A 72,089-nucleotide genomic window follows, 5' to 3' on the forward strand; every position below is an offset into this window, starting at 1 on the left:
GATGGTAGCATCGTGAACTTTCTTCATCTTTTCATTGTAAGCAGACGCACCATCGTATGCCTCGTCTCTCAACTCTTCAATCTCTCACAAAGCCAACTTTCTCGCCTTACCTGCGTCATCATAATCCATGTTAACCTGTTTAGTAGCCCAAAACGCTCTTTGTGCAATTTCAACCGGTAAATGGCAACTTTTTCCATACACAAGTCTAAAAGGAGTGGTACCAATTGGCCTTTTATACGTGGTTCGGTAGGCCCATAGAGCATCGGTCAACTCGGTTGAGCAATCCTTCCGGTCTGCCCGAACGGTTTTCTGCAAACTTTGTTTAATTTTCCTATTGGAAACCTCAACTTTTCCACTCGTTTTTGGATGGTAAGGAGTTGCTATCCTATGATCAACACCATATCGTTTAAGCAATTTCCCCAATTTAAAGTTCTTAAAATGAGATCCCCAATCACTTATGATGGTTCGGGGGACTCCAAATCTAGAAAATATGTTACTTTGAACAAAATTTCAAACGACTATGTGATCATTTGTCCTAGTGGCTATTGCCTCAACCCATTTAGGCACATAGTCAACGACCACTAGGATGTACAAATTACCATGCAAATTCGGAAACGGGCCCATGAAATCGATCCCCCAAACATCAAAAATGTCAACAACTAGGATCGGGTTAAAGGTCATCTCGTCCCTCTTAGAAATTCTCTCGAGTTGTTGACACTTTAAACAGTGTTGCGAACTCGTGAGCATCCTTAAACAATTAGGCCAAAAGAAACCACTCGTTATAACTTTTCGAGCAGTTTTCTGGCCACTAAAATGACCACCACATGCATACATTCCAACACCAATCTTACATCCTCCTCGGGTATGCATCGTCTGATCATCTGATCTGCACCAATCTTGAACAAGTCTGGATCATCCCAAATATACTGTTTTGCTTGGGACATTAACTGTTTATTCTTTCTCCTTGGCCAATGCTCCGGCAGGTCACCTGCAACTTTAAAGTTAACAATATTAGCAAACCTGATATTTTTTAAGATTGCCAAGATGTGCTCAGCCGGGAAGGACTCGTTAATGGGCCCATAGGTGTTCCCATCTTCCACCATAATTCGGGACAAGTGATCTGCAACAACATTTTCACTTCCTTTCTTGTCGTGAATCTCTATATCAAATTTTTGCAGCAACAAAACCCATATGATCTGCCTCAGTTTTGCATCCTTTTTATCCATGAGGTACCTAACTGCAGAGTGGTCAGAATAAATGATTACTTTACTTTCCCAAATATGTGACCTGAATTTATCTAGAGCATATACTACTGCTATTAACTCTTTCTCGGTTGTTGTGTAATTCAATTATGCACCCGAGAGAGTTTTACTTGCATAGTATATGGCAACAGGCTTCTTGTCAACCCGTTGTCCCAAAACAGCCCCGACCGCAAATCACTTGCATCACACATTATTTCAAAAGTTAAACTCCAATCGGGTGATTACAAGATCGGAGCTTCAAGTAATTTCAACTTCAATATGTCAAAGGCTTTAGCACATTCATCATCAAAGTCAAACGGGGCATCCTTAAGCAATTAATTACATAAGGGTTTGGTAATATCACTAAAACCCTATATAAACCGTCTATAAAACCCGGCATGCCCCAAAATGGTTCTAATGCCTTTGACATTCGTGGGATGAGGTAGAGTGGAAATAACTCCACTACAACAAAAAGGGCGTTTTAGTACGCATAAAAGCGTCTTAAAATGTTATTTTATAGGAAATTTCATTTAATAGGACTAACGAGAAAAGCGTTTCATGTAAAGGGGTCGTAATAAGTCTTGGAACTTAAAAAACGACCTAATAAGTCTTAATATATTGATACACATACAAGCGTCCTTAAAAATTAATTTATAGAACCCTTATGATGTAACATTATAGGTACTTTAGTACCAACAAAAAAAGTCCTGATATCCCAAAAAAACATTAAGAACCCAAAAAGCGTCTCAATAAATACATGATATATAATATAATATGAAACAAAATTGAATAAATAAATTGTAATTGTAGAACTGAGAATACTATAACTTCAATAAGAAGTTCAATACGAAACATATTTCAAATACTAGATAAAAATTGTGTAATAAATAACATATTCCAAACTTCAAATGTTTACACAATGAGTCTATATGTTTCTTTGAGTAAAAATTATAATTTTATAACTCCAATGTTTTTCATGACATCTACCCTACAATCATCAACCATAAAAACAAACATTAGTATTAGTTAAAAAAAAAATATAAAAGTTTTATTTATAAAAGTCATTGTTCTTGATTCAAAGAAAAAACATGTAAACGAAAATGATTCAAACGTCTAACAATTAAACAGAATGGATTTACCTTTTAACATCTTGTTTGGCAGTCTGTCTTAGTCAAAGTATAACCCTAAACTAAGCGGACAATAGACTCTTAAACACAAATAGAGAAGATAGAATCATTATCACAGAACGTGAATAGTGAGAAAAAGCACTGAAACTGAAGAATCCATGAGTCCAACTGTCAATGAACTCTGCATAAAACAACATAAAAGTAGATTAATAATATGTAAACGAACTAAAAGGTATCCCTATCCGCTTTCAGATTCGTATTACGAAAAAAAGGCAATAACAACTCAATAACCAAACCTAATTTGTTTGCATATCTCCCCAAACACAATAAGTTAATAGTAGCTAGAAAGTAATGCAGACATATTTAATACGTTTCCTACACAAAGTAAACCTAAACAAAATACCAAAACTTACAAAAATTTGTACTTCATAATCTACAATACCAAATTATTATAATTTATAACTAAAGCAACTGTAACGACTCAGATTCATGGATGCGTTAGGTTGTATTTCAACTTTCAAGTGACCTCGGACTCTTAATCTCACCAAATCAAGGAATTTTTACCCCGGTACTCCTTACCTTAACCCCCAACAGGGGAATTAAGAAATTTTTATACTTCTCTTCGACCCAGTCACGGCTTGACAAAACAACATACAAATCGGTTGCCACACCAAACATCAATTAAATCATATAATAACGAATCTTCCACAATCATAGACCAAAACATACGCATATAAAAAATATACAAATAGCATACATACATCATCAAATCTAGGATATAACAAGCAAAATCTGTACGGGGAAATAAACAATAAGCGTGCATGGTAGGCCCAAAACTTCAAAAGCATTTAAAAACGGACATCATGAAACTCACCTTACGATTGTAAACTCAAATACCATAGCTAGAGAACCTCTAAGCTCAGCCAAGTCAAAAACCTGCCAAGTTATAACACGTGACTTCACTAATTAGACTGCTAACGACTAGTTAACTCTACAATATTTTCCGACTTGATTAAACCGACCCGAAACCCTATACACTACCAAAAACATCCACATCAACCCCTAAACCTTAAATGTCATAATATTATCTACTCACAACTGAATTTGGGCGAACTGTTCACAACTACACCCGGTAACCCTTGCAATTTACGAATTCGCGTGTTAACGAGCCGCTTAACCAACCACCAACCAAACCAGCCCCACTTTGATAATATAATTGGTATATTACAGTATACCCATCAATATTTAACCACCCAAATTTGTGGGGTCTGCAATCTCATTATTTTCCACATTATCTAACAATTAACCGAGTTTATGCGCTCTTACAAACCGATTAAAGGATCACCAACCAAATCAGCCCCTATAACCAAAAAAATACTTTTCCTACTGCACTTATACCAACATAAGACACCACAAACTGATTGGGTTGGCAATTCCTTCAAACAACGCCCCAATTGCAAGACTTACGATTTTAAACCCGACAAGAAACCTAATTTTGTTTTTCAACAATTGACCCACCAAAACAAATCCAATGATTATGGTTGCAAAAACCGAAGAAATTGATCAATGTAACGACCTAGATTAAGCAAAAGGAGATTATGGGAGATTAGTACACACCTTAGTCGACCTCTAAGAACCTGGAATCAATATTATTGAGCCAAAAAACCAAGGGGGGGGGGTGGGTTCTTTGGTCCAATCGCAGCTGGAGGGAGAGAGGGAATATTAGGTTTTTAATTTTGTAAATGCTACATAACTAGCCCTCCTAGTTGTCAAATGAACTCCTTCCTCCCAAAGTTAATTAAAATGACTTATAAGAAGTAACGATAGGCCCTTGGACAAGTAAACGAATCCGGAAAATAATAACATACTCCACAACACGCGACACTCGGTTTACGCGAATTTTGTGATGTTACAAAGAATCGATAATAACACCATGATTATTAAGCGTCTTATAAAGGTTAAAGTTATAAGACCATAGTGTAAAATGTCCTATTAAGTTATGTTCTTATATGACTTCGACTATAAAGTGTCCTATAACACCGAACATTTATTCTTAACTACAAAGTGTCGTATTAACTTATGTTATAATGAGACCTCAAGTGATCAAGTGTCATATTACATTACCAGATAATGGGACACCAACAACTGCATGTCTTATAGATTACTTTATTAGGATTTACATTTTAAGTGTCTTATTAAGTTATATGATAATACGACCCAAATAATCATTCATCCTATTAAATAACTTTTTAGGACACCGGTTCTGTAGCGTATATTGTAAAAGGACACCAAATGTTCATGTGTCCTATTCAATAGATTTCAGGACCCTATTTTACAAGCGTCCTACACAAAGCGTCCTAAAAGACCTTTTTGTTGTAGTGCTTGAACCTTAGCTCGGTCCACCTCAATCCCACGACTCGACACAACATGTCCCAAAGTAATCCCCTTCTTGGACCATAAAATGGCTCTTTTCGCAAATAAGAACCAAATTCGTTTCGACACATCTTTTCAAAACTCTTTCGAGTTGGTTTAAACATGACTCGAAAGATGTGCCGAAAATCGAAAAATCATCCATGAAAATTTCTAAAGACCCCCCCCCACCATATCGGAAAAGATACTACTCACCATGCACCTTTGAAAGGTGGCGGGGGCGTTACATTGTTCAAATGGCATTCGCCTAAACGCGAATGTGCCATGCGGGTACGTAAATGTGGTCTTCTCCTGATCTTCAGGATAAATAGCTACCTGGTTATACCCTGAATAACCGTCTAAAAAACAATAAAATTTTTGACCAGATAGCTTTTCAACAATTTGATCGTTAAATGGAAGCGGCTAGTGATCTTTCGATGTTGTCGCGTTCAGTTTTCGATATCCATACAAAAGCGCTACCCGGTTACCGGCCGGGTGGCAACCTCGTTACCTGAGTCGCCCTTGACGACTTGGATGTCCGCCTTTTTCGGTACTGTCTGTGTCGGGCTCACCCACGTGTTGTCTGATATGGCAAAGATAATACAAGCATCCAACCACTTCAGCACTTCTTCTTCACCACTTCCCTCATGTTCGGGTTCAACCTCCGCTGAGCATCGTGTGCGGGTTTGGCAGCAGGATCTGTTAAAGTTTTGTGCACACAATTGAGGGACTGATTCCCTTCAAATCCGCTATCGTCCACCCGATTGCTTCCTTGTTTGTAACCAGCACCGCCATCAAAGCATTTTCCTATTCAAAAGATAAGTTAGAAGCTATAATAACATACAAAGTATTATTCTTACCAAGAAAAGCATATTTTAGATGCTTTGGGAGCTCTTTCTGCTCGACTTTCGGTGCTTCAAGCATCGACGGTTTCAACCCGATAACAATATTCTCGGGAAGTGCTTCCACATGAACTGACCATGGTGGACGGTCTCCTCGCACAACTGAAATCTCCATATGTTTCTCCTCCTCTTCCAGCAACTTGTCCGTTTCTACCTGTAACCTGTCAAACAAAAAACACGTCTCCGCTGTGCCATCCGTGCTGACGACAGAGTCGTATAGCGGAATGCACTCGTCAATGACATGAGCCATAAAGCATTCGTCATCAACCGAAGAATTATCTCCACGTGTGAAAAAATTAATCCTCAACTTATGGTTACCAAATACCATGTCAACAACACCATTTCTGCCGTTAATGTTAGGATTTGCTGTAACCAAAAATGGTCTACTGAGGATAGCCGTAGGCTGTTTCGTCCTTTCACCCGAAACATAATTGAGGAGCAAAAAGTCAACTGGATAATAAAAGTCTTGCACCTTAACGATAACATCAATCAATATTCCTCGGGGAAGTTTCGGTGTCTGGTCAGCCTAGACAACCGTGGTGGCAGCCGCACGAAGCGGGCCAAAGTCATATTGATCGTATTGACTTCCCGGGTGAATACTGATGCTAGCTCCATGATCTAGAAGCGCCCATGTCATTTTAAAATCACCCACTTGTATGGGTATAATAGGCGTTCCCGGATCTTGTAGCGTGGGTGGAAGAGCACCCGAAAGAATTGCACTCATGTTATCAGTAAAATCGATTTGTTTAGGAATCTTATGACTCCTTTTCTGGGTGCACCACTCTTTCAATACTTAGCATAGGCGGGAATTTGTTTTATGGCATCTAAAAGAGGAATATTAATTTTCACCTGTTTCCCACATTTCCTCTTGTTGCGGGCCTCTTTTCGATGCCATCTTTGCCTTCGATGGTGCCAACAATGCATCAGGATAGGGGACGGTTTTCACCTTCCCCTTGTACTTAGAATTGTTGGTGTCAACCTTCGAAACTAGTTTGTTAATTTCAGTTTCATTTTTATTTGGTTCATTTAATTCAACCGGTTAAGGCTCGTCATCACTGACGAGATTTTCATCAATCTCTTCCACTATCCCCTCAACCAATGGTGGTGGAACCCAACTTTATTATCATACTTTTTACCACTACATAAAATACTTACCTGGTTAACGTGGTTTTTCAAACTCGAGCTGTAGTGGTTCGGGTTGACCGCGGTGTTGCTTGGGAGTTGGCCCGTGTTATTCTGTAACTTAGCCATATCTGCAGCGAGCTGACCAATCTGCTTCAACATCGTCTCTAAATATTTATCTCGCAACTCGAACTGTTTTTTCGTTTCAGCCTTGTGATCAGTCATGACTTTCAACAACGCATCCAACTTTGAGTGCACCTACTCATCCGAATTTCCCAAAGACCCTTTCTACTGGTCCTGATTACTCGAATAATTTCCACCCCGGTTACCGTCTCTGCTATACCCCCGATACTAGTTATACGAACCCTGCTGCTGCTGATAACCACCTTGGCGGTAATTACCCTGCGACCTGTTCTGTTTCGTTCCCTGAAAGTTCAGGTTGAACTGTGTAGACACGTTCCCGTAATGAAAGTTCGGGTGATTCCTCAGGCCCGGGTGATAAGTGTTTGAATTGAACCCTTGGCCCTTGGAATCCTCTTAAGCATAATTAACCTCTTCAGTATCATCCTCCTCGTCATCGTAAAACTCAGGGCAATTTTCTGCCTTATGCCCGAGTTCACCACAATAATCACAAACTGGGAATTTAGCTCCAACTTTCCCGACATCTTTCTTCTTACCCTTTCTTAAGCCAGTCAGTTCATGTTCTAATTCAGAAATTGTTTCAAAATTACTCGTGACTGACTTAACTGAGCTGGAGGAAGTACCACGTCTTCGTCTCTTAGCTGCTGCCTCTGCCTTGGGATCTTCACACATAAAATCTAAGAATTCCCAATCATCCTCCTTAGGCTGATTCAACAACTGACCATTACACGAGGCTTTAAGATGCTTTCGGTCCTAGTATATCAAACCGTCAGCAAAGCATTTCACCAGTTCCCACAATTCAATCTGGTGGTGTGGGCATTTCCTGATGATATCCTTAAATCTGGTGAATGCTTCATAGAATAATTCTCCTGATAACTGTGAAAAGTTGCGAATTTCCATACGGGCCTCGCTTATCTTCGACTGTGAATAATACTCGTTCAGAAACACCTGCTGCATCTCAGCCCAATTCTTGATATTTTGCATCGGTAGCGAGTTAAACCAGAGGTTTGCTTTGTCTTTTAGGGAAAACTGGAATAACCGCAACCGAACCTCATCTTGATCAAACGTACCATCTCCAATCGTCCTTCAAATAGCCAAAAATCGGTCAAGTAAGAATACGGGTCCTCCGAAGCCATCCCGTGAAAATACGGAACATTGTTAATATATGATGGCTGGGACTTAAAAGTTTGCTGTCCCGGCACTCGTTCCTGTGGGATCAACGGGGATACTCCATCTGAGATAGCCGGCCTGAACCGACTGTTAGCACCATGAACCGGGGAGACAAAATTCCTCCTTAGCCCCCCCCCCCCCCCCCGGGGTTTACAACACCGCCCCGGTTAACCTGAATATTCCGAACTCTTCGGGCCTTTCCACCCGATTCACTCTGTCTCGACCGATATCATTTCTGTTAACCGCTTCAGCCCGTATTCGATTCCCTAGCTCTTCAACCTCTTCATCCCAATTATTATCCCCCTCATTCTCTAGCTAAACAACCTCGTTCTCGGGCTCAACTGCCCGATTCCTTCTAACCCACCGGTCTACCTCGTTCTCAACCTCAAAACCCTCGTTCCCATTATTATCTTCCCCCTCTTTTTCGACCTCTGTCGGGATGCTAGGAATAACATCATCAAGGTTAATCTGGACTTGGCGGTTAGTGGTGTTATGTGGGACTGCTGGTTCAGCCTGGTCAAGGGTTCAGTTCTGGTTTCAGTTTCGGTTTCGGTTTCGGGTTCTGCAAGCTTGAGCTGAGTTATTTTGTTCGATTTGGTGATTGAAATTTAGTGGTGGAGGTATGTTATCTTGGTGAAACTCGTTATTTTGTGGAAGTGGGTCTTGTGTCTGGTTCTCATTTTGGTTCTAGTTTTGGTTTTGGTTTTGGTTCTGGTTTTGATCTGCCATTTCTGAATTTCGGTTCTGAACTCAGTTCTGCCGAGTTAATCTTTCAATTACGGGCTCGAAAACTCGCGTTGACTGTCTTCCCGAGCGGCGGGTGTGCATAAACCTGTTATCTGCACAAACAACACACCACGCGTAAAATAGAAAAATAAAATTTAAACTAAAAACTGAAAACAAAAATTAAGACTAAAATTAAAATTAAACTCAAAAATCAAATAACACGAAAAACACTAAGCGCACTAACTCCCCGGCAACGGCGCCATTTTGATAACCGTCTTTCGAGTCATGCAAAAACCAAAATAACATAAGCAGGTAGGGTAAATAAGGTATCGTATCCACCAGAAGTATGTGGTCAATGTTATCGTGTAAACAGTTTCAATATTATGAAGTAACAGATTTAGTGCTGACCACACGAGCAAATAAGTTGAATTTAGTGAATTAAGAAAAAAAACAAATAACCAAGTTTCAATCAATTAACAAGACAAAACCACATCCGGGACTTTAAGTATGCAACCTACAGTGATCTCATGCAACCTAACAGATTAATTATTAATGGTTAACTGCAAACTGATCAATCAGACAAAACCTTAGACATCAACAATCGCTTTACACACGGCACTGGTTATCAAACAGTCCCTGTCAGTGTGACTTAGTTAAGGGCAATTATATGTTTTTATCATATTCAAACTAATCAAACAGTCATATGATCAATTATTATAGCAACTGGTAACAAATCGTTCAGACCAAACCTAAACCGATTGAACACACAGAAATACCAAACATCAATAATCATATATCAACCATAAACAATTATACATAGTGTTCTTAGTCACATGAGAAAACTGAAAGAATTACAAACTATACATTCCCGGGTGAGATTCCAGGAGATTAGCCGAGCCTTGACATCGTTAGATCTTCGATATGGATGATATGGAACATGTATGTGATCTTGACACAAGATGGAATGATGGAATCGCCCTATGCAAGCTCTAGAAATCGCCACTTTTGATCAAAATCGAAGTTTGGGTCGTTTATGATGAAAAATTGATTAACACCCTAACAGCCCGTCTGCACACCCCATCGCGATACGCGATGGGGACTTCATACGTGATGGACCATTTAGTCAACTCTTCATTAAACACCCATCGCGATACGTGATGGGTCTCTAAGCATGCCCATCGCGTATCGCGATCGGGCATGTCACCAGCAAACTTCATTTGTCTTCTCGTTTTGCGTGCTGGAATCCCGGTTCTTCAAAACATGCATCAACAGGTCCAAATTAGGTACTTTAATGCCTGTGACCTGATATACTATAATACACGTATGAAGTATCGAAGTTCCTAAAATACACGATTAAAACTAAGAAATAAACGAACTAAACAATATACAAATTAAACAACCATCAATAACCCAAACCCACAATCTGGATCCAAATTTGCAACCCGATTCATTGCTTGAGCCGTAATTATCGTATTAAATTTGGAATTTGGTTTATATAATCATGGTAATGATCATTGGCGACCTCCACCGACGTATTTGATTAGGAAATTAGCTTAATTTTGATACGAATTCGTTATATAACAATCCGTCCATACTCGTTTAACGATATACCCTAAAACATCATCTATAATTGAATTAAATTAACCCGCACAGCCTCAATACCATCGCCAACAATACCCTTAATCTTAATTAAGTTATCACAACATGCAGTACCTTGTTCAACATTGTGTTTGGGTCGGCAACAACTGATCTAATTAACCCTCGTATTAGCAACGTTTCATGAAATTCGTTTTTTGATATACCCCATCGAGCGTGGTTTACCCCTTTCTTGTCATATTCATTCCCGCTTTGCTTATTTGATGAGGTGAGTATCACATTCCCTTATTTTACTTGTTTTCCATGTTTTGGGGAAATATGCGTAAATTATATTTCATATATATACTTATACTAAAAAACTGCAAATTTGTCTTATGTGTTAACAACTTACCTTACTTGTTTATGTGCTTATTTGCTTTATAGGCTTTCGCATTTGGAGAGGTCCAACATAATCCCAGTCTAGTATGATCATACGCCAGTTGTTATAGCATTTGTGCTTCTCGACATCTCAGTTATACTTGCTCATTTGGTTAATTTGTTATTTTCATATGACTTGTTGCAATTACTTATTTTATATATATACTATATGTACATTTAAACTGGTGTGTTGCTCACTCAACATGTGTTGTTGACAAAATTCTATTTTATACGCATATGCAGGTTATCGTAGAAATTTAATGCAGGTTGGTGAAGACTTAGTGAAGAATTTAAGCTAGAATATAATTAATCAAGATCAATTGTGATATAAATTGTATTGTTGTATGATTATGGATTATGTGTTTGTTTGTATTTGATTTATTTGAAAACTTAATTTAATTAATAGATATTGTCATTTAAATAATGTTGCATGATAGTAACCTTTTAAAAGCTATGAGCAATCAGTTCGCGCCCCGACATTTCCGACGTAGGTTGGGGTGTGACAACATCCATCCGCCGCCATCCGATCATTTACAGTCACCCCCTACACTATCGCCGTTGTCACCCGTCACCACCCTTCTATATCATTATATTAAGTCTTTCTCAACATCGAGGCACGATATTTTGAATATTGCTATTGTTTATTAAGCCGGGTTGAATTATTTATGATATGTGGGTTTCGGGCTGTTGAAATTGCTTTACTGTTTCTGATTGTTAATTGGCATATTCAGTTAGGTTCGTTTTGGTGGGTGAGATATTTTCTTTATGGTTGCTGGGTGTGAGCGGGTTATTAGTTCGTTAAATTAGATTGTCGGTTATGCTAAACATAGGTGGTGACAGTTCGGGTTTTCAAGTTCAAATTTTAAAAATCATTATTTTATTATTATTTTTATGATGGTGAAATTTCAGAATTAAACGATCTTTTTGAATTTTATATAAAAACGTTTAATTAATATTAATATTTTATATCTCAAACCCGAAACGTCATCTAACTATTTGTTTTGCCGACATATGATTTGTTGTTTGCACGTTATTCGAGATAGTCGGTCATTTTTGTTTTTATGTATTTAATTCGAGTCAGTTGTTTATTTAATTTCATCGAGTCGTGGGGATGCGTTGTTAGCTGAGTTTGAATTGAAATTGATTGTACCGCCCGTAATCAATCTTCATTCGGGCGGGACAATCTGGTTTTATAAATATTTTAGAGGGTGTCCCCGAATTTTTTTTTTATTTTATTATTATTTTAATATTATTTTATTGTGTGGGACGACTGCGACCAAAATGCTATACGTTTGTCGCCACAGTTTATTGTTGACATATCTAATTTGCATGTTTTAATTTGACAGATATGTCTGATATTCCAGTATAGTCAGGCGCCGCCGGGCGCAAGAGATTGAGGCCCTAACCAGAGGGTGCGGGCCTCCGTGGCCTCGATGATGCTCCTCAGGGTGCACCTGACCCACATCGTTTCATTGAGCAGCCCCAGAGACCATCTCGCGAGATATACTACGATGGTCCAGAGTTATCAATTACTCCAAACATTGAACGAGAGGATATAATGGGAGACGTTCGATGCACGCATCACATGGCGCTTAGGTTTGGTATTCTTACTGATGAGTACGCTAGGTTGACCAGGATTAGAGGGATGCAGTTATTTAGTGTAAGTCCCAAAGACGGATCTTTCAATACGATATCAACACACCTCAATGATATTGCGGAATATATCGTAAGGAGATTCAAGACAAACAAGCACAAACGTAAAGAACACGATGGGATGCTTCAAAACACACGTTATATTAACGTCGGGTGCTTAAGCACTTGATTACAATACTCGTTTAACTAACAACAACGTGAATAGCCAAGCCTAAACCCTATGTACATATTCTATATATATATATATATATATATATATATAGGGTAGCTAATAACCAAGCCCAATACAAGCCCGAAGCTCATCGAGATCCATAAAGGATCTCGGTTTACATACACAGTCCAAAACATAAATTACATTGAATTATAACTAAGTATAAACCAACCAAAAGTAGACCCAACAATCCCCCCTTGGTTTGTAGCTTTGTTCTTAATCGTGCTCCATGTAATCGACATCCGCATCCTTCAAACCACCTGCCCAAAATCCAGTTATGATAATGGAAGCCGCCATACTGGTGTATTCCTTTTCAGCCATGATTTGAAATTTGCTGAGGGTCTTGATATATCTTTCTCCAAACTTAAGCAAATCTCTCGGATCAACAAACCTGAATTGCCCTTTAGCCTTCTGTAAACGTATAACAACAGTGGCAGTCTCACTATCATACATCCAGAACCTCATATTATCCAGGGTACCATCTGGAATGGCGTTAGGCACAGGAATATGAGTAGCCTTATTTGTGGCAGGCCACATAACATTTACCATGGTCTTTTCTGTCGGTGGATCCCTAACTCCCTTAGCCTTCTTCAAAAATGACTCAACGGTCTTCATGTTAGGAAACCCAGTCTCGACTTGACATTGTAGAAAGTTACAGAAATCAGTAGCTCGCTTCTCATGAGTTGGGTTATGGAACGGAGCGTTGATCAGGTCACTGAGATCTACCTTCGTCCAAGATCTGAAGTCTTTCAACTTCTTATAGTACTCAGTAGTCCCAGACTTCCGTTTAACCCACCACATGTTCTTTTCAACATCAAAGCCCCATGACATGACTCAAGAACGATCACCATTTTTATCTGAAAGTCTATCATCTTCTTATAGTACTCAGTAGTCCAAGACTTCTGTTTAACCCACCACATGTTCTTTTTGTCTTTTGGATTCCCCCCCCCCCCCTAAATATATGCAAATTTAGAAAATATGAACAAATTTATACTAAAAAAGACTCAATCCTCAAAACGAAGCAATTTAAGAAAACTCACAAGCACATTAAATCTTGTTGTTCCAACCGGTTTAGTAAATAAGTCCGCCACATTATTATCAGTGTGAACTTGCTCAAGATGAATCAATTTTCGGTCGTGACAGTCGCGAATAAAATGTATTTTGATATCAATGTGCTTGGTTTTTGAGTGTTAAACCGGATTTTTAACGATTACAATGGCATAATCATTATCACATAAAATAGGAGTGTCAAGCATTTCCAAACCGTAATCCAGCAATTGATGTTGCATACAGATAACCTATGAGCAGCAAGCTGACGCAGCAACATAGTCAGCCTCGGCAGTTGATGTAGATAGCGTTTGTTGCTTCTTGCATTTCCATGAGATGAGACGATCGCCCAAAAACTGGCAACCGGCAAATGTGGATTTCTTGTCAATGTTATCTCCACCATAATTGTTATCAGCGAAGGCATAAAGATCAAAATATGAGTTTTTGGGATACTAAACACCTAACTTCGATTGTCCTTAAGATATCTAAAAATACGTTTAACATCAATTAAATGAGAAAGTTTAGGATTAGCCTTGAAACGAGCACACTGACAGACTGCGAACGTGATGTCAGGACGACTGGCGGTGAGATACATCAGGGACCCGATCGTTGATCTATAGTGCGTTTGATCTACAGGACTCCCTTCAGGATTAGACGACATGAGAGGTCTTTCGCCATAGGAGTGGTAGCACTCTTGGAATCTTGAAACTCAAATTTGGTCAGCATGTCTTCAACGTACTTTCCTTGATGCAGCAAATTTCCTGTCGAACTCTGAAGAACCTGCAACCCCAGAAACGTTGTCATTTCTCCCAACGAGCTCATTTCGAACCTTTTCTTCATTACTTCTTCAAATTCAGAGCACAACTCAGTACTAGTAGACCCAAAAATAATGTCATCCACATAGATCTGAACTAGAATCAAATCCTTCACGACGTTTTTAAGGAACAGAGTTTGATCAATGGTCCCTCTTTTATAACCATGACCTAGAAGATGAGCCGCCAATGTATCATACCACGCCCAAGGAGCCTGATGAAGCCCATACATCACTTTATCTAGCTTGTAGACATGAGTGGGATTCTTAGATTCTACAAACCTCGATGGCTGATCTACGTAAATCTCTTATTTGACTTTGCCTTACAGTAACGCGGTCTTAACATCCATCTGATACACCGTGAAAACCATGAATGACGCATAAGCCAGAAAAATCCAAATGGCCTCAAGTCTAGCTACGGGAGCATAGACTTCAGCGTAATCTAAACCTTCAACCTGACGAAACCACGAACGACTAACCGTGCCTTGTTTCTAACAATAACCCCTGTGTCATCTTGCTTATTTCGGGAAACCCATCTCGTATCTAGTTCTTTCTTCCCTTTTGGCAGCTCAACCAATCTCCAAACTTTCAATTTCTCAAATGGATTTAATTCTTCATGCATAGCATCCACCCAGCTTGGTTCCTGAAGAGCCATTTCAACTTATTTCGGTTCAATCTGATAAATAAAACAGAAGAACAAGCAACTGTTTATATGTCTTGTCTGACTCCTGGTGGACATGCCTGTTTCGAGAGGACCCATGAAATTCTCAATTGGATGATTTCTTTGAGTTCTTGATGGAACCGGTTGTTCGAGAACAGCTCGGGTAGAGGGTAAGTTTGACAGATTCTCATCAATCTCAGTAAGAGGATTCTTCCATACAGAAGCTGCCGTACTTTGCGAGTATGAAATGCTAGCAACGTATTCATTCGGAATTATATCGGGAAACAGAGTGCTCCCGAAAATTTGAAGAATACGACTCTCCCCCTCAACTGTTGGAGCATTTTCTGAAGAAGTTGAGGACACAGTTTCAGTAACTACTTCCAAAATATGATTCCAAAATATGCTTGGTCGCCTTATTGTAAACTCTGTAGGCGGTATGACCGGCATAACCAACAAAATAACAATCATCAGTTTTGGCCCCGAATTTTGGAGTTGACTCGAGATTCAGTAGAGTACATGGGCATCCAAACACTCTGAAATGTGAAACTGTGGGCTTATGACCATAGACAATCTCATATGGAGTTTTCATTTGAGACTTGTTGATTATCACCCGATTCTGAATGTAGCATGCTGTATTAATAGCTTTTGCCCAGAAGAATAATGGTAGTTTAGAATTACACAACATCGTCCTTGCTGCCTCGATAAGTGTTGGGTCAAGGATTTAACATGATATATCTTAAGGGAGATTGGAATCTTCTCAACACTCCTCATAAATGGCTAAATATGGATACTGAGCACACTTGGACATCCAAGCAAGGTTTTACTTGTCCTAGCAAGGTATTTTGCCTATCGGGCAAGGTTATCTTCTTGAAGTCTTCTTAAGTGATGATCCAAGCAGGGTTCACCTTGTCTAACAAAGGTGTTCTTCAAGTCAAGCAACCTTGCTAGATCTACTGTCTAACAAAGGTGTTCTTCAAGTCAAGCAACCTTGCTAGACAAAGTGAACCCTGCTCGGATCATCACTTAAGAAGACTTTAAGAAGATAACCTTGCTTGATAGGAAAAATACCTTGCTAGGATAAGTATAACCTTGCTCGAATGTCCAAGTGTGCTCGGTATCCATACTTAGCCATTTTTGAGGAGTGTTAAGAAGATTCCAATCTCCCTTATCATGTCAAATCCTTGACCCAACAATCTTCCGTTAGATTGGAACACCTCAGTTGTCCCAAAACACCTCTAAGGTTACATACACTTAGTCAAAAATCCACATCAAATCAAAATCTAATTACATATCAAAATCAAAAGATTACATAGTTGAAAATTTTGTCCAGTGGACATTACAAAGCAAACCCTAATGCTAAAACAAAGTCTTCATTTCCTTGCGTTATGGGCTGCTTGTCTTCGATCAACTTTTACAGATCCTGCCTTTTGCTTGAATATAGACAATAGTTGTTGATGGGGATGATTCTCAGAAACTGTCATGTTCATTATGTCTTTCAAATCCTCATTATGCTTAAAGGTCAGATCATCATCAGTCCTGATTATTACCAAAATAATTCCATTACAGTTCCGAAGAATGTAGTGGTCTTCATTCTTGTTATAGTCAATTTCAGCAACCCTACCATTCTTTTGAACTTCATGGTTAGGACGAGTCATTCTCCTTCTCATACCTATGCAAGTGTTCATATTGGACAAAGGATTTTTATTTCTGACTTTTGAGAGATAACCATATTCAGCATCCCTTATGCTTCTCTTACTCTTTGCTCTCCTGTTCTTTTCATGTTGTGACAAGTTCCATTTCCTCCTTTGATCCAACAATGGAAAGTTCTGATCTGCTTCACTTTTCAAGTATTTAGACAGCTCATTTTGTTGTCTACCAACCATTTTGTTTCTGTTATGGCAGTCATATAATTCCAATTTTGCCATCTTTTCAAGCTGTTCCCTTTTGTAATCTGCAAAGTCATCTTTGAAAATAATTTTTCTTAAATTTTTGCTTTCCGTTATCACCTTCAAGGTATGGGAGACAGAGCCATAGTAGAGTGTCATTGGTAAGTCCACATCAGTTTGTGGCCTTTCCTTCTTTTGAGTTCCAGCTCTACTTGGCTCACTCCTGGTTGTTGAGGTGTATATTCTTGAAGCTGTGGACCTTGTTGGAATAGACTTCATTGGTTTGGTGGCCCCCGTGATTCCAAATTTCTTGTACATTTTAACTAATAACTCAGCGGGCATAGTCATCAAATCAACCCGATTTTCTCCTCCATCCCTGAACAATCTTCCGATCATATCCATAATCTTATAATCTCTTAGCTGACCAGCTGGTACAAATCGTCCAGCTATAAAGCATCTGGGATTCACATCTTTAGTTAGTGGCCTCTCCCATTCAGCTTTCTTTTCATAAAACAACTCTTTCAGTTGTGCTTTACCCAACATGTCAAACATATTTTCTTTCATTCCTTTACGCTTCATCACTTCCTTCAAGATCTTGATCATCTCCTCATCTTCCCATGGGTCTTTTTGTTCAATCGGCTCAAGTTTTACTTCCACAGAAATTGGAGTATCTTGGGCTTTAGCTCTTTCCAAATCATCTTTTTCATTTTTAGCTCTCTTCTTTTCTCTTATAGTCATAATCCTTTGCTTCTTGGCAGAAGGTTCCGGTTGATCTTTCTTTGATAGTCTATTGAAATGAGATTCAACCGTTTCCTTTGACAGACTATCAACCATCTCAGGAGCCATTCCTCTATCAATCAAATATCAACATTTTCCTCCAAACTTTTTCTTTACAGCCTCTATTCTTTCTTTCAGCTTTGTTTCCCTTACAAATCTCTCCTTCTCTTCTTTTTCAATACTTTCCCTAGTTATGTTATAATGTCTCTCCAAGTCATGAAAACTCATTTTGCTCAAATCCATCTCATTCAGACCATGATTTCTCAGATAATATTTATACTTCATGGAGTCAACATTTTTCTTTTGGAGGCTTTTCTTTATTTCATAATCTTCTCTATATATCATTTTTTACAACTCCTCATCAAATAGAGGAGCCAATCTTTCAAATCCGTAGCCAAATCTGATCAAATCTGATCACCTAGACTTTGTTGAATGTTCTCCCTCTGTGCATCAGTTATTTCAATTTAAGGGGAGAGGACATCAACCTTTTCAGCCTCAACGGATTTGTCTTCATCATCATTACTATCAGTTTTGTCCTCTCTTTCAGCTTCATCATCTCTTTCATTGGAATCATCCAAAGCTTCAATTATTGGTTCATTTGGATTAGTAACATCCCCAGGAATATCCTTCGGCCTTATCATTTGAGTTGGAACAGGCATAAAAGAGCTTTCATGTCCTGTAGGACTTTCATCCCTTTTCTTCTTTCTGGTATAAGTCTTTTCAAACCTGTTTACATTGGATGTAAACTCCTCATATATCCTTGAAGCCTTTTTCAGCAATGTTTCTACTGTTTCTTCAGTTTCCCCTTGCTTGACAAATTCTTCATTCTCAGACTCTTTTTCAGGTTCATTTTGAGGTTCATTTTGAGATTGGCTGAATACTCTTACGACCATTGCCAATGAATTATCCACCTCTTCAGATCGTTTCATTTTTATCAACATCTTAATCACCTCATGTTCTTCTTCCTCTTCTTGATTCAATGTTTTGGCAATGTTGGCTTGCTCAATCAGATCTTCTTGTTCAGCCAATTCTTCTGCTGTTAGGGTTTGAGCAATGATTTCCCTCTCCCTTGTTTCATTAAGCACATGTTCAATCCTTTTGGCTGCTTTAACAGTCTCATCCTCTTCATCATCCTCATCATTTAACTTCTTTATAGCAACATGTTCTTCACCATCATCAGCTATTGCTTTCCCCTTTTCCAATCTCCTTTTCTTTTCTTCTTTTGTTTCCGCGGGAATGTTATCAGTATCATCTAACAAGTCATTCGTCTCCCCAGTTGCAGCACCCTCATCCATCACTACATCAGTCATTACATCTGTGGCCATTGCATATGTCACAACATCAGTAGCAACAACATCAGTTGCTATTGCTTCTGTCGTGGCCACATTGTTAGTATTTTGTTCTTCCATCTCAGCAACCATCTCTTTTTCTTTCCTTAACAAATCATCATCAAAGTCTCCATAAAGAGTGTTCAACACTTCATCATTAATATCATAGTCTTGTTCATCATCACCAGACTTATCTCCTTCATAGTCTTCATCAAAGATCATTCTCTCACCACTATCCTCATCCTCACTATCACCATAAGCATTTAAGATATTTTTCAAACCATCATCTTCAACCTCTACCTCCACATTCACCATCTATTCATCTACAATATCATCAGAAATAGTGGCCACTGAAACATTCTACCCCTGTTTTGGGGCATCTGAGGTCTTCTCAACCTCTGCCTCAAGGGTTTGAATTCTTTTAAGGGCTTGGGCCAGTTGTTCTCTCAACTCATCATTTTGCTTTTTCAATTAATCATTTCACCTCTCCAATCCACATTTTCACTTATAAAATCAAGATTTCTTTTAAAAGCATAGTGCCGATGGGGAAAGGTAGTAGGTGGTGAGTCAGAAAAAGGGTCAGGTATAGGATTGGTGGGTGGTTCTATGGTTTGGGATTGTGGAAGGATTGGGCCAGTGGGAGAGTTTGGGTCTACAAAAATGTTTTCACTAGTTGAGGGCAAAGGGTTAATGTTTGTCACTAAAAGGTTTCTGGAATGGATAATTGTGAATGTAGGTTGGTTGGGTTGTTCTAAGGTTTTGGAATGTGTTGGGGATGTAATTGGTGTGGATGGGAAGGTTTGTAAGTGTGTAGGAAGAGTTTCTGGGATATATGGTTCATGTGTTGTATGGCTTAGGTCTTGGATAGTTCTGTCAATGGTGTGAGGTGGGCTTTGGTTTAAGGTTTCAGGTGGGCTTTGGGTTAGGGTAGGTGGTGTTTGAGGTGGTATTGGTGTATTTGGTCATGTGGTGGTGGTGAGTAAGGTGGTGTTACTGGTGGTGTGGCTAAGGGTGTGGTTGGTGGTGTTGGTTGGGTTGATTCCCTCTGATCATGTACATCATCAATAAATACTCCTTCATCTCCTCCTTCATGTCCATCTCCCTCATCTCCTCCATCATCAATGTTAGAAATATCATCAATCTCCATCTCATCATCATCTTCCTCCTCTGAGGTTAACTCAGGCACTGGCATTATTTCAGCATCATGGTTAGCCAACCATGGTAACACATCAAACTCAACATTCGGATCAAATCTGCTTGTGCTTGACAGATTGGCAGTTCATTTATACACATTTGAATTATGCAACACATGTGTTTTATCCATTGTGGGCAAACCTTGTTGCTCATGATTGAAAATTATTTGCGGAAATATGGGATAAGCTAGGAATTTTTCATTTTTTGCCTCCCTCAATATGCTCACCATTTCCTAAAAAATCATCTTTGAAAAATTGAATGGTAGATCATACACTACAGCGACTGTAGCATTGGCTAAGTCACGACTCATAAGAGTCCAAGATCCCTTTCTAGGGGCAAAGACCTAAATATGTGGTGTATCAGAAACCTATACAGGTTTGGGAACATTCCCTTTTGGAACTGTCCCTCCTTCACAACTCCTTGGTAGCCCATAGTCTGCACAAATATTTTCAGCAGATGATCAGTTGTAAAATGAATCGGATTGTGATCATCATCATGTAATTGCAAGCATCTTTTGATTAATCTTTTAGTTAACCGTATCTCCTTCCTTGCCACGGTAGCTTCCAACCGCCTACCATTTAGATCATCGTATAATTTGGCTGAGCGCCAGAAATCAAGCAAATGATTTTGATAGAGAACAGGGCACTCTGTTAAGGCAAAGCGTATATTCAATCGTTGTAGCCACCTTATCATGTGAGCCACCTCCTCATTGTCAGAAGTAACTTGTAACAAAGCACACATGTTGTGCTTGTGCTCAAACGGATATGTCAGTTCATCATCTTCCGCCATATCTGAACACACAAACAAAAACAAATTCAAAGTAAATATTAGTCATAAATCTCACAACTTTGAACGATTTAGGTTATAATTTGAAGAAAGGATAAAAAAAATTGTCTTTTGAACCTGATCTTCAACAAATTAATAACCTAAATAAGAAACATAGAGTTAGTAAAAATGAATAATTAATGCCCATTATTACTTAATCGTTGTCGGAAAACACTTAATTGATGCTTACCGAGTCGGATTGTGTGGGCTGGTATATTAGGGTTAGGAATTTTGAGTTTTAGTCGGTTGATATTATGAAACGAGAGTGAAAGTGGAAGGAGAGAGAGATGAAAATGCGCAAAATTTCTGTAACCCCCTCTCTTATACCTTTTTGAAAGTAGGATTTAAATGCATTTTTTCATGTAGTGAGTAAATAAATGTCAAACAGTAACATTATCCATTAAATATATTCACATTTAAAACCTTGCTCGATAAAGTTTATTTAGCAAACCTTGCTCAGAAAAGTGATTATTCACAAAGCTTACTCGGTATTTTCCACTTTCATAAAGCTTGCTCGTTCCAGAGTTATTTCAGAGTTTTAGAAATAAAGTTAAGTAAAATGAAGGAAGCTTACTCGAAATACGAGATTGTTCGAGAAATAAATCACAAGACTAATAATCAAGCATAAATCAAATAGGCAATCTTGCTAGGAATCAATTAAGAATCCTAAATTAATATCTTAGACATATTCCTAATTTTCCACCTTGCTCGAATTTCTGACAAACTCAAACCTTAACCAAAAAATGCATAAACAGTTAGCAATTAATTATTCAAATAAATTGTTATAAATAGTGTGCTCGAGACATTGCTGAATAAGCAAAGTGTGCTATAGATGAGTTCTAGACACAAAGTGCACTCGGTAAGCAAAGTTTTGAAAAAAATTACCAAGTATGTTGAGAGAACACTTGAAAATTTCAAAGTGTTCTCAAAACATAAAGTGTGCTCGGAAAACTAGGTTTGCCCGAAAACACTAGTAATTTCAAAGAAACATATTCATTATTCACATAATCATCAATTGTGCCTGAATTTTAACGTTTACCTGAAAACATTATAAGACAAATTCAATTACACACTCATAATCTCAAAGCTTGCTAGAATGAATTCAAACAGTTAAACAAACACTTAAGTTTGCTAGATAGTCTAAAAACATTAAAGCTTGCTGGAAGTATCATGTTCAATCAAAAAGCTTGCTAGAATGACCTAAACAACCTATAAAACAGTTAAGTTTGCTAGAAAGTTCACAAATTAATAAAACTTGCTAGTAAACATCATATTCAGACATAATCAAATATCAAGTCTGCTTGGAAAGTTAAATTTCAAGTAAAATAGTAAACTCTACCCAAAAAGTGTAAAAACTTCAAAGCATGCTCGAAAAGGATAAACTTAGACCAAAATTTCTAAGTATGCTCGAAAAGGTTATAAAACATCAAACCTTACTCGAAAATACATATTCAAACCTTTTAAAGGTAAAATGCAACTCTTTTTGACTTAAACCAATTATCAAACATATTTTTCATTAAAGATCATTGTTTAAGAGCAAATGATGTATTAAGAGACCAAATTTCAGTTATGTTTCCTTGCAAAACATTTTCTATCTTTTTTTGAAAAGATCTCAAGCATGGGATCATATTGACTAAGTAGCTTTCTCAATACTTCATTATCAGCATTATTATGACAGTATAGACAGGTTAACTGCAGGTCTAGACATAGCATGAATTTCATTTCTTTGGTGATATGAGTTAAGGTTCAATTAAGATACATAATACTTAATGGATAACACATATTGTTTTTTTGATGCTCCATATCTATTCTCATGGCTTATTTGGCTTTCTCCAGATCACCCTGATTTGACTTTGATCCCCTGGATTTGGTTAAAAACCTTTCTAATGACATATCCTTTTTTTTAACATAAGTTTGTGACCACATAACACCATTGTGTTGTTTGATCAGCATTTTTTGTTCACTTTTGTTCTTTGTCATTCTTAGACTAAATACTTCATTTTGGGGACCAAATACCAACGGGCTCGTGTATGACTGAATAATCACTTTTCTGCCTATCATTTGGAAAGATTTTTCTTTGAACAAGCATAGACAACAATGTAACTCCACATAAAGTTTAGCAGATTCTTTATGTTTGTATCACCTTAGATTTTACACATCATGAGAAAGCAACCATAAATGTTAATGACTGTACTAAGTGCCTTTTTAGCCTATCATTTCCCAAATTTAAAATTTTCAGTCACCCCAATTACTCTTAGCTTCCAGGTGAATGGCTATCCTGTTTGTTTACAAGTAGTCAACAGGACCAAACGCATAAATAAATACATGTCCTTTCACTACGCGAAAATTGACCTTCGGCCAAACGAAAAAAGCGTGGCCGTAGGACTTTAGCCACACACATGTGGTTCATGACATATGTGGCCAAAGGTCGCGACACCGTGGGTATGATATGGCCACACAAAGTTTTTAGTGGCCTTATGTGGTTATAAGTGTGGCTAAAGGGTACAGGCATTAGTTGCTGGCCATTAAGAAGCCTCTCCAATAAGTGTGGCTAAATGGTAGAAAATGGCCATATGTGAATTAACTATGAGTGACCATTGCATCTATATAGCCACATGAATTTATGTTTCAGCCACATAAATTTTATATTAGTGTGGCCAATCGGGTTGTGTTAAGCTTACATTGTGACCTATACCGTTTGAATATAGCAAAGAAATGGCCACTTAAATTTAATAATAGTGTGGCTAATTATATGATATAGACACTAGATATCACATTAAAAGTGGCTAAATATGTTTACTTGCCACTAAGAAACTCCTTTGTAGATTATAGTGTGGCCATTGTCTTACCGTTTGTCACACAAAATGTTTTTCCTAATATAAAGTGTGACTATTGTAAAACTTTTCATCACACATAGTGAAGTACTGTGTGGCTAATCATATCTTATAGACACTGGAGGTTATTGTAAATGTGGCTAAAAATGTAAACTTGCTAGTCAAAAACTCTTTTATAGTTTGTGGTGTGGCCATTGTCTTACCGTTTGTCACACATAATGCTTTTCCTAATTTAAAGTGTGGCTATTGTCAAACTTTTCGTCACACATAGTGAGGTACCGTGTGGCTAAAAATATCATATAGACACTGGAGGGTGTTGTCAATGTGGCTAAAAATGTGAACTTGCTAGTAAAAAACTCTTTTGTAGTTTGTGGTGTGGCCATTGTCTTACCGTTTGTCACACATAATGCTTTTCCTAATTTACAATGTGGTTATTGTCAAACTTTTCGTCACACATAGTGAGGTACTATCTGGCTAATAATATCATATAGACACCGGAGGTTGTTATCAATGTGGCTAAAAATGTGAAGTTGCCACTCAAACACTCTTTTGTAGTTTGTGGTGTGACCATTGTCTCACCGTTTGTTACACATAATGCTTTTTGTAATTTAAAGTGTGGCTATTGCCAAACTTTTCGTCACACATAGTGAGGTACTGTGTGGCTAATAATATCATATAGACACTGGAGGTTGTTGTCAATGTGGCTAAAAATGTGAAGTTGCCACTCAAACTCTCTTTTGTAGTTTGTGATGTGGCCATTGTCTTTACCGTTTGTCACACAAAATGCTTTTGTAATATAAAGTGTGGCTATTATAATACTTTTCGTCACCAAAAATGTTTATGTTGTGGCTAATGGTCATTTATAGACTCTAATTTTTGTAATTTCAGGTGTGGCTATTGTCTTACTTTTGGCCACACCTATTTAATGTGTTCTATGTGGCCACATTGTGTGTAATTAGGCAATACATAATTATTTTTATTTTTTGTGCAGTAATATAAAACAGCTATAAGCAAGTATGACAAAACAAAATTAGAAATAAATTATATTAACAATAATATTCACTTAAGCAAATGTATATGCAAAATATCTTACAAAATACAAAAATAACGACTACCTATTACTAGCTAAGGCGTCGGTTTTCTTGGCACTGCTCCTTGTCTTCTGTTTGGTCACCCGATCTATCGTTGTGTACTTTGCCTTTGCCTTCTTGCCAGCTCTGTCTGGTTCTTTTGAGGATGGGAGTGGTGGTAGCTGGAACAACAGAATATGAAAAACAAATATGTATAATTAATGTCGTATTTTGTAATTGAATATAACAAAATCGTATGGATGCATACATACCGAACGTTCATTTAACTGTTCGTGAACCTTTCGGCGGGAAGTTCGTTTATGTTCGTTTATCTTTGTTCAATTACGTTAGTTTAGATTATAAACAAACCAATATAAACGAACACAAGTGTTCATTTTTTAAACTAAATGAAAAAGAACATAGATATTTGTTCGGTTAAGTTAAAAGGGAACAAACCTCCTGGTCACATAAGATTAGGTGTTCTGGCCAAGCAACAAAAGTACCAATTGCGTTGCCAACAGTCGTAATTTCACCTGCCTCACATGGAATAATTGCTTGTTCCTTTATGGCTCCATCGATACTAACTTTATAGCAACCCTCCGGGATTGCTTTTCCATGCAACTGTTGTGGAACCGGTGACCAATAAACTTTACCATTTGCCACCTTGTTACGCTTGTCATGCATAAACAAACGACACTCATACACCTATAAACCAGCATGTGAAATTAAGATGGCTTAGTTGAAGTCAATATATAAGTACATACCCATGTTGGTGGGAAATTAAAAATGTTTCGCGCAGTACATACCTTTATTTCAGCAGGTGGGGAAGCTTCATCCGTAGATACATCAACTTTTCTTTTACGGATTCTCCGTTTTACCTAAAAACCATTCAATGAATCAATCAACATTTAAAGGAAAAACTGAAATTGCCAAATACTTACTGACGGTTTTTTCGAGCCGTTAATATCCGGAGTGTGGTGTAGTTGTGTTGATGCTTGGTCAACATTGTTCTCTGTAGGCTTCATTGGTAATATAATAGAAATTGGAATTGTTAGACTTATTAGGTTATAAAATATAAAAACTGAAACTGCCAAATACTTACTGCTGTCTCACTTTGGGGATCGACTACCGTTTGGTCAACACTTTTTTCCACAGACTTGGCCTGCAATTCGGTAAATAGAAAATGAGCACACTCACATTGGAAAAGAATTATAAAAAGTACTGAAATTGTCAAATACTTACTGATGTCGCGATATGGGGAGCGGGTACCGTTTGGTCAACACTTTTTTCCACAGACTTGGCCTGCAATTCGGTAATAGAAAATGAGCACACTCACATTGGAAACGAATTATAAAAAGTACTGAAATTGTCAAATACGTACTGATGTCGCGATATGGGAAGAGCCGTTTCGACAACTATGTTATCCGCAGAGTTGGGCTACAATTAACTTATGGAAAATCAGCACACTCACATGGAAAGTTAATTAATAAAACAAATCAATCAAACTGTCAAATGCTTACCTAAGAAACGGATTCTTGTTGCACAGCCTCACCTGAGGTTAAGATGTTTCCCACAGAACTGACCTACAAATCAATTTATTAGGTTATGGAAAATGAATAATCACATGGAAAGTTGTAAAAAACAAAGAAACTGTCAGATACTTACTGGTGCTAGAATATTTTTTTTTGCGCCACAACACTAGTACTTTGGTTAGAACCAACCTGGTTGGGAACAGGATTTACCTACGAATTGTGACAAAAACAGTGCCAATTATGTACGTCGAATGCTTTAATTAATATGTACCATACGTCACTTACTAGACTTGCCGACATTTGCGGCAACAATCCTTCGAGATGTCTGAACCTGGCCTCAAATGCTAACCGTTCCTTCTCACGGCTTGCTACCATAGCATTCGTGGATTCAAGTAGAGTCCTCAACCTGTTCACCTGTTCATCTCTCTGTTGGGCAATCCGTTGCTTAAACGAGCCTTTTACCCGACTCACACCCCCAATATTTACATGTTGTCAATCCGTACCCAATTCCTTTTAAAAGCCCACCTTTCTCTTTGCCAAGCACTAAGGTGACGGTATCTGTGCACGGTTCAAGTGCCAGGGCTCCGGAGGCGATCTACCCCTCATGATAAGCCTGCAAGAAAACAAATTTTCTAATACACTTGTAACACGCTTATGTATCCACATCAAGTGTTGAGACAAGTTATCAGACTCAAGTTTTTTTGACACCAATATATGGCAATGAATTGACTTTAACATGATTTAAAAAGTTTAATACTAAAACATACTAATTTGGTTTCCACGCCTTCGACAACAACATTCTTGTATGCACCATCTTTGTCCTCCCTTCCTTTCATCCACATTAATGCACGGCCAGGGATCTCATCCGGTCTAATTTCCTTCTTTTTAACCTTGTAAAATATTCAAGAGAAAGCAGCTGACGGTCATGCGTTAAGACACATAACCAAAAAATTATTGAACTAGAGAGAAAGCAGCTGACGGTGATTACCAATTTCTCTCGAAGGTAGGTATAACCCCCTCGTCCCATGTGATGATCAAAAACATTCTTTGCTCGAGCTCCCATTGATGAAGCCGATTTTTTCTTCAACCACACATTATAATCATTTCATTATATTTAAACAAAAAACACAAACCATATATAGTCGATCAATCTACGTTTGCAGAGTAGAGGATTTATACCTGAAACTTCTCTGATTGTGTGTACTCAACGAAGCGATCCCAGTCTTCTTGCCTGATCATCGTCCTGTGTCCCTTGGGTATCGCCTTCAGCTTCAGAGGTTTACCGATGTTCGGCATAATGTATTTGGCATACATTTTTCTTCTGAAATCTCGAAGAAGGTGTCCGAGCCGATTCATCACAGAAGGCCTGCGACAAGCCTCAATCTCAAAATATTTTTGCATAATATAATACAGTAAAGGTAAATTACATCTCAAAATATAAAATGCACAAATAAAAATAAAAAATAACCGTTATTTTTTCCCACAGTTTATCTCTAAGCTCCATTGTGACCTCCCTCCAACTTAAATGTCTCAAGCCAACTATTTCCCTTACAACATCCCCTAAAAAACATGCAAACTTTGATCGGTTTTGGCCAGTGAACCTACCTAGATTATCAAACTCCACTACCAGTTTGACACCACCAGAGTTTGCATATTGGGTACGCAGCTTAGGTAACCTCGTTTAACCCCCTTGTAGGTTTTTTCGTAGCCTCTGAACTGGTGATGGGTTCGACAGCCTCCAAACTGGTGATGGGTTCGATAACCATCGTACCTATATCATCGTATGCTTGATCGTCGTCGTCGTTGGCTTCCTCGCTGGAGTGGCATTCAGTGTCGTCTGATTGAGCGTCGTCCACAGATGATGTCATCCACATAGACTTATAAAAGAAGCAAATCTCTTCATCTTTTCTTGTAAAAGAGGGTCTTGTCAATAGTTCCTATTGAGAAACCATTTTCAAGCAAGTGGTTGGATAACTCATCATACCAAGCTCTTGGAGCTTGATGTAGTCCATACAAAGCTTTTTTTAGTTTGTAAACTCTGTTAGGATAATTAGGGTCCTCAAATCCTTGTGACTGAGTCACATACACTTCCTCTTCTATTTTAACATTTAAGAAATCAAATTTGACGTCTAATTGGAATACCCTTATATTCTTTGAGGCAACATAAGAAAGAAAGATTCTTATGGCTTCAAGTCTTGCTACATGAGCAGAGACTTCCTCAAAGTCTATCCCTTCTTCTTGTAGGCATCCTAAAGCAACAAGTCTTGCTTTGTTCTTAATTACAATACCTCTTTCATCCCTTTTGTTTCTGAAAACCCATTTGGTTCCAATTGCATATCTGTTTCTTGGTCCAACTACAATTTCCCATACATGTAGATCTCTGAACTAGGCCAACTCCTCTTGCATTGCTTCTACCCAACAGTTGTCTTTCAATGCTTTAACAATGTTCTTGGGTTCCATTTGGGATAGAAAGTAGGAGTACAAACACATGTTTGCAGATCGAGAATGACTTCTTGTAACTCTTTCGTTTATATCTCCAATGATGTTCTCAGAAGGATGTTTTCTTTCAACATAAGAGGATTGAACTATCACATCTGTAGACACATTAGAGTCAAGAGTTGATTCATTGAGATCTGGTTCATCAATGATCAAATTTGTTGTTGTATCATGAAACTCAGGTGCACTTTCATTGTTCTTTGTGAGGTAGAAGCACCATTGTTTCCCAAATCTAGTCTTTCAAACAAATCTTCAAACCTTGCTATTGTGGCAGTCTCCACTTCACTGGTTTGGATGCTTGGATATTCCACATTTAGACCTTGATCATCTTGCACTACTTGATTGTCTTGATTACCATTTCCTTGATCTTGTTCTTGACTCTGATTATTATCTTGAACTTGTTCAACAGTTGCACTTGAGGGATCCTTTATGAATGTATATTCATTTTCTTTTCCTGCAACCTTAGACCATAACTTTTATAAATCTAATGTTTTCTGATTTGTCTCTTCAATTTCACTAGTCTTGTAGAATGATTCATCAAAGTCTTCACGATAAATCTTGAACGACTTGATCAATTTCTCAAGATCAAATAGCCATGATGCACCATCAACTGTGTTGAATCGATTTTCATTAAAGATTACATCAGAAGATTCAATCACACTCAAATGATCTTTGACATACACTCTGTAAGCTTTTGAGTGTGTAGAGTTGCCGATAAAGAAGCAATCCAAGGATTTTTCTTGAAACTTGTTTAGATAATTCTTGGTGTTCAAGAGAGAACATTTGCATCCAAATGGATTGAGAAACTTGATGTAGGGTTTCTTTTAAACAAGATATCATAAGGAGTCTTGTCTTGACTTTTGTTAAGAAGTACTCTATTCTGAACATAGCAGGCTGTATTTATTGCCTCTGCCCAAAAAGTGACAGGTAGGAAAGACTCTGCTAGCATGGTTCTTGCAGCTTCTATAAGTGGTTTGTTCCTTCTTTCGGCAACACCATTTTGTTCATGAGTTCTAGGAGCTGAGAATTGTTGAAGCATTTCTTTTTCATTGCAGAATTCTTCCATAACTCCATTCTTGAACTCTGCTCCATTATCACTTCTCATTACCTTCACCCTTGCATCCAACTGATTCTCAATCTTGGTTACACAGTTCATAATTAATTTAGCACCCTCATCTTTTGTACTTAGGAAATAAACCCAAGTGTATCTTGAGAAATCATCAATGATCACAAGGCAATATCTCTTCTCTCCAATACTTGGTACACTTACATGACCGAAGAGATCCAAGTGAAGCATTTCAAGTACTTGATCAATTGTATTGATGAGTTTAGTCTTGTGTGAAGACTTGTGCTGTTTTCCCTTTTGACATGAGATACAATTTTCATCCAACTTGAACTCCCTAGTAGGTAAACCAATTGCATGCTCACCCTTGACTAGTTTGTTCATATTCTTCAAATTGACATGACAAAGCTTTCTATGCCACAATTTAGATTCATTTTCAGTGGCTTTTGATATAAAACATGTACCACCCCTTGAAACAGTATCTTTCATGTTCAGTTCATATAAATATCCATTCCTTGGGGCCATCATCATAATCATATCTGGTGGAAATACAAATTCAGGTCTTAAGATGAAACAGCGTGAGTCATCAAAACCAACCTTATAACCTTTATCACACATTTGTGATATGCTCAAAAGGTTATATTGTAGCCCCTCCACATAAAAGACAATGTCAAATGTGACCTTTCCATTGGTCAAGATTCCTTTTCTAACTGTTTTCCACCATTTTCATCACTTCCAACTGCTACTGGACCCTCAAACTTCTCTTCATAGTTTACAAGTAACCTCTTGTCACAAGTCATGTGCCTCGAACATCCACTATCCATGTACCATACTTCATTCAGTGGAGTGGACTGTTCCTGCACAAATAAAGAAAGTTGTTAGTTGAGTGATGAAGTGCAAGCTGAATCAACTTGCAAATAATTCTTTTCATTGAAAATTGTTGCATTGGATCTGTTAACCGTAGGTTTAGGATATTCATGTACAACTTTACAATCTTTAGATCTGTGAGTTTCATAACCATTCTCTACTGGGCTTTGCACACAAGGATTTATGCTTTGGCATTCTTGAACTACATAATCCTTTGTGCTTGAGTAATCTCTCACATCAAAATTCTTTTTCTCCTGAACTTCACCCCTTGGTTTCCAAATAAATCCATGAGGTTCAAATCCATGCTTCAATAGGAACTTTTCATCACCAGTCAATTCTTTTGGTTTCTTTCTAGAAAGGACACCCTTGTTTCCTTTATTTTCATTGTTTGGTAATTTTTGAGAATCATTAGACTTAACTGATTTTGAGTCTTGATTGGGGATAATTCTCAATGGTTGAAAGTTCTTCTTCACAGCTATTTCAGATTTCATAGGAAGGATATTTCTTTTGCCTTGTTCAGACACATTTTTCTTTGGTTTCTCTTCACCTTTTCCTTCCTTCTTAGCAGTGTTATCAACTTTTTGCTCAGTTTTGCTCACAGTCTCCTTCTCACATACTTTTCCTTTTCCCAAGTATTCATCATACTTTTGTTTGTAAAGTTCAAAGTTTTGACCAAACTTTGTTTCATTGGGAACATGAAAAGGTTTGAAGGTGAACCTTTCATTACCAGAATCAATATGGTGACCATATTCATCACACTTTTTGCACCACACTTTTCTCTTGAAATTTTTATGAGAATTCCCTTTTTGAATCGCTCACTTGGTCTAGGTGGTTTGATCCCAAGTGTTTTCTGAGTTTTCAAGCCATCAAAATCAATTGAAAAAGGTAAAAACTCTTCAATTTTGATATCTTGTCTTTCAGTCTTGCTCTTCACAAAGATGATTTTCTGCAAATTCAGAGGCTCTTCATCCAAATTTCCCTTGTGTCTTGACTGACTTTTCTCATACTCTTCTAAAGTCTCTACCTCTCCAGTGTCAAGAACTTCATGGCTGGAGAAAACATGGTAAATTGGAATGAAGTTGTCACAAATTACTGTTTCAATGGCCTTTTTCTTGTTGTTACCACTTATCCTTTTCAAAACAGCCTTGGTTGGTGGCCTAACAGCATTATAGCTCATCTTTGACCTCTCACATATGTCAAAAGACACATGTTCTCATTTCATTCTTTCATTTTGTTTCTTCATTTTTGGTGTTAGAGGTGGCAACAAAGGAAGTTTGTCAATAGAGTCAGGTTTATGTCTTCTATTTCTTTCTGCATCTTTGATTTCTTCATCTGAGATTTGATCACTAGAGTCACTCAAATCATCCACATTCAGATCATCATCATTGAAGTCAGTTTCATAAACATGCACACCAATTGACTTATCATCTCTTATTTCTTCCTTTACAACAAAATCTCCATATTTACTTACTTCAACCATCTTGAAAATGTCAATGAACTCTTCTTTGTCTTAAAATACATCTCTGAACTATTGAAGATATCCCTCTCTCTTTTCTTTGTCAACCTTGGATAAATAATTGTTGTTGAATGGTGGTGGAACAACTTTGTATTTATCATCTTTTACTTATTCCTTTACAACAAACTCTCCATCTTTACTTACTTCAAACATCTTGCAAATGTCAATGAACTCTTCTTTGTCTTGAAATACATCTCTGAACTATTGAAGATAACCCACTCTCTTTTCTTTGTCAACCTTGGATAAATAAATATTATTGAATGGTGGTGGAACAACTTTGTATTTATCTTCTTCTTTTACCTTGTTCAAAATACCACAAATGTTTCTAGTAGATACCAAGTTCTTTAGAAATTCATTCTCAACTTGTAACTTGGTATTTTTCACCTTTTCTTCAACAATCATTTTCTTTGGGCCATCAAGTTTAGTCACATATCTTGACTGAATTCTATAACTACTCTCACAGTCATCTTCAAGGCTTCTAATCTTTTCTTCATAGATTATATCACTTGCTTGATACCCATTAATCATGCTTTGTTTTCTAAAGCATTCACTCTCCAACTTACCTACTTTCACACTCAAGTAAAGCAGTTGTTGAGTTTGAAGGTACCTGTGAAGAAGAAGATTCAGCCTCATTTTCAACTTTTTCCATCAATGCAACATTGGCCTTTGTGATATCATCTGCATGATCACTCCAATCAAAATTCCCTTCTTTTTGTGCAGCAAGTGCTACATTCCTAGATTTCTGGGCTGATTTTGATTGTTTATGTTGGATTTGTTGGGAGCATTTTGAGGGTTTTGGTTGTTTTTTTTGGTAAATCTGGTTCTGGGGTACAACTTGCTGATTGTTCATTTGTGGCTGCTGATAGTTGTTGAAATTGGGGTTGTTGTTGTAATTGTTGTTTCTTGGCTGGTTCAGCTGGTATTGGTACTGATTCCTTCGCTGTTGGTTCTGGTACTGATAAACTAGGAAGTTTCTTGGCTGGTAGCATTCTCTAGCAAAGTGTCCTGGTTGCTGGCAAGTGTAACAAATTGCCTTAGACTTATCAAAACCAATCCTCTCATTTGGACCATACACTAGAGATCTTCCAGTCCTATTGAGCAGCCTCTTGCTTCATAGTGCTAGCATTGCAGCATGCCACTTCAAGTCCATGTCTTCAAAATCATCAGCATCAATCTGTTCCAAATCCCCTTGAATGACACTTGTGTGGATCATGTTTTTGGCTACAAATGCATTGTAAGACTCTGTAAATATAGAGAACAATGCTTGAGTTTCACTTCCTTGACCATTGTTTCCACCAGCATAAGGTAAATGTCCACTTGCTATGGAAGCAAAATCGTTGTCATCTACGAGTTGGACATTAAACCTTGATTGGCTTCCTTGGTTACTTGAGCTACCACCAACAAATGCTTTAGGTGTATGAACACCATGTTCAGTAGGTTCTTTTATGATAGGGATCTGTTGTTGGTTTTTGGTGGACAAGTTTCCCATAGATGCAATAAGTGCATTGGACACCTGGAAACATGGTTTCTATTCCTTTATCATTTAGTTCTCAATCATCTCTATCTCAGCGGCTTGAAAAAAGAAAATTACATCATCCAGCTTGAGTTGCTCATAATTTGGTTTCTGAAGAATGAACTTGCTAGCCGTATACCACTCCTTTGGAATTGATGATAACAGTTTAGTGTTCAGATTAGAATCATTCATGACATAATCAGTGGTTCTGAGGTCATTCACTATGGCTAAAAACCTATCAAGATATGATTTTAATATTTCCCCATCATTATATTTGAATCTCTCAAGTTGTTGCTTTAGTCTTTGCTTCTTGATGTTTTTTGGCACATAATTCACTTCAAACGTCTCAAGTATTGCATCATACATAGCTTTGGCTTTTGTATGCTGTGCAACCTTGGTTAAAATTTCCCAAGACAGACCCAACTTTATCATAGCTAGAGCCCTGTCATCCACCTTTCTCATTATGTCACCCAAGGCTTGATTAGGATTTGCACCTTCAGCCACATATGGACCATTCTTGATGGAGTTTCACATGTCAACGTCATTATAACACACAGGAGCCTTAAACAACACCTTCCACTTGATGAAAGTTTCCTGTCTGTACAACCTAGGAATTTTGTTGGTGGAAACCTGTTGCTCTTTAAAAACCAGACAAATATTTGGTATTTTGTGAAGTGAATTTAAAGAAAAAACAGAGAAAAGTCTTAGCAGATTTATAAATTGTCACACCCCGACTAGGTAGTTGCGGAAGCGTAATACGGGAATGTAACAGATAACACTGGTATCAACCACATTGTTTATAAAGAAATTCAACAGCTAAATTACATCATATTACATTGGTAGGTACTATGTTTACAAACTAGGTGAAAAACACATAACCGGTTACGAGCTTTTATTTAATATTATGTATCTGCGTCTATTCACAGCTATTCAACTTTCCTTCTAATACCAAGCATGTAAGCAAATCATTCCACTTTTGCTTTACCTGAAAAACATGTTAAAACGGGTCAACTACGTCTAGTTGGTGAGTTTCAAGTTTCACGAGTATCAATGAAATCAGTACACGAGTTCGTAAAGTTTACAGTGTGTATGTATATATGTCTGTGTATGATGTATTATACTAAGCCACAAGTGAAACCGAAACGAGCTAAAACACATGGCCTCCACTGCCCATGCACTCCCGTTGGCATTTAACAGCCACTTTGCCCCAAGTATGTACTATGTCTAACACCACATAGCAGTATGTAAAAATATAATGACAATGTGCAACTGGGTTTACATATGTTCCGGCATACCCCTCCGGCTCTGTCAGTTGGGTTTGTCAAACCGATAGTACTATCCACACGTCACCGGCACGAAGTTAATCACTTGTGTTTGTGGGGACTTGTCAAGTGTTAGTACTTAGATAATCCACATCATCACACGTTTTCAAGTATATCAGTATATGTAAACATGCTTTTCACCCCAAAAGTTCGTAAAACAGTTTAGAAAGTGGGGGTCGTGAAACTCACCTTATCGTAGTTCGCACAGAAATTACGTATCAATAAGTCAGATGCCTCGTTTATAGCCTGATTCCTATAAACGGTATCGTATCGTTAATACTAGTACAGTGTTCAAGCTAAGTCGGGCTGTATAGATAATCTAGGTATAGCTGTTAGGCCCAGAACATGACCATAGTCTTAGATTGTGACGTTATATACTATGAAATGTTTAAAACTGGATTTGGCTCAGTTTCACCGTTTCCCGAGCCTAGCCCAGTTGATCGTTTATACGTTTCGGGATTAGGTAAGATCACATAAAACTTAAGTAAATATATTGATTGATAAAATGATTTGATTTATGAAAGAATTTTAAGGTTTCGGTGTCTGGTTTGATCGCAGGGTTCCTTTCCGTTTTCACACGGGTTTGATTATACAAAACGCGTACAATCCACCCGAATTGTCCGGAATTTTCGTAAAAAGTTCGTTTTTATCAATATCATTCAAAAATATGATATTTGACCACTTTTGACATTTTGACATACCAGTCAGTCCGTTAAATACAAAACTGCCGGTTTCGTTAAAACAATTATAATTTAAATCTTTGATTAATCATAACTAAATATGTACTTATATATAAATTATGTAAATTTTTGTAAAAATACATTAAGACATGGAAAATTTTATAAAAATATTTTCAGAAATTTTATGATTATTTATTTATTTATAAAAATTCATTTAATAGGTTATAATCGTGTAATAAATGGCCCGTTTATATCAAACGACCTCCGAAAAATCCGATAATTTTTACAAATGGCCTCAATGTTATTACATAGCCCCTGCAAAATTTCTAGAACCTAACTCTTTTGACAAAATGCCTTTTTGTGCGTTTTTCGGCTGTTAAAATTCGGTTAAGCCATGATTGCACAAACCATACTTAGACATTTCCAATGATTCCCAAACTTTACCAGTAATCTTACCATAACATATTAAACTCCAAAACCAAGTTTCATAATTTTTCAATATGTTTAGCTATTTTTCCCAAATAAACGCTCATAAACGGAAATAAATTCACCAAATATTCTCCGTTTATCGAAAAATTACCAAATTTGAACAGGGACTCATTTATATGATCCCTAATGTCCCTGAAAGTTTTTTCAAGCTAACAACAAGCACGTCACAACCTAATACAAAACAGCCCCTAAACGAGTGTTACGGGTTTACTTTGTCGGTTTTCGATGAATTTTGCTAGCTTAAACGACTTTCCGGGTCTCGGGTTGCAAACTCAGTATATCTACATATCATATAACATCAAACCAAGCATAAATCATCCATGTAACAGCCTTGATAATTAGGGTTTCGGTTTTGGGTTCAAACCGAACTTTCTAACCGTAAAAACGTTGTATTCATGTTCTAATCCGCGTTTTTGACCAAAAAAGTATATGTTCCTGGTTTGTAAACATGTTTAACATCAAAACACGGTTTTACTTGATTTTTAGGGTTTTTGGATGGTTAAACATGTTTAAAACTAACTAAAACATGTTTATATGTTAATTATATGAATCAAACTTGGTTAAATTTTCATAAAACTTGATCTTACCTTGGGGTTTTGAAGGAGAGTTGATAGAGCAGAAGTTGGAGCTGCTTGGACTTCAAACTTTTATGAGTTAGAATGAATAACAATACTTGAGGTGTAAGTTATATAAAGAAAATGTGAGGTAGGGTGGCTGGCGATCGGAATCCAATAATGGCCCTTATTGGGCTGTTTTGGGCCATTAATCTGGTTATACAAGCCCAAACATGAAAAGCCCACTTCAAATTTAGTTCGGGTTCGGTTTTTCGCAAGAAAATTAATTCGGGTGTGAGAAATAGCGCAAAAACGAGTGTTTTTCAGCTTATTTTTGTAAAATAAGAAAAACGTACTGACTCGTTGTAAAATTCCAAAATATTTTCACGGATTGCTTAGAACATGTGATATAAGTGTTTTATAAATCTTTTCGGCTTAACGGATGCTACAATGCTTGTTTTGATATTAACGATTGCGTTTAAGCTTATAGCGTATCGATAAACGAAACCTTTTTCGTTTAAAGAGTTTTAAACGTACTGGGGCCTAAATATCAATATGTTAGCCTCTATAACATATATATATAACTCGTATATGACCCCTCAGTATGTATACGGGTCATAATTAGTATCGGTCGGTTACTCGTTTAAGCACTACGAATTAACCGATTTATCGTTTACTTGTTACGTAATGAATATAGTGTACCTCGTTTTGTCATGAATGTCACATTCTCCCCCCGTTAAGAAATTTCGTCCTCGAAATTTAATGTGTCATCGGTTTTCTAGGGAACAGGTGTGGGTATTTCTTTCGGAATTCGTCCTTTCGTTCCCAAGTATATTCGGGTCCTTGTTTTGAATTCCACCGAACTTTTACCAATGAAATTTTGTTGTGTCGTAACTGTTTGGTTTTCCCGTCTACAATTTCTACCGGTTCCTCTATGAAGTTGAGCTTTTCGTTGATCTGAACATCTTCCAGTGGTACTATTGTCGTTTCATCAGTCAAACACTTTTTCAGATTCGATATATGAAACACGTCGTGAATAGTGCTCAGTTCTAAAGGTAGTTTTAATCGGTAAGCTACGGGACCAATTTTTGCGACAATCTCAAAAGGTCCTATGTATCTCGGGGCTAGTTTACCAGTCTTTCCAAATCTTATAACACCCTTCCATGGCGATACTTTTAAAAATACCTTATCACCTATTTCAAAAGATAACGGTTTTCTGCGAACGTCGGCATAACTCTTTTGTCGGTCACGGGCTGCTTTCAATTGTTGTTTAACCTGGTGAATCTTATCGGTGGTTTCCTGAATTAAATCGGATCTTGAAATTTGAGTATCACCCACTTCTGTCCAACATAGTGGTGATCTACATTTTCGCCCGTATAGAGCTTCATAAGGTGCTGCTTGTATACTACTGTGATAACTGTTATTGTAAGAGAATTCAATGAGCGGGAGGTGTTGATCCCAATTCCCTTTGAAGTCCAGTACACAAGCACGAAGTAAATCTTCTAAGGTTTGGATGGTTCGTTCGGATTGACCATCAGTTTGGGGATGGTAAGCCGTACTTAGGTCGATTCGGGTTCCCAAGGCTTCTTGTACTGCTTGCCAGAAATGTGAAGTAAAGTGACTGTCTCGATCGGAAATAATCGAAAGAGGTACTCCGTGTCGAGATACTATTTCATCGATGTAAATTTGAGCGAGTTTTTCGGTGGTGTAGTTGTTACGGATGGGAATAAAGTGTGCGGATTTGGTTAACCGGTCCACAATTACCCAAATTGCGTTGTGTCCTCGAGTGGTTTTAGGAAGGTGTGTCACAAAGTCCATGGTAATTTGTTCCCATTTCCATTGTGGGATTTCGGGTTGTTGTAACATTCCCGAAGGTTTTTGATATTCCGCCTTTACCCTTGCACATGTTGCACATTTACTTACATACACGGCTATATCCTTTTTCATACCAGGCCACCAGTAAAATTCTTTAACATCCTTATATATCTTATCAGTACCTGGATGAATAGAATATTTGGATTTGTGTGCTTCATCAAGAATCAACTTTCGGAGTTTATGAAGTGTTGGAATCCAGACTCGGTTTTTGTAATAATATACTTCATCAATTTTCTTCTCAAAATTCCTTTCATTTCCATGTAGTTCTTCTTTTTCTAGCTGATCTGCCTTCAAGGCCTCATCTTGTGCAACACGAACTTGTTCGGTTAGGCTACTTTGAACAATCATTCCGAGTGCTCGTACCCTTAATGGTTTGATTCTGTCTTTTCGGCTTAAAGCATCGGCTACTACGTTGGCCTTACCCGGATGGTATTTAATCTCACAATCATAATCATTTAACAGTTCTACCCATCTCCTTTGTCTCATGTTTAGCTCTTTCTGATCGAATATGTGTTGTAGGCTTTTATGATCAGTATAGATGGTACATTTAGTGCCATACAAGTAATGTCTCCACATCTTCAATGCAAAGATAACTGCTCCCAACTCCAAATCATGGGTCGTATAACTCTTTTCATGTACTTTTAATTGTCGGGAAGCATATGCTATTACTTTATTTCTTTGCATCAGTACGCATCCTAAACCTTTACGAGATGCGTCACAATATACCACCAATTCATCAGTTCCATCTGGAAGGCTTAATATTGGAGCCTCACATAACTTCTGTTTTAACGTTTGGAAGGCCATTTCTTGTTCTTCTCCCCATTCATATGCTCGATCTTTTTGAGTTAGGAGGGTTAGAGGTTGTGCAATACTTGAAAAGTTTTCAATGAATCTTCTATAATACCCGGCTAGTCCTAAGAATTGACGAATTTCTCTTGGTGACTTAGGCACTTGCCAATTCTTAATGGCTTCAATTTTACTTGGGTCTACTTGGATCCCTTGATGGTTCACAATGTGTCCCAAAAACTGTACTTCTTGTAGCCAAAACTCACATTTGGACAACTTTGCGTATAACTTCTCTTGCCTCAATAATTTTAAGATTTCTCGCAAATGTTGTTCGTGTTCCTCCTTACTTCTCGAATATATCAAAATGTCATCGATAAACACTATCACGAACTTGTCAAGGTAAGGTTTGCAAATTCGGTTCATGAGGTCCATAAACACTGCGGGTGCATTTGTCAACCCAAACGGCATAACCAAAAATTCATAGTGACCATACCGAATTCGGAAAGCTGTTTTTGGTACGTCTTTTTCCTGAATTCTTACTTCATGATAACCAGATCTAAGATCAATTTTTGAAAAATACTTCGCACATTGGAGCTGATCAAACAAGTCATCAATTCGAGGTAAGGGGTATCTATTCTTTATAGTCACTTTATTCAATTCCCGGTAATCAATACACATTCGAAAACTCCCATCTTTCTTCTTTACAAACAACACTGGTGCTCCCCACGGTGAGTAACTAGGGCGAATAAAACTCCTGTCCAGTAATTCTTGTAACTGGTTGGACAGTTCTTGCATTTCAGAAGGTGCAAGTCGATAAGGTGCCTTAGCAATGGGCGCTGCTCCCAATATCAAGTCAATACGGAATTCAACTTGTCGGGTCGGTGGTAAACCAGGCAACTCATCGGGGAATACATCTGAATACTCGTGTACCACTGGGATGTCTTCCATTCGTTTTTCCTCGGGTTCCTTAACTGTTACACTCGCCAAGTATAAAGTACAACCTTGGCGTAAATATCTTAATGCCTTAAGTTGAGATATGAGAGGCAGTACCGTACCAGATTTCTCACCTTGAACAATCATAGCTTCATCATTCGAAAGAGGTATTCTAACGGTCTTATCCTTACAGACAATTTCAGCTTTATACTTAGATAGCCAGTCCATACCGACTATAATATCGAAACTTCCCAATTCCACTGGAAGTAAATCAATAAGGAATGGGTGGTCGTTTAGGATAAGGGAACAGTTTCGGGCTATTCGGTTAACAAGTATAGACTTACCGTTAGCGAGTTCTATAGTATATGGTTTTGTTAGTTCACTAACCGGCATATTTTCTAAAGGTTAGAAATTAACAGATACGAAACTTCTATCGGCGCCCGTATCAAACAAAACTGAAGCATACTGACCCGAAAGTAAGAATGTACCTGTCACCACATTCGGATCATGACGCGCTTCACCCGGTCCTAATACAAACGCGCGTCCCCTAGCTGCGTTGGAGGTTGATGCTTGTGCTTGGTTCTGCCTTCTCACTGTACTCGGGTTCAAATTGGGGCAGTATCTCCGAAAGTGTTCCGTACTGCCACATTCATAGCAGGCACGGAGGTTCGTGGTAGGTGGGGTTTGTTGGTTGAGTTGTGGGCGGGTTGGTTGAGGTCGAGGTAGTTGAGTTGATTGCGGTGGACGGTTAACAGTGTTGGTGGGGGTTCTACAGTTGGGGGCATAGTGTCCCGTTCTTCCACACTTTTGACAAATGATCGGTTTGCAATCACCCACATGATGAAAGTTACATCTTCTGCACTTCGGTAACGTCCCTTTATAGGTCTCTTGTTTTACATTAGAACTGGTCATGGCATAACTTCGGGTATTCGGACGAGCCCGCTTGTTTTGAGGGTTTCCTTGCATTCTTGTCCCATAATCAGTTCGTTTTAAACTTGTTGTTTCACCTGGCATCCTTATCACTCCACTTCTCATCAGATCAAAAGTAACGACACCCGTTTGAGATACAGCACTTTCTAATGTCGGGTGGGCAACTGAATTCACTATACTTCTCACAGCAGGGGTCAGTCCCCAGATATAACGTTCAATTCGCTTCGCTTCCTGTGTAACTAACCATGGAACTAAGCGGGACAGTTCGTTAAAATGATTTGTGTATCCCACATGGTCCGCTCCTTTCATTTCCAGATTCCATAACTCGTGTTCCAACCTCTGAATCTCACTTTTAGGACAAAAATGCTCTAGCATGAGGGTTTTTAATTCAGTCCATGACATACGATTAATAGCATCTTGTCCCCTTATTTGGACTACCGTGTTCCACCACATCAACGCTTGGTCTAGAAACATACTGGTAGCAAATTTGACCACGCGGTTCGGTGGACACTCACTGATATTAATTACTGATTTGGTCTTTTCTATCCATTTAACCAGCCCGCTAGGTCCTTCAATACCCTTAAAATCAACCGGTTTACATAATGTAAATTGTTTGTATGAGTACTCCTGACGCGGGGGTTCTCGGTTATTATTATTATTATTATCGGTATTGGTCCGAGTATTATCATTATTAGTTGTGTTAACAACCGGTACAGGGTTCGGGATATTATCAGGGTGCACAACAGGTTCTGGGTTCCCAGTGACATTCATAGTTGGGAGAGTGTTATTATTATTTATGACATTATCAGTATTCACCGAGGTAGTAACACCCGGGGCTACATTAGTGTCCGGCGGAGGTGTATTAACAGTGACCGTGGTGGTGCTCGTAGGTTGATTAACAGTATTGTTAGCACGTATGCCTGCAGTGACTTGTGCTACAATTGTTGGTATCACTGCTTGTAGTTGACGAGCAATCATTGCGGCCACTTCCGCCTCAGACAAAGGGTTTGCTTTCTTCGGGGCCATTCTATAAAATAATCAATTATATAATAATCAATATCGTTTCACTATGATCAACACAACTTTACAATATTACAATTTCACAACACATAACTATGCCAAAGAAAACACATTTGTATTAATTATAATCATTACTGTACATATGCATCCAAAATTAGCGCATAGGCTTAACCTGGTATAGGCCAGCGCTTGTATATGCGTATCAAAATTTGTCACTAAGTGACATGTAGACTTAACCCGATAAGGGCCAGTGCTTGAAATAGTACTAAACCACAAACAACTCCCAAGTCAGCCCAACACGCTGTAACAAAATGCTGCCTGGGATATCAAAAGACTATATACATAAGACTAGATTACTATGTCCTATCCATTCTTTACAACATGGAGCCACAACCAAACAACAGCAGCCACTAGGGCCGCATTAACTGCTAAGCATACCCCCAGTAATATCATCGCTCGATCCTGACGCCCGTGCCTGTGAGCACTGGATCTTTGCACAATTCTGATTTCCTGCTGCATATACCTCATGTGATCATACATATCATGTCTATGCTGGTTTAGGCTATTTATCGAATGTGATTGTTCTAAAAGCTGATCAGTTGCTAAACCAAACCATGCTGAATCAGAATGACGAGGTGGCTCGGGTACCGGGGCGGGTAAACCCCAAGTAGGAATAGGTATCTCAGTGACCTGGACACGTGATGTTTCTCCCCTATGGTACGTAGATCGAGGTGGGGGAGAGGTGTGCTCAGGTGGACGCACTGAAATGCGAGCGGTCTGACGGTTTCTAATAGTGGGTGAGGGTACTGGTGTATGCTGTACAGGTGGAGTAGGGGATCTGGGTGCTCTAACAGGTGAATGATAAGCACTAGTAGCTCCCTGTCCTGCAACATTCCTAGGGGATTCCCTAGGGGGGTAGGTGTCACAACGGTAACCCGATAAGTCGGGTTGATCTGGGGGTACCTCGTGAGGAATTACCGCATCTGCACCTTCTTCCATTTCCTCTGATTCCTCTTCAGTTTCCTCTTCCGGATCCTCCTCCTCCTCCTCAGGCCCTGTTCGTAGGGTATTAGGTAAACGATCAGTAGATCTTGACATATTCCTGCACAATTGTTAGTGATAAGAATAATATCCTTCTATATTAATCATAGTAAAATACATGCAGGTATTTATACATATAAGCCCAAATAATCGTTTATATACACAAATATTTATCTATTATTATATTTTATACACATATGTTGCTGTTTTTACCTATTCGATTGTTTATTGACTTCTTCTCGAATTTCCTCGTACAAACAAGTCTGTTATTACGTTCCGGACCATAATAACCCACTTGTCCATTCGCGTTCATCACGAGAATCATTCGTGTATGTTATTTAATATTATTTTATTCCCAGAGTTAATCGAGCCTACGGTTATCTTAGGGTATCCTAAGGGACATCCTATTTCTTTATAACCAATGGCTGTGATACCAACTTCTGTCACACCCCGACTAGGTAGTTGCGGAAGCGTAATACGGGAATGTAACAGATAACACTGGTATCAACCACATTGTTTATAAAGAAATTCAACAGCTAAATTACATCATATTACATTGGTAGGTACTATGTTTACAAACTAGGTGAAAAACACATAACCGGTTACGAGCTTTTATTTAATATTATGTATCTGCGTCTATTCACAGCTATTCAACTTTCCTTCTAATACCAAGCATGTAAGCAAATCATTCCACTTTTGCTTTACCTGAAAAACATGTTAAAACGGGTCAACTACGTCTAGTTGGTGAGTTTCAAGTTTCACGAGTATCAATGAAATCAGTACACGAGTTCGTAAAGTTTACAGTGTGTATGTATATATGTCTGTGTATGATGTATTATACTAAGCCACAAGTGAAACCGAAACGAGCTAAAACACAAGGCCTCCACTGCCCATGCACTCCCGTTGGCATTTAACAGCCACTTTGCCCCAAGTATGTACTATGTCTAACACCACATAGCAGTATGTAAAAATATAATGACAATGTGCAACTGGGTTTACATATATTCCGGCATACCCCTCCGGCTCTGTCAGTTGGGTTTGTCAAACCGATAGTACTATCCACACGTCACCGGCACGAAGTTAATCACTTGTGTTTGTGGGGACTTGTCAAGTGTAAGTACTTAGATAATCCACATCATCACACGTTTTCAAGTATATCAGTATATGTAAACATGCTTTTCACCCAAAAAGTTCGTAAAACAGTTTAGAAAGTGGGGGTCGTGAAACTCACCTTATCGTAGTTCGCACAGAAATTACGTATCAATAAGTCAGATGCCTCGTTTATAGCCTGATTCCTATAAACGGTATCGTATCGTTAATACTAGTACAGTGTTCAAGCTAAGTCGGGCTGTATAGATAATCTAGGTATAGCTGTTAGGCCCAGAACATGACCATAGTCTTAGATTGTGACGTTATATACTATGAAATGTTTAAAACTGGATTTGGCTCAGTTTCACCGTTTCCCGAGCCTAGCCCAGTTGATCGTTTATACGTTTCGGGATTAGGTAAGATCACATAAAACTTAAGTAAATATATTGATTGATAAAATGATTTGATTTATGAAAGAATTTTAAGGTTTCGGTGTCTGGTTTGATCGCAGGGTTCGTTTCCGTTTTCACACGGGTTTGATTATACAAAACGCGTACAATCCACCCGAATTGTCCGGAATTTTCGTAAAAAGTTCGTTTTTATCAATATCATTCAAAAATATGATATTTGACCACTTTTGACATTTTGACATACCAGTCAGTCCGTTAAATACAAAACTGCCGGTTTCGTTAAAACAATTATAATTTAAATCTTTGATTAATCATAACTAAATATGTACTTATATATAAATTATGTAAATTTTTGTAAAAATACATTAAGACATGGAAAATTTTATAAAAATATTTTCAGAAATTTTATGATTATTTATTTATTTAAAAAAATTCATTTAATAGGTTATAATCGTGTAATAAATGGCCCGTTTATATCAAACGACCTCCGAAAAATCCGATAATTTTTACAAATGGCCTCAATGTTATTACATAGCCCCTGCAAAATTTCCAGAACCTAACTCTTTTGACAAAATGCCTTTTTGTGTGTTTTTCGGCTGTTAAAATTCGGTTAAGCCATGATTGCACAAACCATACTTAGATATTTCCAATGATTCCCAAACTTTACCAGTAATCTTACCATAACATATTAAACTCCAAAACCAAGTTTCATAATTTTTCAATATGTTTAGCTATTTTTCCCAAATAAACGCTCATAAACGGAAATAAATTGACCAAATATTCTCCGTTTATCGAAAAATTACCAAATTTGAACAGGGACATATTTATATGATCCTTAATGTCCCTGAAAGTTTTCACAAGCTAACAACAAGCACGTCATAACCTAATACTAAACAGCCCCTAAACGAGTGTTACGGGTTTACCTTTTCGGTTTTCGATGAATTTTGCTAGCTTAAACGACTTTCCGGGTCTCAGGTTGCAAACTCAGTATATCTACATATCATATAACATCAAACCAAGCATAAATCATCCATGTAACAGCCTTGATAATTAGGGTTTCGGTTTTGGGTTCAAACCGAACTTTCTAACCGTAAAAACGTTGTATTCATGTTCTAATCCGCGTTTTTGACCAAAAAAGTATATGTTCCTGGTTTGTAAACATGTTTAACATCAAAACATGGTTTTACTTGATTTTTAGGGTTTTTGGATGGTTAAACATGTTTAAAACTAACTAAAACATGTTTATATGTTAATTATATGAATCAAACTTGGTTAAATTTTCATAAAACTTGATCTTACCTTAGGGTTTTGAAGGAGAGTTGATAGAACAGAAGTTGGAGCTGCTTGGAATTCAAACTTTTATAAGTTAGAATGAATAACAATACTTGAGGTGTAAGTTATATAAAGAAAATGTGAGGTAGGGTGGCTGGCGATCGGAATCCAATAATGGCCCTTAATGGGCTGTTTTGGGCCATTAATCTGGTTATACAAGCCCAAACATGAAAAGCCCACTTCAAATTTAGTTCGGGTTCGGTTTTTTCGCAAGAAAATTAATTCGGGTGTGAGAAATAGCGCAAAAACGAGTGTTTTTCAGCTTATTTTTGTAAAATAAGAAAAACGTACTGACTCGTTGTAAAATTCCAAAATATTTTCACGGATTGCTTAGAACATGTCATATAAGTGTTTTATAAATATTTTTCGGCTTAACGGATGCTACAATGCTTGTTTTGATATTAACGATTGCGTTTAAGCTTATAGCGTATCGATAAACGAAACCTTTTTCGTTTAAAGAGTTTTAAACGTACTGGGGCCTAAATATCAATATGTTAGCCTCTATAACATATATATAACTCGTATATGACCCCTCAGTATGTATACGGGTCATAATTAGTATCGGTCGGTTACTCGTTTAAGCACTACGAATTAACCGATTTATCGTTTACTTGTTACGTAATGAATATAGTGTACCTCGTTTTGTCATGAATGTCACATAAATCAAATTTGAAAATCAATCAAATATGAGAAATAACTCTTAGATCTGATGTTTCTGATTCGATTGGAGCAAGATCTACTAATAAAAATACAAAATTTAAGTAAAATTAAGTGAAAGAAGACACCAAATATTGCAGATCTGGAAGAATGAAGAAAAACACAGTTGCTGACGTCAGAATCCAATGTAACAGTACTCAGCTCAGGCCATTATTCATCTTCAATGAATCAACAATAAGCAACGATTCTTCACCCAAATAGCAACGAACAAGCTCTAATACCACTTGTCGGTACCAAAAATTGATCACTCAAATGGAACACTAATCGATTTACATTTGTATGAAACATTTCTATGAATTAAAATCTTTTGAGTTATTGTTTGTGTTTGTTACATTTATTAGTCTTTAAGCAACAAATAGTGTTTGTTAGTGATTCCGCCGTTAACAAACATCTATTCTTACCCTAAATAGCAAAGTCATCAAACTTCTTGTCGACACAGTTAGTGTGTGGGTTGTGACATTTATTGTGAGGTCGAGTAATCAATTTACGGGACCGACAATAAGAGTCCTATTTCTCCTTTCAGCCACATCATTCTGTTGTGGGGTCCGAGGTGAATTGTACTGATGAAGCACCCCCCTTTCTAAACAAAAGTAATTCAATGAAGCATTCTTTAATTCCGTACCATTGTCACAACGAAATTCCCTTCAGCTTCAAATTTAGCTGATTTTCCATAAGCACCACAAACCTCTTGATCAGTTCTGTAGTTTCACTCTTATTTGACAAGAAAAACACCCAAGTAAAACATGAGTAGTCGTCAGTAATTACGAGACAATAACAGCTGCGAGAAAGACTCAAAACATGAACCAGGCTGAAAAGATCCATGTGAAGTAATTGAAAAACTGATGAAATGGTATTAATCAATTTTGGCTTATGAGTTTTTCGATGATGTTTACCCAAAGCACAAGCCACCCATTTTTCAATAGTAACAAAATTTTTAGCAAGACGGTGCAAGTTTTTCATATTAGCATGACCAAGACGATGATGCCACAACATGGCATTATGTTCCGACACTTTTGAAAACAAGTAGGTTATTTCATCAGGAACAATTTTGTTCATGTCAATCACATAAGCATTATTTGTTCTTTGTGATCGAACAAGAATCCAGTTTTCTGGTACGATGATACCAAATTGTAAAAGCAAACACTCTTTATTAGTAAAATGAGTTGAAAACCCTTATCACAGATTTGTGGCACTCTCAACAAGCCGTGCTTCAACTCTGGAACAAAATTATCATTTTCTAATTTCAGAACACCGTTACTTACGGTACCCTTCTGTGCAATCTTCCCATTTTCTCTTCCCACAAAGGACACATACCCACCATTAAATATTTGAATGTCGTGTAGCTGGAAAATGTCTCCTGTCATATGCCTGGAACAACCACTATCAACATACCAAGGTCTGACTTTAGTACCCAGTCCATAGTTACACTGGTTATCCCTGACTCACTAAGGTTGTCACAGGTTTCCATGGCACGTCCTTTTGATCATCTAACATTGAATTTAAAGACTATTTTACCGGAGATTTAGGCAACCATTTATGTCTACCATTGTAAGATTTGGCATTATAAGTACAAATGGATTACTTGATCTATGGTTTTTGAGGGTTTGAAACAGACGACTTTGTATTTTCCACTTGTTTCGGTTTAGAATTCGTGTTCGTTTTAGAGACCGAAGAACCTTTTCTACCCTCTTTACGAAACATGTTAGGCTTTGTCTGATGAGGATTAAACCTGTCAGATTTGTTTAAGTTCCAATCATCGTCAGAGGGATTAGCTTGATTATGCCTTAAATTTTTCCTGTAGACAATATGGGGCATATAAGGCATATTCCTCTGATAAAATTTATAATAAGGAACATATGGACGATGTAGACAATTTCTGGTAATATGACCGGGAGTGCCACAGTTAAAACAAGTTTGACCTTTTAAATAAAAATTATTTTGGGCAACTCCTTGTCTGGACCGATTGTGTGGACCAGTTTGCTTTACTTGACACTTACAACTTGTCACATTACTTAACTTACTGCCTTGTTTGTCAATGGAGCATCCCTCTTTAACAAACTTAGGCGATGAGTACTTGTTGGAGCTTTTTGATTTTTTAAACTTATTAGAAATCACATTATCAGAATTCAAAGTCTTAATGGAATCAACCACACAAGTATCCTTCCTCTTAAAAACAGAGCCCACACAAACAGTCGGAATAACAGAATTCAAAACAGGTAATTTTAAAGAAACATCAGTACTAATGACTTTACTAATTGAAACACGAGACTCATCATCCTCATCAGTCCAATCCTCAATGATTACTCTATCTGCACATGAGGCAAACACATCAGAATCATTCACTTTTGAAGTGGACGCAGTAGTTTCTACTGAGTCGATCCTTTCATTATTAGAAGGTTTACCATACATCATATCTTTACCCTTTTCTTCCTGCTCTTTGGTAAGAGGAAGACATGTGTAGTTGTCATTATATGGTGGGGGTACCTGACTATATCCTATACCCTGGCCCTCATTCTCTTTCCACCATAACTGATTTTCAATCATGGAATTAACTACCTTACTGGAGCCATCAAACTTTCTAAAATCAAATTTAGCCCTTTTAAATTTATCAGTTAGATTTGAAATTTCTAACTTATAGGCTTCCAATTCAGCAGTTAATTCAACCATTTTCTGTTTGGCATCTAGATGGTGACAATAGTTTAAACTAAAATCAGATTTTAGTTTGGAAAAATCCTTTTTTTGTGCCTCTATTTTATCCAAATAAGCCTTTTCAGTTTTCTTAAGCTTATGATTTTCATATTTTACCGTTTCCATTTCTCTAAGCAAGTTACTATTATGAAATTTGTAAAGATCTATTTTATCAATATAAGCTTGAGAAAATAAAGAAGAACTTACCTCAGATGAGCTGGATGAAGTGAATGCCATAAATGCTAATTGAAGTTCCTTGATTTGTTCCTCAGCAGCATTTTCTTGTTCAGACTTCTCAAGACGAGCAAAGTTGGCAGTTTGATTGTTTATGTTTAGAGCAGCCATCTGATCAGACCATGAGAACTGTTGAGCAACCAAACCCCTTTCACCATCACCTGAGCTACCCCCAGCTTCTCCTCTAGCATTACCCATGGGAACCAGCGCCCTTTCCATATTTCCTTCCTTGGCTGGATTAGTGCACTCACGAGCAATATGACCCGGCTCATGACAGTTGTAACTCCTCAGAGTGTCTTTGTTAAAACCCACCTTCTGATTATTTGGCATGTTACAATAATTTCTTCCTATTCTCTTAGTAAATTTCTTGGCCTCAAACACTGCCATGTCGATTTTCCAAGAGATGTCCATTTCCTCTACATCATTAGAATGAATTTGATCAAGTTCAGCAGCCACTACAGGTTAAACCAAATCTTCCGCAAGAAAAGAATTGTAATAGTTCATGAACCCCACCATTAAAGAAATGTTTTTTTGAGTTTCTTTTGAAATAGAAGGGGCTTGGCTGGAATTCTGACTAGGAGAAACGCCAGATGACTGAGACTGAGCATTAACAGTAGGAGATTGACCAGACTTAGCAAAGAACACTGGTGTTGGTTGTGGTGACACATGAGAATATTGACCCTTCCCCTGAGTGGATTTAAACATTGAGAAGTTGGCTTGAGGTTGAAACTTCTGTTGTCCCTGAGTAGTCTTGAACATTGAGAAGTTATCTTGTGAGATTAGAGCGTTATTGGAAGCAACATTGTAGCCAGCTGCGTTGTAGGAGTTTTCATGATTTATAGCACGTTGTTTGTCGTCCATGTCACATGCTTTGATGATAGCCATAACCTTAGACAGTGTCAGCTTGTTGAGATCTATCACGGCCTTCACAAATTGCTAATACTAATTTGTTAAGAATTAATCGAATTGAAGATATAGCGTCATGAAAACAAAATTCATGTCCCAACTTTGAGGTAATGAGTTCACTAACTTATTGTTTGTATCAGCAGCTGTTAAATTGATGCTAGCAGATCTCATTTCAGTCACAAGAGCTATGAACCTCTGAAGTTGAGTTTCTAACAATTCTCCAGAACATGATTAAACATATTGAATTTTTGTCATAGTAGATCTTGACGACTTCTTTTCAAGTCCTCATTTCCTTTATACACCTCAATCAGTGCTACCCACAGTTCCTTAGCAGATTGCGATTCTCTAAAACCCAGGGCAATCTCAGGTGAAAGTGCCATAGTCAAGGTTAAAAGTGCCTTTTCATCCTCTTCTACTTTAGCAAGATCATCATCATCATACATAGAAATCAGTTTCACAGCAATTTCAGTAGAGTTCTCACGTTGATAAGTAATGACTTGGGGACCCCTGACTATGCTTCTCCATATTTTGGCATCTTTCATCTTAACATACTTCTCGAAACGAAACTTCCACTCGCTAAACCCCTCATGAGACAGCAGAAGGGGCATGCGAGTAGTGGTCCCCATTATGGAGTCTAGTTCTTGATGAAGTGAAGCACTAGATGACCCATTACTATTAATTAGTTGATCCATTTTAGTTTAATCAGTCCAAAATTAGTTTAAGTCCAAAAATTCAACACTCCAATACACCAGGCACAAATATGATGGAGCCCAACTATGTTCACAGTTTGCATTGACCGAGAACCAGAGTTGACCGAGAACTGAATACGTTCACCGAGAACCAAGGATATTGACCGAGAACCAAGGAATGTGGCTGAGAACTCTTAACTCTGACCGAAAATGATCAGATTAGCCCGAGAACACTTGAGTGTTTGGCCGACATCCCTTAAATGATCCCGAGAATTATCTAAACTGGCTGAAAATAAGCTAATCAGTTGGATTTTGACAATAACAAACTCCCGAGTTTAGTGAGATTTGATTTGTTTCCAAAGCAAAAACAATCTTTCACTAAAATCAACCATTTCTCTTCTCTGATAAACTGCTCACAGGAATACCAACCCAAAAACGCCAATAACACTAAATCTTAAATCCGTTGATATCAAAATAAAGAGCCTGAATAGGTCTAAGGCTCTGATACCAATTGTAAGTCCCAAAGACGGATCTTTCAATATGATATCAACACACTTCAACAATATTGTAGAATATATCGTAAGGAGATTCAAGACAAACAAGCACAAACGTAAAGAACATGATGGGATGCTTCAAAACACACGTTATATTAGTGTCGGGTGCTTAAGCACTTGATTACAATACTCGTTCAACTATCAACAACGTGAACGGCCAAGCCTAAACCCTATGTACATATTCTATATATAGGGTAGCTAACAACCAAGCCCAATACAAACCCAAAGCCCAACGAGATCCATAAAGGATCTCAGTTTACATACAAAGTCCAAAAAACGAAGTAGACCCAACATTTAGGCATAGGACTTTTGATTGGGATTTGTTAGCTACTATGGGGTAGAGGCTAGATTGAGGGACTTGATACCTGGTCAGTGGGTCCAGGTGCTCGCGTATGACTCGATTCCGTATATCTAACTCACACGTGAGTTCTATTCGACATTTAGACACACGACCACCGAATTTGCTGGGCCACATTCCGTGTCGTTCTCACTTGGACGCCAAGTGTACGAGATGTCAGTTCCTGACTTCGCAGTGGCCACGAGCTATTATATGCGGGAAGAGGTTTAGACTCCTTGGTTCTTACAGAGTTTTAGGGGATATACATTGCAGGCCCTGAGGGATATAGATTACCGGTTGACTGAGGCTCAGTTAGCTCAGTTTTGGGAGCAAATCGTGGACGGGGCCCACTCAAGTTCAGTAGTGGCGTCATCCATTAAGGACCCCGTCCATCGCTATTTACACAGTATCGTTGTTTACACTATCGTTTGCCGTAATTAGGGCCATGATAAGTGCAGCAACTTGGATTTGTAGTGTTTATTGTCGATAGTTATTTGTTGAGAGGCCAACATTGCGATGTTGTTGCTCACGTCGTTTGCCCGAGGTCGTAGTTTGCAGGGTGCATCGGCCCAGTTATCGTTGGGGCCGTATATTATGAGGATTGCAAAGAGATTAGGGGCGTTTGATAGATATCCAGTGGAGTACTTTACTCCTGGACTAGTGACAAAGGTGTTTGGGTTGGAGGATACCCGAAGAGCCAGGATCTGTGAGCTTCATGATCCGCCTTCGTTGGTTTTAGTCCGACAGGGACCACATGCTCCATCTCTGGGTACGGCAGCGGGGGTTGCGATGCAGATGGGTATTCCAACTCATCGTCAGCAAGTTCTTATTCCACGTATTATGCGACCACAACATCAGTATCCTCTCCGACAGCCGCCACCGCAGCCGCAACAGCCAGTCACATTCGAGATGATATATCAGCAGTAGTTCATGATGCAGGAGGAGACACGGGCCCATCTGGCTCGTCATGATGATTATTTTATATTATTATTCACTCATTTGCAGGTACCACTTCCTCATACACTTGGAGAGCTTGTGGAGCATGTAGAGTAGCATGATGTTGGTGGTGATGCTCAGATGGATGACTGGATCAGATTTTAGCAGATTACCGGTTACATTTTGGGTTTATTTTCCTTTTATTTTGTTTTTGATTATCATAGTTTGTATAAATAAATATTATAATGGAAAAGATTGTATGGGTAACTGGATGGGTAATTTGTATATATATCTTTGGTTTGATGTATGTTGTATTTGATTTATTATATATTTTGCTGTATTTGGAACTTTGTGGTTGTAGTTCACTATAAACCCTCACGAGATCTCACGCGTCCACCCTGGCTACCAAGGGGTTTAAAGGGCTTGTTGCATATGCTAAATACAATCGTGATTCCTACGAAAGTGAGTTAGGTCTTTTAACATTTTTAATTAGATTTACAAAATTTATTATGAAATTAATTAATTCGGCTCGGTAACTGTTTTGATAAAATTAACAGATAAATCATTTTTACATAACCCTTAAGAGACATATGCCTTACACTTGTGAGAAGCTTGCTTCTATAAGTCTCGAGACTTTGCATATATGGTTGTTCGGTTGGTACTTGGAAGAGACGAGTGTGCACGAATGTTTATGAGAGTTACGAGCCACGTTTGTGCATTGCATTATCATTAATATCAGGTGATTTCGGTTTCATAATCTATTTTTTTATTTTCGTTGAAGTGTTAGAAGTATAATTGTATAATTGTTTAGTTAAGCCATCACATTAGACGATCAATTTTAACCCCGGATTTTAAAATTTGTTAAACGGTCAATTATAACCTCGTCCCTCAAATGTTCATTAATTGTTTAAATATTTTAACATTGGGGACAATTTAAACCTAAATTGTAGGGATGGGGAAAATTTGAAAATTTTAGCTCGATAGTATCTCGAAGAGTGTTCGAAACCAAAGTCATTAACTGTTAGTTATTGTCATTAATGCCAAGTTATAGGTTTATGTTCATGGTTGGTTTTTCACCTTCTCGATAGTTATCCTAACAATTTTTTTTCAAAAAGAGAAGTTAATAATGGGGTCGTTTAGGAGGGGATAACGAGTCAAGGGGACGGGCATACATGTTTTATATCGGCAGCCCATAATTCTAAACATATTGTGAGATAGCCGCCTATACTTAATAAAATATTATATAATAAATATAAAACACGTCTTATCATTTATCGAGGGAAACTGGTATGTTTCACAGAATTAGAACTTGCTTGTCATAAGCTTATCGAGATCTTAATACCACCACCTGTATGGAGATTCAGACTTTAGAAAACCGTTTGGACCATATTCCTTTTCATTTTGTAAATCGAACGTTACACACCATATCATCCTTGGCCTTTATTTTAGTTTAACACTGTGTGATGAAATCTAGTTCGTTATTGAGTTGTATATAGTCAAAAGAGTTGTAAATATGTGAATGTCAGAGTTGTATATATTTGTTTCAGTGTATTGTTTATCTGTTTTGTAAAAAAAAATCAGCAAGAAGCCAAAAATAAGTTATCATTTTATGTTCAGTCTGTGTAATTAGCAATTTGTCTATTTTTAATTATTTGTTTGTGTATTTATAAAACTGGGTTTCATCCACCTTAGTCACTAAATATGCCTAATCCGCACCCAAACCTAATCCTCAACAAAACCTTAGTCCGAGTCTTTATGCAACCGGTAGGTAATGGGTGGAGATAAGATTGGCCTGCAAGCTTATTATTTGTGACTCATATTTGGCATTTGAGGGCAGAGACATATACTAGCACATCTTTTTCTAGTCCATATATTAAACCAAGAGGAGTGTTGATAGTGTGAGGGGTATCAACATGTATGCCTTAACTAGAAACAAAGTACACTCGTTTGGGCGGCTCTATTGTTTTATAGCACCATATAATCATATTTGTGGGTTTTTAATCTTGGAGATGTCAGTGAGGGAAATTGGGTATAACCTTAAACCTTACTAGTATTAATGGCGATAATTCACATACCTATGATGGAGGTTAATGTTTAAATTAGAGTTTGCTTGAGGGCAAGAAAAAAGATAAGTGTGGGGATGTGATGGGTGTTTAATTTGTATATATTTAGTTTCGTTTAATTGTTAGTTTTAACCGCTTATTGTGGGAACTTAGATACTTCATATGTGTTTATTGCATTTCAGGTCACAAACGTTAAAGCTGTTACTTTGGACCTGTTTAGTCATGGGATGAAGACCCGTGACGTCCAGCACGCAAATCTATGTAAAATAATATTTTATTGCTGGTGAGAAGAACCATTGCGATACGCGATAGGAGAGCCCGAAGACCCATTGCGTATTGCGATGGGATTAGTTTGTTGACTTTGGTCCATCGTCATACGCGATGGACCCCAGAAGACCCCATCGCGTATCGCGATGGGTGGCGAAGACGGAAAATTTAGGGTTTTTATGTTATGATTCCTTGGATGACCCTATCATTCGATAAGCAGTTCCAGATAGTTTATCGAGCAAAGAGAGGACGAATCCATCACTCAAAATCATTCAGTGATCATATCTATGTTCATTTTGATCATAATTGAAGATTCCATGATGTCGAGGCTTGGCTAAATCTCTCGAGTCATACCTGGGATGTAAAGTTTGTATCATTTTTAGTTTTCTCATGTATTCAGAACGAATACTTTGTAACTATTATTGATTAATATATGAGTATAGATGTTTAGTGTTGTTGTGCATTCAGTTGGTTTAGGTTTACGTTTAGTTTGTTGGTTGCTATAATAATTGCTCATCGGACTGCTTTGAGTAGTTGAATTCAATGATGCATGCAATTGCCCTTTGTTGAGTCACACTGGTAGCGATTGTTTGATAACCAGTGCCGTGTGTTAGCAATTTTTGGTGCCTAAGGTTTAGCTCGTTAGTTAGTCTGTGCTAATCTGTTAGGTTGCATGAGATTACTGTTTGTGTGCATACTTAAACTCTAGGTGTGATTTGCTTTTATTAATTGCTTTAATTTATTAAAGTGTTTAAACAATATTAAAACTCAATCTTGTTTGCATCTGTGATTAGCGCTACAATTCATTACTTCATAATATTAGAAATTATTTACACGATTACATTGACCACATACTCCTCGTGATTCGACACCCTACTTACCTTAGCTTGCATATGTGATTAGGAACTTGATTTAATTGTTTTTGACTATATAGCGACAGTTAAGCATCAGTGAGTTACCTCAGACATATAGTACGAGAGCAATTTGTATAAATACCTAGATCGAAAGATATAGCTTTAGACCTTTATTCTAATTTGTATAACTATAAACCTTGATAAATCTGTTAAACACAAGTTTGAGCTTCTATCAATTGAATCGGTCATATCGATTAAACACAAGATCTAGTTATATGATATATGTATATGTATAGTATGCTTAATAATGTTAACGAATTGTTGAGTGATTAATGGGGCAGAGTAACAGCAAGAGAGAAAATACTTTATTAAGACTTTAATAAATCTGAGGCTAAACAACCATATATTAAAGACGAATGGCATTTGTTACATATTCCGTAATGAGTGGCCTTCATTACTCTTCATTACATAAGTAACCAAAAAGTTATAGAGAATGACTCATTCCTATACCCCATCCGTCACATTCCATGACGAATGGATATAATACATAACGAATAATGCCCATTCGTTAAACATCCTTAACGAATGGACAATGGTAAATACAAATGGTCTCATTCGTTAAACATCCTTAACGAATGATCCTTAATCTTAACAAATAGGACTTATAATTACTAAAGTGCCCCTATATTAAATAATAATAAATTACATAATGATTACAAAGACTCAAGACGACCAAAACTGTTCACTGACAAACACCCCCTCGTCTTGATCTCTTTGTCTTTAAATTACTTGAACCTCTTCGTCTTCAAGTCATCACAACTATGAACTCCAAACACGTGGCACACACGAACAACGCGTTAGAATTGCATTGCCCGATCATAGTCCTCACGTTGTGCAAACAAAATCATGTTCTCGAACAAACCATCGTTGTCGGTCTCTAATAAATAAACAAGCCACATTGGGTCTATGACTCGTATAAAATTAGTCTTCAGCCCTTTACCCAACACGATGATTGCCTCGCCTGTCTTGTTGTCGTAGTACCATCGATTAAACGACATATGAAGATCTTGTGGAAAAGTCTCCACCGGTACTCGCTTTATAGTCCCAGGAGGCTTTACTTTAAGAACAGGCTTTCTCCAACCAGTACGAGGATCGATCTCGTCGATGTATTTCCTGGTTGGAACCTACAGTTTAAAGAATTTAAACACGTGGTTGACCTCAAAGAGAAAATGTTGATGAAACCATCCTGCTAACTGATTTCCACCAATGTTAATAAACGGCCGATTGGCAAGCGTCCGCACGTCCCACCTGGGCATTGAGAGAACGTCAGTAATATATTGAATATACTGGATGCCATTCTCCCACTTAATTATACAAACCCCTAACTCCGAATCTTATAACCAAGAAACAATGTCACATTTGACTGTTTGCACGGCTTTGAATGTAGTCTTCTAATTTTCTTTGGCACGTCCACTGACATTTAGATTGTATTCTTGATCAACGTATTAATAGGCTTCAATGATCTTCGAAGTCAGGGTCTTGTTGTGATTTCCAAACCAACCCTCAGCATCAGGATCCAATGAGCTTGATCCCTTTGCCGATACTTTCTCTTTCTCTTTGTTGTCTTCTCAAGATGATCTTTGGTAGCTTTAACATGTTCTTCTGTGAATGATAAAACACCCTAATTAACATTTGATCATGTATGTAAATCAGGGTACTCCTCTACCATCACATCTTCGATCTCGATCTCCTCGTCTTCATAAATATACGACGTATTCCCGTGGTGGAATACTCGTGTCAAGCAAAACCTCGTCATCATTCACCACTTCCACATCTTCCTTAGCTTCCAACGCGTCCATCTCTTCATCGTTTAAACACAACAATAAAGATATTTGATCACGAGACAGGGCATGATCAACAAATTCACCCCCTCCTCAATCTCTTCAGCGTTAGCAGTACTCATCACCACCCCTTTTCATAATCCATAAATAAAACGGTGTTGGCTTTGATCGACTCATAGGCTTAACATTAGTCGTATTAGACTATCTGCTGATCATTGCCATCACCACCACCACCACCACTGCTAGTACCTGCACTTTATGAGCCGTGAGCTTGTTTTTGGCACACTTCCACTAGTATCGTCATCAGGATCCTTATCTTTATCATCATTCTTAAATTCTTCTTCTTTGCAAGTTAGTTGAAGAATAAGGTCCTATTCTCCTTCGTTTTCACCCCTGAGCCACGACAATCTTATGCAGCTCCTTTGTCTCCTTCTGACAGTACGCGTTGATTCGTTATCATTTTCTCTTGAAATTGACGATCAGCCGCCATTTGATTCTCATATAAATGAATCAAACTCATCATCTCCACCATCACCACTATTGTTCCCACCTGGTCCCTTTTCGAGTCAGATTCTGAATCAATATGGATCCAATGATCATTAGAATGGCATTCATAAGCCGAATTAGCCAAGTTTCCAATCAAACGCTTGGTTCTCGGACGGTGTTCTGGTTCTTTACTTTGATATGTCTTCATTCTCTTCATTGTATCAGCCGTCATGTGTTCTAAGACCAACACATCATCATGTAACGACTGATCAATCACCAGATCAGGAATAAAATACTGATAAATAGCTGCACAAATCGGGGATACATTAAGAACTTGTTCCAACGATTCTTCACCAAAAAATTCTCCTTGAGACGGTAAAATATGGGCTCGAAGAAATTGAACAGTTTGTTCAATATAAGAGCAGAGAAAGCGGATTGAAGCATAATCTGACATTCGTCAAAGCCACCCTTCCGTCCCCCAAGGCAATGTATCAAGACATGTAGTAGGTACTTGTACGGAGCACACAAGTACGCATGGGATCATAACTTAACGAATAGCCTAGTTAACTAACGAATGGACCCATTCGCTATACAATCCATAGCGAATGGCCATTTTACATTAAATATACAGACTTTTTCGATTGGCAACCAACACCAAATCATGCACTAACAAAATATTGCTTGAGTAAAACATATAGACATGTAGTTTTTTTTGTTTATTTACCATATATGTTCTATGTTTCTTTTTCACGAAGAAACGTCTGTTTATAATATCTTTTTGGTTCTTCTTCAACAAAAATGTCAATTTAACTATAACCTTCGTATATAAAACTTTATGTTTCTTAGTCATAAAGAAACATTTATTTTGACTATAACCTTTATATATGAAAAGCTATAAATACATTGAAAACTTTTCAAAGCTTAGGTATACAGTCAACTAGGGTCTAAGCCATATATTGAAATAACTTAAGCAGAACCCATACCTTACACAGGAACTTGGAATATAAGCTTGAGATAAAACTGACAACACATGTATTATTCATCTAGTGTCAGGGAAACAACTCGTCAGATTGCCGCAAAGGGTTGGGGCACGTATTTCGAGGTTATGTGTGTGTGTAGAAACTGATTTGATATGGGAAATGTAGTGTCGTGCTCCCCTTTAATAGTCTAGTTTTGAAACCCATCACATATCATGATGAAGTAAAAAGGAGGCCGTTTTGTATCGCGACGTTGCCCTAAACTCTCTGACTGCCACTTGGTGTCGCGTTATCTCCATGTTGCTTGATAAATCGCCACTTTTCGACACGTGGTTTGACATGTGTCCCCGATAACTTAACGTGGTTGTTGGTGCATGATGCCAGTAGTTCATATATCTCGTGTTAATTGTGTCTGTAATCGTGTTAACGTGGTTGTTTGTATTATGTTAAACGTGTTAGTTTGCTTTTATGTCGAGCGAACTTGGGTAGCGAAGTTAGGATAACTTCGCCTAGTATGTTAGGAGAAGTTGCCATATTATTTAAACCCTAACTTCGGCTCACTTTAACAACTTTTTGACGACTGTACTTGTGACCTTTGTGTTTTGTGTTTTGGTGATTTGGGTTTATCAATATCATCGTTCAACAAGTATTCATTGATATACGTGTGTTTACGTGTTCGTTGTATTAGCACTCGTATCGTATACGTAGGGGATTCCGCACCCTCGTGTTAAGAGATACTCTTGTGTAGATCCGGCTGGGAACCTACAATTGGTATCAGAGCATTTGTTCGCGTTTGTGTGGTTCGGGATTATCACACGAGTGTTAAAATTATTCCGATAGACTATTCTCGGAATTGTTTTACGTTGGTATACCGTTCTTTGTTTCTCATATATACCCTTCAAATCACACCTCATTGTACCCTCGAAACCATCGCAATCAAAGAATCTAAGTTGCAGATCTAAGCCGAGCTCCCAGCGAAGTTGCCGTCACTCGAACTAGGGTTTTTAGCGAAGATATAGGGTTTTGGCGAACTTATGAAGGCTGCGAAGTTAAGGTCAAGCGAAGTTGGTTACTAGCGAAGTTTGTTACTGGCGAAGTTGGTTACTAGCGAAGTTTGTTACTAGCAAAGTTAGTTACTAGCGAAGTTGGTTACTAGCGAAGTTATAATAACTTCGCTGTTCACTATTCACAGAATATTGTCTTTGAATTCTAAGTCTTGTTTCTTTCAAGTATTACTTCGATAAACATCACAGAACTGGTAAAGATAGAAGTTGAAGCTGGTTCAGCAACAAAAGCTCCAAAACTGCTTAAAGGTACTGATTTCGTTACATGGAAAGATAGGTTTGAACAGTATGTGAAGTATCAAGATGCAAAAATGTGGGTCTGCATTCAAGATGGATACATTCCACCGACTACTTAGTTCGAAGGTCGAGAGCAAATTAAGAAGTACAGTAAGATGGAGGATGATGAAAAGAAAATGTATGAAGCAGAAAGTAAAGCACATGCAGCCATTACAATGACACTTCCTCAAGAGATTCTCTATACTTTCAAGAAGTACAAAACTGCTCGAGAATTGTGGGAAGCACTTGAAAATCACTATGAAGGAAATGTTGGGATTCGTACCTCCAAGACGAAGCTGCTGAAAACTCAATTCTCTGTATTCAAGTATCTGAAAAATGAATCACTTGATGACATCATCACAAGATATTATCACCTGATGACTGTGTTAAATAACTACTCCATTGAATACAAGGAAGATGAGATAGTGGAAAAACTTCTTGATGCTCTCCTACCAAAATGGGAGATGTACACAGTTCTGATGAGAGAGGATAAAGATTTTGGGAACTTTGACTTGGAGAAGTTGGTTAATAAGTTACGTAATTTTGAACTAAACATGGCTCAAAAGAAGACGCCTACTGATCAGGTTCAGGATCCGGGAATGTATGGTGCTAAAGGCTCTCCAAACTCAAGTTCGAAAACGGAATCAACTGCCTATTACTCGGTGGGAGAACCAAACCCCGATCAAGATGGTCATGTGGTATTGAATATGGATTGTGACGTATGTTTTATAGCAGGTGGCAGTAGTTCCTCAAAATCTCAATCCTCAGCTGGTAATTTCTCAGCCAGTGCTTCTAGAAAAAATTACTCACAGATACCTATAAGTGTGAAACCAGCTGAACAACAATTTGCTCTCTATGCCTTATTCATTGCCTCTTATGAGAACTCCATCAAAGGAAAAATAGTTGACCCTGCAACATTGGATGAGAACTATGATCAGATAGACGGTGATGACATGGAAGAAATGGATCTGCAGTGGCAGATGGCTATCATAGTGAGAAGGGTGAAGAGGTTTATGAAGAAAACTGGCAGAAAGTTTTTGGAGAAAGACCGCGGTTCGACAAGTCAAAGGTTCGCTGCTATAACTATCAACAAAATGGTCACTTTGCTAGAGAGTGTACAAATGAGAAAGTCGAACAAAGTCAGAATAGACCTACTCAACAGAATAGAAGTGGAACTGAAATCAAGGCTATGGTATCTCAGCCATAACGGTGGGTATAACTAGAATGTACAAGTTGAGGAGGTGATCGAACAGGCAAATCTGGTAAACATCGAAACTGGAAAATGGGACAAGGAGTCAGTGGAGAATCAAGCATACATGGCAGAAGTGAACGATCAGCTCTCAGAGGTATGTTCTGAATCTCATTGTGAACAATGTGAAAAACTGTCTGATCAATTGAAAGCGTTAACTGATCAGTTTGTTAGTTTGGATATTGAATTAAAAAAATTAAAAGAAGAACATCACTATTCTAAAACTAAAGAAAATAGCTACTCGGTAAAAATAAAAGCTAGTGAAAAAGACATCAGAAGCCTTATAGCCACCCTTGCAGAAAAAATACAAGTAATTGATCTTAGCTATGAAGTGTTAGAAGAAAAGACCAAACTAATAGCTGAAAAGGACAAACAGATAGCTGATTACCAGGTAAAAGTGGGTGAATTGAACAAGAAAATTGAACAATTTAGAAATTCTTCTGCGATGCTGGACCATATTCTAAGTGTTCAACGTTCCCCAGTTATCAAAGAGGGAATTGGATACACAGAAGTTCCACCACCATACAATAAAAATTATACTTATAATCCTAGTAATCATCAATCCGTTAGTGTTGGAATTAGTCAGACAATTTCAATTAGAGTCACTAATAAAAATACCGAAGTTAATGAGAGTGAAGCGAGTCAGACAAGTTCTAATGTCACAAGTTCTGTCTCATCGAATTCGGACATATCGTCAGAATCTGGTGAGATGAAAGATGAGGTCATGTTACTGAAACGAGGGGAGGAGTACATGTTTGATAAAAAGAAATCTTCCCTAAACCCGTTTGTTCCACCATATGTGAGGCAAACTGATAGTAACACAACCTCATCATCAACAACAACCTTTGATACGAATGTTCAAAAGAAGATAAATAGTTCGAACAAAAGTTGTTTTAGATGCAACAGGATAGGCCACTTTGTCAATGACTGTCCTCTGAAACGTAGAAAATTTTGAAATATGAGGCCAACTGAAACTGAGAATAAAACGAATACTAAATATGATGCTAGTAAGAATGCTAACAAATCAAACAATCGTTGGACTAATCCAAGATTTCAAAGATACCAATCTCGTTTTTTCCCAGTGAACCACCGAACCAACAATTATAATTCCATTAATTCTAGAAATTCACGAAGGTTTGGGTGGCCTCATAGCCAGTCATCTAGAAATTTTCCTTTCAGATCAAATGGAAACTTTCCTCAAAGAACTTTGGGCAACCAAGATATAGGATGCCGGATAATAGGTTTGATCAACCCAAGACCAGAAGGTCTTGGGTCCCCCATTTTTAATTTGTTTCTTTAATTGTGTAGGAACAGTCGAGCAGGGATGCAAACAATATGTGGGTTGTTGACAGTGGCTGTTCCCGGCATATGACTGGTAACAAGAAATTGTTACGTGATTGGAAGATCGTTCAAGTAGGAAGGGATAGGTTTGCAGGAGAAAGTAGAGGAAGAATTACTAGTATTGGCACTGTGACCAATGGGAGAATAAAGATGGAAAAAGTCAATTTTGTGGAAGAGTTAAAGCACAATCTTTTGAGTGTCTCTCAGATTTGTGACAAAGAATACACCGTGCGTTTTACTAAAGATAAGGCACTCGTGCTTTATCCTGGTTTCAAAATTCCTGAAACCTGGATTGTGATGAAGGCTCCAAGAGAAAAGAACACATATGTAATGAATATGCGGTCAACTGAGATGGCGATGGAAGAGTCGTGTCTTCTGTCAAAAGCAACCGAGTTGGAGTCAGAATTGTGGCATCGAAGAATGGGTCATATTCATCTTCGTAAGATGAACTATATTGTCAAGAATGGGCTGGTACTTGGGGTTCCTCTAAAGAATTTCAACTTTGAAGACCAATGTTTTTCATGCAAGAAAGGCAAGCAGCACAAGAAACCTCATCACTCCAAGAGGGTTAACTCAATTGTCAGCACTTTGGATTTGCTCCACATGGATCTTTTTGGTCCCGTAAATGTCAAGAGTCTAGGAGGAACGTCGTATTGTTTGGAAGTAACTGACGATTACTCGCGGTACTCATGGGTATACTTTCTAAAGGCAAAAGATGAAACAGTTCAGTTGGTAATTAACTTAATTACCAAGGTGGAAAATATTGTTGGGAGAAAGGTAAAATTCATCAGAAGTGATAACGGCACGGAGTTCAAAAACTACCAAATGGACATGTTTTGTTTGCAGAAAGGGATTGAACATCAGTTTAGCACACCGTACACTCCGCAACAAAATGGAGTTCCTGAAAGGAAGAACAGAACTCTAATCGAAGGCGCCAGGACTATGCTGGCAGATGCTAAACTTCCCATGGTGTTCTGGGCCGAGGTTGTTGCCACGGCCTGCTATATCTTTAATCGTGTTTTAACTGTTAAAATATTAAATAATACCTGTTATGAATTTATGCATGGTAGAAAGCCAAACCTGAAAGGTCTTGAACCTTTCGGGTCCCCATGTTCGATATTAAAGACTAACTCTAAATTTGGTGAGAAAGCTGACGAAGGTATTTTAGCTGGCTATGTTGTTGGGACACCCAACAGAAGAGTCTTTAATTTATCAAACAGCAAGGTTGAGGTGGTCTGTAACACTGACATTACTAGTTACAAATCACCATGGCCTAGCATGGGACAAGCAGAGGCTTTCGAATATGATAAGCTATTCAAATCTTTTAATGTGCCTTACTTGGATTTTGCAGACATAGATGAGAAGATGGCCACTCAGATGCTGTTTGACGAAGAGGAGGCCATTGTGCAACGTCCCCAATATAATGAAAATCAACCTACCACGTCAAGTGCGTTTTAAACTCTTGCTGTCTCGAATGAAGATGAATTCTACAATCCATTTCACACTCAACATCACTCTGATGAACTCTCTTCAAATATTTAGAATGATCTGGAAGTTGGTCCGGTACAAACTACCAAAATTCACAACAATCATCCTTTAGAAAATGTGATCGGTAATCCCTATGATGGTGTGCGTACTAGAAGAAGTTTGGATGAAAACACATGTGTGTATGCAAGCATTAAAGACACTGGTATTATAAATGAATGCTTGTACGCCTACTTCATCAGTCAGATAGAACCAAAGAATTATCAAATGGCACTGAAGGATAGCTCGTGGGTTGAAGCCATGCAGGAAGAACTGGCACAGTTTGAAAAAATGGAGGTATGGCAGTTAGTTGAAAAACCACAAGATGTGAATGCTATCGTTACAAAGTGGGTTTTCAAGTGTAAGAGAGATGAGAAGGGAGTAATCATTCTCAACAAGGAAAGATTGGTAGTCAAAGGGTTTAATCAACAGGAAGGAATCGATTACAACGAAGTCTTTGCTCCTGTGGCAAGATTGGAGGCAATTCGACTGTTCCTGGTATTTGTTGCACACAAAGAGATGAAAGTGTTTCAGCTAGATAATAAAAGTGTGTTTCTAAATGGAAAAGTCGATGAAGTGGTATATGTCGAACAACCTCCGGGTTTCCCTGACCCAGAATTTTCTGATCATGTGTACAAGCTCAGCAAAGCATTATATGGCCTACATCAGGCACCACGTGCCTGGTATGCAACTCTGTCAGATTACTTCCTAGAGAATGGGTTTGAGAGAGGGAAGATCGACAGTAGTTTGATTGTAAAGAGAAATGGGGGTGACTTTCTTCTCGTCCAGGTCTATGTGGACTACATTATCTTTGCGGCCTCACGAGTTTCTATGTGTCAAGAGTTTGAAACAATCATGAAGAAAAGGTTTGAGATGAGCGCCATGGGCGAATTAACTTTCTTTTTAGGATTACAGGTAGATCAGAAGAAGGATGGTATGTTCATTCATCAAACTAAGTATGTTCACGATGTGCTTAAGCGCTTTAAGATGGACGATAGTACCCCGTTTGACAATACAATCTGCGGCAACCACAAACTGGGTGCTGATTCCGACAGTGATGAAGATGTGGATACCACTTAGTATCGGGCAATTATAGGTTCTTTAATGTTCTAACTGCTTCTAGACCTGACATTATGTTTGCAGTTTGTCTTTGTTCTCGTTTTCAGGCCAACCCGAAGGAATCGCACATGAAGGGAGTGAAGAGGATCTTGCGGTACCTTAAAGGAAAGCCTATGTTGGGTCTCTGGTACTCTAAAGGAGGGGAACTGAATCTGGTAGCATACACCGATTCTGACTATGGAGGTTGCAATCAGAACAGGAAGTCAACAACCGGTGGATGTCAGTTTCTCGGAGGAAGATTGGTGTCATGGCAGTGCAAGAAGCAGACCTCTGTAGCCATATCAACCTGCGAAGTAGAATACATGGCAGCATCTATCTGCTGCTCCCAGGTTTTATGGATACGACAACAAATGTGCGATTATGGTCTGAATTTCACTCAAACTCCTATTTGCATTGATAACACTGCAGCAATCTCAGAAACTAGCAATCCCGTTAAACACAGTAAAACTAAATATATTGATATTCGTCATCATTTTATATGGGATTGTGCTGAGAAGAAATTAATTATGCTTGAAAAGGTTGATTCACTGGATAACTTTGTCGATCTTTTTACAAAAGCGTTTGACCGATCCCGTTTTCAAAACCTTGTTGAGCTTAATGGGATGATCAATCCCGAATAACCTTGGTTTTCTTTTGTTTTAACAAAAAAAAACATCACTATCGCTTAAAATTATGTCGGTTGCTTAAGTTTGACGGACATATTTCATGAATATGTTTGGTCCTTACATCTACATGTAGACTATAAGGATAGCCATTAACCAGATTACTAAAAGCGACCGGGGCGGTTTATGATGAGTTTTTATTCTTTCGCTTAAAATTAGTCGTTCATACTTAGTCGGAGGGACACATATTCGTATGTGGTCGGTCCGGCTGATCCACTGGATCTTCAGGATAGCCGTTTACCTAAAGACTTTGACGTGATCGGGGCGTCTGAATTTTAAATTATTTTTGGGAAATGATATACTATTTCAGTCTATAACTTCGCAAGAAGTTTCAATATTGGTGTTAAAAGTGAAAATTGATCCAACCTTGGAAAGTGATAGATAAACTGGTGAAGTAATTAGGCCTAAAAGACTCTAGAACAGTCATTGTATGTTATGGTAGCTTTCTATGGTGCGTAAAAGGAGAAGTGATACAAACTAAATCTACTCGATTTACTGTGGAGAGTCATTTTGAACTGTGCATCTCTCCACATATATCGAATGATAGGCAGAATTACCCATTCATACACGAGCCCGTGAGTGTCCTGATCCCCGCTAAGATAGTGTTATGTTCTGTAGTGATCCAGATTCGGGACTTGCAGTTTTATTATGGTATAAAAAATCACTTATTATTATCATTAAGTCTTACGAAGATTATCTGTTTTTAAATATCAAGAAAGCATAATTCAATGTATAAGAAAGTTCGGGAAGACGAATCGGAAAGTCCACATGTGAATATTGATTGATCAGACACTATGGGTCGAAGTCAACCTGGGGTGACCTGGGGAAAGCCATATACGCCTTGAGAATAAATAGGAGGCATCACAATCTCTCATGTGATATCCATCTAAATTTTGAGCTTAATTGAACCTAATCCGTATCACAGAAGCAATGAAAACCATACTAAGTTTTATACATGCCTACAACCTGTTTCTTTATGTCATAATACCGCTGAACATGGATCTGTGTGGCAGCCTCTTAATCAGTATAATTCCTGTTCGGATCTTTTCTAAAAACACGCTAGGTTTCTGCAAGACTGAAAATTGATCACGTTCTTGTTAAAATTTGCTATGAACATTGTTTTATGGTTTATTTTCTTTAAAATCTTGGTTACTCGTTTTTGATCGATTTATTAAAAATTAATTACATTTTGGCGAACTTGATTATGGGCGAACTTATAAACCTGGCGAACTTAACCTTCGGGCGAAGTTAACTAAACTTCGCCACTGGGTTTTTCAGCAACTATAAAAGGTGAACTTTAGGCCAAACTTGGTCAAATCCTTATTACTTAAACCCTCGGCGAACTTATCCTTTAATTCAAACTTCTTGTTATCAGTTTCTAGTCTGATTCTAAGGTTCGTTGGCATCTGGTGTCTCATAATTCATCTCGTTTGGTCATTAAAATAGGTCCACAATGTTACGTTTTAATCCGCTTTATTAACGTACCCTATTGACTTGAGTTCTATTTGATTAAATATTTTTTTGAGGATAAATTGTAACGATTCCGGCAAATCCAGGTATACCCTAGCCGGAATATACTATTTACGTGTTATTTAATACTGATTATATGAGTTATAGTACGTTTATACGAGTATATATGATTCATAGTACGAATCATACTCGATTATATAGTGAATCGTATTGGAATTACAATTAACCAATGAACGATTATTGAAACCCGAACGAATCGGGAATTACATTATAGACGAAGTATATAATGTTTAAGTGATGTTTACGAAGTATTAATGCTTCGGGTTAGGTGAATTATAGCACAGAAAAAGGATTTCGATTTAATGGTACGTCGGTACGCTAAACGAAACCTTTAACACCAAACCAAGCAAGAGACGATCAATCAAGCCGAAAAAGATGCGTAATTATTAATAATATGATGTTTTAATGTCAAGGGTTAAGTTTTTAAAGTTTTTAAATCAGTTTTATGTAAATTTTATTTTAACCCGAAAAACGACCATTTTATGCTCGTTTTAAGACGAATTACGAGTTTAAACGAGAAACGAACTGAACCAGACTATCCACAACATTATCCGGATTGTGTAATCCAAATGTGTGGCCATGGTTTGAGATGTGGGCCCCCCCCACACCACCACTTGGCCGGCCTTGTTATACACACACACATTCCATTTTTCTTTTTTTTACTTCACAAACTCTCTCAAATTCTCTCAAGTCTTCAAGTATTCTTCCAAATCATCAAGTTTTAACCAAAATTTTCAAGGTATATACATGTTTTAAGGCTTGATTCTTGTTTATAACTCTATAATCTTGAGAAAAGGAAGTTTCATGTGAAAAATGGGTGAAAACCCGAGATGGAACCGATTCTCGTGTGATCAAGGGATGTATACAAGTTATACAAAGGATCTTGATCCAAGTGATGAGTTAAAAGTGTTTAGAACGAAATTTTACGGTTGAAATATTGTCAAATGAGTTTTCCATGTGAAAGACGGGTGAAAGCTCAAGATGAAACCGACTCTTGCATAATCAAGAGATGTATACATGTTATACAAGGGATCTTGGTCCAAGAAATGAGTAAAAAGAGTCGAGAACGGATTTTTACGGTTAAAACCTTTGTTTTTACTTAAAAACCGACACTATGAAAGAAATGGTTTGATTGTTGGTATAGTTTGCTTGGTATAGTGTTATTATGCTTGTAAGTGTTGTATCTAGTGGCTAGCAAAGGCTAGAAACCCGGATCTTTGCGATCTAACGCTAGAAAACACAAGATAGTTCGGTTTTCGTGTGTATATGAAATTTGGACAGATTGAAGCACGCTTAGAGTTGGGTCACGAAATTTCACAGAGATGATCTACACATGAAAATAAGAGATCTGTGAATTTTTGGTAATTTTTGGATAAAAGTTGAATATTTGGTGAATTTAATGCTCGGTTTTGGCCAAAAATGGTGAAAAATAGCTAAACTTGATGAAAAATTCTGAAAGATTTAGGATAAGCTTTTTATAACATATAAAAGTCACACACAAAATTTGAGCTCAGTTGGAGAAGTCTAAAGGGGCTTTTCGGTAAAACGAGTTCTAAGGCTTTCTAGCTCGGTTTTTGTGAAAATGGCTTGAAAAATAAGTTTTGGGTTCTGGAAAAATTCCAGGAAGTTATGAGGATGACAAGGATCATCCCAGAAAAATTTGGGATTTTTCTAAAGTCTTTTGGTATTTTTGACATATTTAGTGTTTTAATAAGGTTTAAAAATAGATAAATAAATGTAAATATAAGAAAATAAATCTGGAAAAATTTTGTAAAATTTTCTTTCTGTCAAAATAAGTTTTGTGAAAAATTTCAAGACCCGAGACTAAATGGGTAATTATTTGTGCTAAAATGAACATAAAAACAAATATTTAAAGCTTAAAACGTGTAAACCGACAATACTCGCATAAGCGAGCTGACTGGTATATAAAAACCTAAAAATGGACCATTTTCATAAAACTAAGTAAATTAAGTAAAAATAAATCATCCGAAAATAATTCGGATGATTTGGGTAATTTTACCCGATTTTACTGTTTCCGGCACCTAAATGACGGAAACGGGCCCCGCGGCCAAACGGGGTGTCAAACCGAGCTCTAATTTCATCACTTTAACTAAATTAACAGTCAAACACCATTTTTGGGTCGGGTGAGACCACACTCATTTTTGAAACTAAAAACGGATAACCGTGCTAGGCACGCAAATCAAGGAAATCTTAAAAATGATAATTTTGACCGTCAGACTCTAAGCAATGTCACAATCTGAGTCCTTAGAAGTGTCACGGGATTAACATTGTCCCCGGATCGAGTACAGTACTGGGTTAACAATGTCCCCAGATGTACCGATTAATACGGGTTTAATTTATGGGAATTATATAGTAACGACTAGATATTATATTACAGATCCAGGCACGTAGCTGTTCATTGTATTACCCACAGACTCACAAAAAGGTGAGTTTTCACGAGCCCCTTTTAATGAACTGTTTTAAATATTTTCCCGGGGCGGAAAGCATGTTTGTGTTAAATTATCTAAGTACATACCGATCGTATGGAAACACTTGTATATTTATATATATATATATGGTATGATGCATAGAATAGATAATTTGTTTATCGGGTGGAATTGTTCTGGGGTAACTTAATTCCCAGAGGGTTATTGGATATATTTCTGGGTTAACAGTGTTCCCAGAGGGTATTGGATATGTTTCTGGGTTAACAGTGTCCCCAGGGGTTATTGGATATGGTTCTGGGTTAACAGCGTCCCCAGAGGGTATTTGATATGCTCTGGGTTAACAGTGTCCCCAGAGGTTATTTGATATGTACTGGGTTAACAGTGTCCCCAGGGGTTATTGGATATGTTCTGGGTTAACAGTGTCCCCAGGGGTCATTTAATGTGTTTTTGGGTTAATAGAGTTTTCACTTACGGGCTTAGCATAATTTCATCATTAACATATGATTTTTATACTGATCTATGGTTTATTTAAATTAGTGAAACTCACCAACTATTCGTAGTTGACCCGTTTTCTTTACATGCTTTCTAGGTATGCCCAAGTTGGAATGATTGATATGTGCTTAACTATCTGTGCTACCTGTTGGAAGCTTGCTGCTCTGTATTTTGTAATGAATATATATTAATGTCTTATCGGTAAAACATGTGTGTAACACCTAGACAGTAATGAAACTC

This window comes from Bidens hawaiensis, unplaced genomic scaffold, assembly GCF_021521415.1.
Source record: "Bidens hawaiensis isolate Kalapana, Puna unplaced genomic scaffold, B.hawaiensis_p1.1 tig00006250_1, whole genome shotgun sequence".
Classification (NCBI taxonomy): Eukaryota; Viridiplantae; Streptophyta; class Magnoliopsida; order Asterales; family Asteraceae; genus Bidens; species Bidens hawaiensis.